The sequence below is a fragment of the Dermacentor andersoni genome, chromosome 7 (assembly GCF_023375885.2).
Source record: "Dermacentor andersoni chromosome 7, qqDerAnde1_hic_scaffold, whole genome shotgun sequence".
NCBI classification, from domain to species: domain Eukaryota; kingdom Metazoa; phylum Arthropoda; class Arachnida; order Ixodida; family Ixodidae; genus Dermacentor; species Dermacentor andersoni.
The window spans coordinates 92,805,191-92,877,279 of NC_092820.1; the positions used below are offsets into that span (position 1 = coordinate 92,805,191).

At 46.1% G+C, this 72,089-nt stretch overlaps 1 long non-coding RNA gene across 1 annotated transcript; it reads left to right on the plus strand.

The window, feature by feature from the left end:
* The first annotated feature begins 21,294 nt into the window (after nt 1-21,294).
* Nucleotides 21,295-42,148, plus strand: LOC129385706 (uncharacterized). The gene is made up of 3 exons (XR_008613214.1): nt 21,295-21,307; nt 21,653-21,727; nt 42,136-42,148. It is a non-coding gene; the product is annotated as an uncharacterized lncRNA (long non-coding RNA).
* Nucleotides 42,149-72,089: the final 29,941 nt, after the last annotated feature.

Below are 72,089 nucleotides of genomic sequence, written 5' to 3' on the forward strand. Positions count from 1 at the left end.
ACTTACTGGAAGTGAACCTCCAACCTGTGGTAGATGCGGTGAGAGGCTGACCGTCCTCCATGTCCTCTTGGAGTGTCGGAAAGCCGAACCTGAAAGAATGAAACATTTTCCGCTTGCATACCGTAATTACATCCCTCTACACCCGGCTATGTTTATTGGTAAGGAACCGCTTTTTAACACCAAGGCAGTCCTCGAATTCTTAAAGGATGTAGTTCTACACGTTATAAGCCCATTTAATTCGTAGAGCATCCTCGCTCCAGAGGATGCCACTGCGATAATTGTTTTGAATAGTACATGCCTCCAGGCCCTTGTGCTTCAAGGGCTCTAAGGAGGTAGTACTACTCTAGCATTTCTTATAATCTGATATATTTTATCTATCGCATCATTCTTTTCATATGCATCTATATGTTCATACTACAAGTCATACGTCATCGCCATAATTTTATTGCACATATTTTACGCACTTTAGAGCGTATATTTTAAGGCCCCTTTACAGCCACGTCACACCAATTTCATAGCAATCATAGTTACACTGCACACCCACTACAACAGACATGGCGCTCTTTGGCCATACCTGGCCCTTGCGCCATAAAACATCAAATATCATCATCATCATCATGTTTCGATCATAGCGTAATACCTCCATTTTAATAATGCATTGTATCACGCCATAAAAAGAGAAGGTCCACGATGGAGGACAAACACTTCGTCATGTACGAGACGTGAGGGCTCCACGGCCAGTCCCTATCAATGATGACGCCAAGAAAGCGGTGTGTTCGTCTTTATCCTACTGTTTGGTAATTAATCCGCAAAGCATACGGGGCCATCGATTTGCGAGTAAAGGCAACGAGTGCACATTTCTGAGCGGATAGCTCCAAGCCTTGCCTTCTTAAATAGGTTGACATGGCCGTTGACGCCTTCTGAAGCTGCGCGCGGACTTGTAGACGTGTCACTCCTGAAGCCCATATGCGAATGCCGTCTGCATATACGGAGAGCTGAACGGTTTGCGGTAACGACTCGGCAAGATCAACGAGCACCAGGCTGAACAGGGTAGAGCTGAGTACTCCGCCTTGCGGTACACCACGACTGGTATAGCTAGACGGCGTTGGTCCATCTTCAGTCAAAGTCAAGAAAGATCTTTCATTCAAATAGCTGCGTATCCAGCGAAAGTCGTCTCCACCGATCCCTACAGCTTCTAAAGCGTCCAGAATCGCAGGACGATGGACATTGTCGTACGCACCTTTAACATCAAGGAATACGGCTGCAGTGATTCACTTCAGACGTTTCTGGTGCTGTACATATGTTACAAAGTCAATAACGCTATCTGTTGACGAGCTTCCGCGTCGAAAGCCAGCCATTACCTCTGGATAGACGTTGTAAAATTCCAAGTACCATTCTCACCGTGTAACGATCATTCTCTCCATTACCTTGCCGACACGGCTGGCCAGTGCTATCGGACGGTAAGATGACAATTCCAGTGGAGACTTACCAGGCTTGAGGAGTGGAACAAGGCGACTAGATTTCCACGTGGTAGGGACCAGGCCATCACACCATGATGCGTTGTATAGGCCAATAAGTGCATCTCTGGCCTCTTGAACAAGGTTTGCAAGCGCAGAGTATGCGATGTCATCGGGCCCAGGTGACGAAGATCGTTTGCACCCAGCAAGTGGGGCCTCCAGTTCTTCGATGGAGAAAGGAGAGTCCATACGAGGATCTCGGAAGCAAGGAGGGACAATAATAGGAATAGGTACGCAAGGTAAATAGGTGAACGCCGGACCCACGATCCTTGCGCAGTAATCTTCGGCTACGTCGATTTCTCGGCGTCCTTGATGGAGGGCTAGTGATTTAAATGGCCGGCGCTGTTGAGGAGCTGCTCGAAGTCCGAGGACTGTTCTCCCGACAACTAACAGAGGTTTACGTGGATAGAGAGACTCAGAAAAGGACTTCCAGCGTTGTTTTTGCAGCACAGCAAGACGACGTTGAATTTTCTTTTGAATACGTCTGGCCTCTCTAAGGTCGTAAACTTATTTAGTCCGTCTGTACCATCGCTCCAGTCGCCGGCGGATTGCACGGAGGCTCTGTACTTCTGCATCAAAATCTGTGTATTTCTCCTATGGCCGAAATTAACGCACAGCATCCTGCATATCCATGGCGATCTGAATTTCTAGTGTGGACAAAAAGCCTTCGTGGCATGCACCTTCCATAAGTGATTTAAACAAGGGCCAATCTATTGTTCGTTTAAAATTGGAGGGGACGGATTTGGTTAGGCCTTTAATTTTCAGGTAGGTAGGAATGTGGTCGCTTCCGTAAGTTTCTACATCTGCGAATATCTATCGAAAGGACGCGGCGCGTGAGGCATCGCGAGGCAAAAGCCAAGTCTAAAAAACTACTGTACGTCCGGCCGCGCAGAAATGTGGGACTGCCATCGTTTAGACAGCAAAGTTCATGGTCACAGGCAAAGGAAACGAGGTTTCTTCCGTTGTAATTTACCTTGACGCTTCCCCAAAATGAATGTTGTGCGCTAAAGTCCCCAACAAGAACCCATGGACCAGGAGTCGCATTTATAATGCCACTCAGTCTCTGTCTGTCGAAACGACTTGATAGAGAAAGGTAAGTGCCCACTAGAGTAAATGAATGTTTGTGCTTTTTCACGGCCACACAGACATACTGCTTACTGTCATGTGGCAGCACTGGAGGAACAATGTAAGTCAGTTCACACCGTATGTAGATGATCACCTTGCTAATTTTATTACACGTCAAAGACACATAAGCTTCATAGCCTGAGAACCGGATGGGTTTCTGTAGGCTCGGTTCACATACGACAATAATAAGGAATCGATTGGTGAAAATGTATTGGCGAATATCAGCAATACGGGATTTCAGTCCACGGGCATTCCATTGGATAATATACGCTTCCTTGACTTGTCTGAAGAACGGCTGACGCGGTAGAGCCATTGTGCTTGCTATTCGAGGCTTTCAAGAACCGGATCCAGAACGTCCAGCACTTGCAGTGCCCCCCAAGCAGATGACGTCTGCATGTCATTTATCATCATGCGAATGACTTTCATTAGAGACTTGATTATAGCAACCCGCCGTGGTTGCTCAGTGGCTATGGTGTTAGGCTGCTGAGCACGAGGTCGCGGGATCGAATCCCGGCCACGGCGGCCGCATTTCGATGGGGGCGAAATGCGAAAACACCCGTGTACTTAGATTTAGGTGCACGTTAAAGAACCCCAGGTGGTCGAAATTTCCGGAGTCCTCCACTACGGCGTGCCTCATAATCAGAAAGTGGTTTTGGCACGTAAAACCCCATAATTTCATTTCACTTGATTATAGCAATTACTTGCATGTATCGTCCTCGCACGCGATCTGTGCCGTCATTGGTGCGTTGGTAGTCCACCGTCGATCTTTGTTCTGCTGGAGGACATAATGTCGGAAGTGCAGGCCAAGCGCTTGCAAAAGACGTATTCAATGCATCGCCAGACGCCGTGTTGCTAGTGTGGGCGAGCGTCTTGGGAGCACCAGCTGTTGGAAGTAGCGTCTTTCATACGACGGTCTCAGTATCTCTAGTAGAACAAAGATCGTCTGCGGTGGGCTCGACGCTGTCGCACTTTGGCGGTGGCTTCTCTGTGCGTTGAGGTGTCTCTCACCATTTGTTTTAGGAATTTCAGCTTTGTCTTGTGCCTCGGGCAGTCTTTCTACGATGCTTCATGAGGACCAGAGCAACTTGCACACTTGTAATCAGTCGCACGGTAAGCATCAGTGCTGTGCTGCCCACCGCATTTTGGGCACACGGTCGGATTTCCGCATATGCCGCTGACATGCCCTATCTTCAAACAATGACGGCACTCAAGTGGTCTTGGAACGAACGGTCGCACTGGATGACGAAAAAATCCAACTTTCACGTGTGATGGCAAGCTTCCTCCCTTGAAGGTTATCCTCACAAAACGTGATTCTCCTAGACGACGGATTTCAATAATAGTGACATCTGCTGTGGCAGGTTTAACCAATATAGGCAGATCGTTGTCATTGATTGATTCGTCGACATCATCAATTACACCTGATGAAGTATCGCTGTCCTGTGGTATTATGGTGCGAACATTAATCTTTCCCAGCACTTTGTTCCCAAGACATCCAGCGATGCTCTGCCTCTGACATCGACCGCGAAATGTTCTTGCGGGTGTTGATCCTCATATCTGTAATCTCATTCGGAATAAGAGCCTCCAGTGTGACAGATATGGCTTGCGTGTTTAGCCAATTCAGGTTGTCGGTCGGCATCTCGGGCAAAAGGAGGATGGTATGAGCCGTGCCATTGTTCTTTGCCATCGCCGTCAGCCTTGTTGAAGACGAGGAAGCAGTGACGATTCTCCTCCTTCCTTTCGGCCTCACAACTGTCAAGTAATCGCCATCATCCGATAGATCCTCGTCTGAAGCAGAGTAGTACAGTATGGTGTCCTTGCTGCCTGTGTCGCTCGTGAGGTGGTTGCGCTTCCTAGGAGCGCTTGATGCTGTGACGTCTATCTCCTCCGGACGTCTAGCGGACTCCGCTTACATCGCCGAATATCTGAGGGGCGGCGTCTCCCTAAAGGGCGCAAGAATGCTCGTAAAATGAGAGCAGTAGAAAACGGGGTTCCCGAACAAGAGCCACTTCTTCGTCTAGATATATGGGACAAAACGTAGGAGTTATATCGCTAATTGTGAGCCTCAATCTTGCATGATATGGCAGCCGTGCAACACGAACAGCTCATTATTATACTGCAGCACGCAAGACGCCAGGTGGGTTGTTGGCCTGCGTGCTATGAAGCTCCTGTCTGGTAAGCTGCTTTTCTGCTTTCTCACACAGGCTGTAGCACACATCACAGTGAAGAATAAGTAAAAGCGTTCGTGGTTTACAACATAATTATGCCAATCGGGGTCGCCCCCTAAGTCTGCTTTTTCGAAATTCTTTCCTCAGAACCAGCTCTTAAAGGGAAGTTAAATATGGCTGTCGCTTGCGTAAATTTATACAATGTGAAACGATTGAAAGATTTGAATTTGCCTCAGCCGAGAAAATATAAGGAAAACGCATCACGAGCCGAACCTTCACGACACAATACTTGCGCTGACGCGATGTATAGGTAATGCAGTAGGACAACGTATCGTGCTACACCGTGCCCGCAAGAACTATGCGTCTGGCTGCCTGGTATCGCAGCTTTCTTTTACGGCGCGATAGCACGCACACAAAAAAAGAAGTAACGAAACGATAACCAAAGAAAAGGAAAATAAGACTCGATGTTATTCTACACTTAAATAACTGATTTCTAGCACAGCTCAGTAGGTATTCTAGGTTACTTCGCTCACATAGAACGGAGTCTAACAATTGCACTTCAGTATTGTTCGGGAAGGAAAATGATAGTTTTATTTGTGTTTTTTTCTGCACATATTGAATAATAGAACAGCCGTTGCGGCGTTCACGATGCAGTAACGTTCTTCGCTGCGTGCAACTCATCGTCTCTTACAGATGACGCACTTCACCGCTTTCTTTAGTCAGACTCCTTGTGTGGCATCAGCCAGCCACTTGCGCATTTTTACTTTTTCAATTCATAGGGTCTGCGTGAAGCGATTCTCTTACCAAAATGTCTTAGCGTTTCTCTATAGGTCATCAGTAAAAGGCTTCCTCCTTTTTCTTTCTAGAATTGTGGAGCCGTGCTCTATACAATGCATGTGGAATTTGTCAATGCTTACCCCTGGTGCCTATGGCTTTAATAAACCCTCGGTGCCTGCTACATAACCTTCTTAAAGACTCCATCACTGTGAAATATGTTTCGTGCTTCTGTAATTATAACCGCGTTGCTTCTTCTTCTCGCTGCGATGGAGAGCTCAGGTTACAGCGTTTTCCGTGAGGAAATGTGTTACGAGTTCGAAGAACGCGCAAACCTCGCTGAATTCACTACCCGCATACAGCCACCAAAGAAGGTAAGTGACTAAAAAGTGTATGTTTCCTCTTCTGAATTGGTGTTAGAGTGTTAACAGCTGGAAATTGTGTTAAAAATCGACGCTAAAACCAAGTACGTAAACTGCAGAGAAAAGAAATAAAGAATATCACGATACCTAAGCTTTTCTTCGAGTTCGAAGAATAGGCATCGGCTGATCCGCCCCACTCTATGCATGTATTTTGACTACAGCACCTTTAGTAAGGCTGACTTCATGATCACCATTTTGTTTGACATGTGAAGCCACTACGACTATTTGTTTTTAAAGGAAAACGTGATGATGGTGAAAACAAGAATCAGTGCTCGTAATGAATGAACACTCGTAAGTGCTCTTTCCAGTCACCGCCCAGCTCCGCTCGTGTTTGTGCAGCTTCAAAATTTGCGGGCATTTGCTCCGGCAAACATTTCAATGGTAAGAGCGTTTAAGTGAATACGCGTTTCACTCTTCAGGCATTGGGTTCACACCAAGCGTCGTTCGTAAAGAAAAAAAAGAAAGGCTAGAAGGTGCGAGGAGTCGTTTTAGTGTTTGGGTGATGCTATGCCCACTACGAGGTGCGTTGCTAGCGGTAATGGCTGGGTGGACGACGATGCGGCACCATCTGGGGAACGAAAACTTGAGCATCGGTGAAACTTATCCTCTTTTATCCCGTCTTAGCATGCAGATTAAAGTTGGTGCAACGTTAGGTTAGGTTAGGTTAAAGACAAGTTGTGGGTAAATCATCATCATCATCATCATCAGCCTGCTTACGCCCACTGCAGGGCAAAGGCCTCTCCCATACTTCTCCAACTACCCCGGTCATGTACTAATTATGGCCATGCTGTCCCTGCAAACTTCTTAATGTCATCCGCCCACCTAACTTTCTGCCGCCCCCTGCTACGCTTCCCTTCCCTTGGAATCCAGTCCGTAAGCCTTAATGACCATTGGTTATCTTCCCTCCTCATTACATGTCCTGCACATACCCATTTCTTTTTCTCGATTTCAACTAAGATGTCATTAATTCGCGCTTGTTCCCTCGCCCAATCTGCTCTTTTCCTATCCCTTAACGTTACACCTATCATTCTTCTTTCCATAGCTCGTTGCGTCATCCTCAATTCAAGTAGAACCCTTTTTGTAAGCCTCCAGGTTTCTGCCCCATACGCAAGTACTGGTAAGACACAGCTGTTATACACTTTTCTCTTGAGGGATAATGGCAACCTGCTGTTCATGATCTGAGAATGCCTACCAAACGCACCCCAGCCGATTCTTATTCTTCTGATTATTTCAGTCTCATGATCCGGATCCGTGGTCACTACGTTCCCTAAGTAGATATATTCCCTTACCACTTCCAGTGCCTCGCTACCTATCGTAAATTGCTGTTCTCTTCCGAGACTGTTAAACATTACTTTAGTTTTCTTCAGATTAATATTTAGACCCACATTTTTGCTTTGCCTCTGCAGGTCAGTGAGCATGCATTGGAAAGGGCCCCCTGAGTTACTAAGCAAGGAAATATCATCTGCGAATCGCAAGTTACAAAAGTATTCTCCATTAACTCTTATCCCCAATTCTTCCCAATCCAGGTCTCTGAATACCTCCTGTAAACACCCTGTACATAGCATTGGAGAGATCGTATCTCCCTGCCTGACGACTTTCTTTATTGGGATTTTGTTGCTTTCTTTATGGAGGACTACGGTGGCTCTGGAGCAGCTATAGATATATTTCAGTATTTTTACGTAGGGCTCGTCTACACCCTGATTCCTTAATACCTCCATGACTGCTGAGGTTTCGACTGAATCAAACGCTTTCTCGTAATCAATGAAAGCTATATCCAATGTTGGTTATATTTCGCGCATTTCTCTATCACCTGATTGATAGTGTGAATATGGTCTATTGTTGAGTAGCCTTTACGGAATCCTGCCTGGTCCTTTGGTTGATGGAAGTCTAAGGTGTTCCTGATTCTATTTGCCATTACCTTATTAAATACTTAGTAGGCAACGGACAGTAAGCTGATCGGTCTATAATTTTTCAAGTCCTTGGCGCCCCCTTTCTTATGGACTAGGGTTATGTTAGCGTTCCTCCAAGATTCCTATACGCTCGAAGTCATGAGGCATTGCGTATACAGGGTGGCCAGTTTTTCTAGTAAAATCTGCCCCCCATCCTTCAACAAATCGGCTGTTACCTGATCCTCCCCAGCTGCCTTCCCCCTTCGCATTGCTCCCAAAGCTTTCTTTACTTCTTCCGGCATTACTTGTGGGATTTCAAATTCCTCGAGACTATTCTCTTTACCATTATCGTCGTGGGTGCCACTGGTACTGAATAAATCTCTATAAAACTCCTCAGCCACCTGAACGATCTCATTCATATTAGTAATGATATTTCCTGCTTTGTCTTTTAAGGCATACACCTGATTCTTGCCTATTCCTAGTTTCTTCTTCACAGCTTTTTGCCTTCCTCCATTCCTTAGAGCATGTTCAATTCTATCCATATTATACTTCCTTATGTCAGCTGTCTTACGTTTGCTGATTAACTAGGAAAGTTCTAGCAGTTCTATTCTAGCTGTAGGGTTAGAGGCTTTCATACATTACCGCTTCTTGATCATATCTTTCGTCTCCTGCGATAGCTTACTGGCATCTTGTCTAACGGAGTTACCACCGACTTCTATTGCACATTCCTTAATGATGCCCATAGTATTGTCGTTCATATCTTCAACACTAAGGTCCTCTTCCTGAGTTAAGGCCGAATACCTGTTCTGTAGCTTGATCCAGAATTCCTCTATTTTCCCTCTTACCGCTAACTCATTGATCGGCTTCTTCTGTACCAGTTTCTTCCGTTCCCTCCTCAAGTCAAGGCTAATTCGAGTTCTTACCATCCTATGGTCACTGCAGCGCACCTTGCCGAGCAGGTTCACATCTTGTATGACGCCAGGATTAGCGCAGAGCATAAAGTCCATTTCATTTCTAGTCTCGCCATTCGGGCTCCTCCACGTCCACTTTCGGCTATCCCTCTTGCGGAAGAAGGGGTTAAATCGCTTATAAACAAATATTACGGAAGCTACCGGATTAGATGCGCGAATTATAAAAGTTTAAACCAGACTCGGAATTGCCGGCGAGTGTACGTTCCGTTTAGCAAACGACTGTACGGCTGAAATCACAAGGCTTACGTGGTATGTGGCAGCGTCGCCACGCGGCAACTGCGCGCCATGCACCCAGTCATTTCCGGCAGGGGGCGCACTGGTAATGCACATAGCATCACCGAAATATTAAAATGATTCCTCGAACCTTCCAGCCTTTCTTTTTCTTTACCAACTGGCGTGAAGCGAATGCCTCAAGAGCGAAGCCCGCGTTCACTAAAAAGCTCTGACCACTGAAATGTCTGCCACAGCAAATGCCCGCGAATTCTAAAGCTTCGCGTACATGAGCGTAGCTGGCCGGTCACTGGAGAAAGCAGTTATGAACAAACAGCTTTGAATTCACCCCTGGTGCGTGCCATTTCGCGTGCAATATTTATGGTCCAGAACGGGTCTGCGAAAAAAATTTCACGAGCATGAAAGTATTTTATCGAGAATCAATGCGCTAATTACTTTCCACAGATAATACACGTTTGTCTATATACATTACGGGAAAGTGAATATTTATTGCACTTTCAAGAACAAGAAAGAACACGTGGTAAAGGAGAAAAAGACGTATCCGCGACAACCTATTCTCGCGATGAATGTCAGCGTTAATGCGATTAGCATTCAAGCAATTTAGCGACACCCAGTATCTGTGAGGACACCCTTATTTACAATCTGTCGGGGTCATTAGCAGATTTCTGTAGCATCATAGTCTTCACGCATCATCATCTGTCATCACAGCGCCGCGCATCTCCAATGGCTCGAGTGAGAAGCAGAACACGCTCTCGCTCTGGACCGCGCTGGTAGCCGTCGCTTCCCACTCCTTCGATCGCTCCTTCCAACAAAGATAGGGATGGCGGCGCGGCTGGTTGGCCGCCGTCAAGTCTTCCTACAATGGTGACCTGGTCTTCCAATGGTCTTCCTACAATGGTGACGTTCCGCTGCTCTTCCAGCCCCTTCAACCGTTTGGGCCTCTTAAGGGGTCCCTAAAACATTTCGGACAAATTTGGTTGATGCGTACGATACAGCTATGGCAGATGACTCGCACCACAATTTGTGGAAAGCGTGTGATATTGAGAGTAAGCTTTAGCTCGGGCCAAACTCCGACGCGGACTATTTGAATACATGTAAAACGCAAAAACGCTTTTCTGAGATAACCCCTGGGACCCATATCAGTGAAAGTTGTTGCATTTGAGAGAGGTAAATTCAAGTGACTGTTGGACATAAAATTTCGATTTAGGGCCTGAATTTTGTTGAATGAATTTTCAAAAATTCGAAAGTCTGAAAAAAAATAGAAGCACGAAGTTTGCAAATTAATAGCTCTCGGTCAAAACAGATATCGCGGTTCTGTAAACGGCATCCAGTAGATCATGCAAAGCAAACAAATTGTAAATGTCAATTTGTATATTACGTGAATTTGTTACCATGTAATAGGTGTCTGCAAAAGCTGTATTTACACATTACTAACTTTTTTAGATTCATGTGTAACAAACCAATTTTGTTCGCTTTAGATTAACTATGAGATGCATTCCACAGAATTGTGATATCATCTTTCATTGCTGAGTTAGAGAGTTGTAAACTTGATAGTTTCGTCTTCTGAAAATTTGCAATTTTTGCCAGTTTTGTGTAAAAAATTAATTATGAAAATCAAAAATTCAGAACCAACAGTCACTACATCTTAAGTTTTCTTTTAAATTCAACAAACCTCGTCAAACTTGGTGCTGTGGTTGCCTAGAAAAACTAACTCTCCTTTTACATATATTTAGATAGGAGCACCCGAGCTAAAGCTTCCTCTTAAGAGAGCTACAGACGATTACGAGTTACCCTCCTCCAAAGCCATGCATTTTCTCCTCTACTCGTTAGCCAAGTTATCGGGGCTGAGCTCCGCCCTCACTGGCTCTGCGTCATGATGGGACGTCGTGTCGTCTACTTCCGGTTGTCTTGGCGCAAGCGCGCGAAGCCTCTCCAAGTTCTCCGCCAATCACCTGGCAGTCCATACCAAGAGAGAGCTATCGAAGCAGCGTGCGCTGCGAGTGTCCTGTCGCAACGCCGAGCGTGCCTGGTATGCAAGTTGGGCGTTCCGACGGATGGGTGGAGGCGTAAACTAACGCCCCTCCACAGCCACCGGGCGGCCGTGGTAAGGCGCCAGCGGTGCATCAGCGAATTGCTAGAGTTACTGTATATGCTCCTTACGGTAGGGGAGCATATACAGTAACTCTACGAAGTGCTGGCGAACAGCGCTGCGAACGGCAGGATTCAGAGCACTGGCCTGTGAAGAAGACGACGGGACGAAGGCGCTCAGGGTGCGTCAAGTCATTTCGAACAGCAGGTTTTAAGGCCTGACGTGCCTGAAAACGCATTTTTGTGTGCCTGTCTTGAGAAAGGCCACCATTTGCGCGAGCCAGGTCACATTCATGACACCATGTAATATATAAAGCAGAAAATTTGTGCAAATTACGATGCAAATGCAAACTGCCAACAGAGCTCCCCGCAGTAAGCGAAGACAGGGAGCACAAGCATTTACATTTCAGTTGTTATTTTGCTGCGCACGTTAGCATGGTCGCGTACTTAATCATGTAAATAGGGATAGCGCAAGAATATATGAAATACATACCACTGCGAATGTATTCGTGGGGCGGGTCTGTGTGTGCCACTAAGTATGTGCCCCAGGGGTTAACGGGCGTCTGCCGCTCTTCGACAAATCTTTGACGTCAAGATGGGTCATTGCAAGTATCACAACACGACACCTACACGGTGACACTCATGTAATGCAAATCTAAAGCGAAAGCTTTACTGGCCGCGAACTTGCGATTACGCCGTGGCCGTGCTCCGAGGAGGCACATGACATCACATCGCGTTCCTCGTCACACCGCGCTCCTCGTCGTTGCGCTCGCCTCCGCTCGCTTCGCCAGCTGCGTCGCATGCCTGATAACATGTCAGAGGATTGAAAAGGAGAGCTCGCGTGCACCGCAACTACAGTTGGGGCGGCAGTATGGACGGTGACAATTCTGACAAACAGGAGGAGGCCTGGAATCGACGTCGGAACGAGATGAAGTTTATTTCAAGTGACGATCGGTGACGACGTTGTGGTTTTCTTTGCGGCTCTCAAAAAGCGCCTTCTTGCCAAATGTGACCCTTGAACATCAGGTTTGTGCTCTTTAAAGGCTCTGCATGAAAGATATCAGGTTAAAAGGCTTTCGCCGCTACGGCAGTGATCCACCAAGACTGTTCTGATTTTCTCGTCACTCATGCATTGAGGAAGTATTTGTCACAAGACTACAAAGATTACCAGAGCGACTACAGTGGTCATGAGCGATAAAACGAGGGCTTGCGCGTGTATGAGTCGGTCCGAATGGCACCGTGGATGTCCAGTAAAGTTTTTGCATTGATGGTGGTATCGAACTCCTGACGCCGCTGGCACAGCTGCACGATATTGAAACCAAACGCATGCTTCTCTCACGCCGACGCCAACTGCAATTTAGCACCTCTACAGCGAATGCTTGTAGAACGGAATTACCTGCATAACAAAGTACTCGATCGTGTGCGCTCTAACTTCCATTCGGCCACTCTATAGAATTAATTACTTTCTCTTGCGTCACAAGCGGGAGTGTGTCAGTTCATCCCAATGTCGCCTCACGGCAAACAATGCTTTGGGACGCTGTGCTACCCTGCCTTCGTGGTCAGCTCTCATTCACCAGTCATTTCGTCGTAGCAAAGCGCAACGCAGACTATGCGAGACACTGTACCGGCTTCGGATTCGGCCCAGGCTGTACCGTTCTTCCTGGAGTAATATTTTCACAACATATTCACTGGCGCGGACAATTTGTCTCGTGCGGCAGATAGAAACGAAGCGAAGCGTGACCCGACTACCTGGCTAATTGGGAAATTGCGAGAGGCAGCGCGTGGGTGACGCGTAGGCGCGATTCACAGCTGCCGCCGCAGAGAGAACTTCGCTCATGCAGCGCTTTGCTTCCGCATTAGGTATCAGTGGACGCGCTCCCCGCATGCCATCAGTGAACAGACGATGGCGCGCTACTCTGACGTTATTTCGTAGCAGTCGTCGCCACGGAGCCCATCTTGCATGGCACTACACTTTTATTGCGAAGCAATACTACTTTAGGTAGCACTTCAGCCCGTTCCGTGGCGAGGCGGTGGTAGGCACCATTGACCATTAGCGTGACCTCGCTGCGTGACGTCACACCACGTGACCTAGAGTGACGTCACACCAGCTGTGTAAAAACGGGGCCCCAAATCACGCCGTCGCGAGGCGAGGTGGTAGCCACCAACGGGGGCCTAACTCCCGCTCCTCTCACCAGGGGCGCGGCGTGGCGCCCGAGTCATCCTCGCGTGTCGCGACATCAGCAGCGGCCTCCTCGCAGCCGCCGACGTTCGGCGGGTGTCGAGCATCGAGAACGTCGTGATGCGCTACTTGGACCTCTCGTCCTTCAGCTCGATACGGGCGTTCGCCAACGGCGTGCTCAAGTCCGAGATGCACCTGGACGTGCTGGTGCTTAGATGATTCACTGTAAGCCGTAACACTAGCATAACCCAAGACTACCACCAGCCATACTACCAGCTGATCCGAGAATAACACACTATTGCTTCGCAATCACTAGGCTTAACCAAGCTAAGCCACGGCCGTTTTTCTCCTCACGCTTCCACTGTACCCTCCTCCACCGCTTTCCTCCTCGCGCTCTCTCCGCTATCGCCGTCTTTTATGCCCTGCTGCGTTCCCTGTTTACTGTTTCATCCTTCGCTGTACTCGTTCATTCAGTTACGCGGAGGCCGAAGCTCAACGCAGGAACGGGCGCCTAAGATCTGCGCTCTAAAATATGAACAAAAAAAAAGAAGACGTATGTCCCCCCTTTTTTTTTTTTCTTGGGCTGCTTCGCCGATCGCACATGTGTCGGTAAGTTTCTGTTCTGTGTCCGTTCTAATTATATTTATCTTTACAAGGCTTCGTCATTCCTAATGTCTTAGAATCATGCCCAATCTTCAGTCATGCTCCATTTCACACAGCTTAGCAGGACGACAGCTGTCGGTGGTGACAAGTGTGAAAACGCCGGTGCATTAGCGTTCGCCGGCGAGGCACAGCAAACAGACAAATCCTGGGCGTAACTAGAGTTGGGAAGCGTGTGGAAGGAAAATATAATCTGAGAAAAAAAAAAGACTGATGCACTGATACGACGGCAAAATGGCGACTTCAGATCTGAGTGTTCGCCTTCGTAGCCGAAGCTCCGGAGCCATTACAGTTGCTGAGGCGAAGACAGGCAATTCCCATGGTACATTAAGCTCTTGCGTATGAACGGCTCCTTTGTTAAGGTTATAACCACTATACCATAGCAAAGCAGCGCCGGACATGTACAGTGCTCTGCCATGGAAACGCAATACTCGGAGCGCACGGCTGCGACTGTCCTTTACTTTTTTTTTTTTTTTGCGCCACAGGAGAGCACTAGCTGATCGCCGTGGGACCAAATGCAGTCGCAGTGAATCACAAAGGTCCTCCTCCATTTCTACTGCATACGACGATGCATCAGCTCGGTTTCCCTATCGCTTTCAGTCAGTGCAAAAAGCGCCAGCGACCATGCGCCTCGAGTGTCGTGTTTCAATTGCTGAATTACTTAAGTTATGGGGTTTTACGTGCCAAAACCACGTTCTGATTATGAGACGCCCTAGTGGAGGACTCCGAAAATTTCGGCCACCTGGGGATTTTTAACGGGCACCTAAATCTAAGTACATGGGTGTTTTCGCATTTCCCCCCATCGAAATGCTGCCGCCGTGGCCGCGATTCGATCCCGCGACCTCCGTGCTCAGCAGCCCAACACTATAAGCAATGAGTAACCATGGCGGGTGTTTCAATTGCTGAGTAGTGTACGTAATGTTGCCCAAAGATCGCCCATATCCAGTCTTTTCACCGTACCATCTGGTGAGGACGCAATGAAAAACAATTGACGTGAAGGTCCTAACCAGCTTCAGTCATGTTTCATTAACTGTTTCTGCAACCGAAAATGCAGCGTGTTTGACCAGATTTGGTTTCACTTCGTATTTTATTGCGGTAACGCAAAACAGAAAAACGAGGGCACATATTAAACGGACAGGAGGAGGAGAAGGAATAAACGTTGATTTTCGAAACAATATTCCTGGGTAAGCCCCGGTTCTACTCTAGGTGGGAGGTCTCCTCATTCCAGGAACCCTCTGGCATTCGCTACCTACTGTTCGTTCGCCAAGGGAATCGGCGTGTCTTTTATTGATTGTGATGCCCGTTGTGGTCGTGAAGTGAACGAACTAACAGCTGCGCTGTATGTGGGTGTGGCAGCATCACTTGTCGCTATACTTTGTGTTGTCACCTGGCTAGTGTCCTCTTCCAGCGAGGCCAGAGCGGCGTAACGGTTGTATACAGGAAGATGTGTCGGTCGTGAGGGCAGGCCTTCTGATAAGCGAGGTCTTTTGGCCACTGCTCGAGTTACATTTTCATCCGATGGAAGGCTAGGGGCTTCCGTCGTCCTCGTGGCCGAGGTGTGTGCCATGACTGCAGGGCTGCTGTGCTCCAGGCTAGTGGTATCTATCCTCAGGGTACTGTCTCCGCACGCTACACTCGTCCCCGAGAAGGAGACGCCCCCGCCTTGGATGGCGATTGCATCGGTGACGTTCCGCTGCCTCGACACAGCAGACAGCAGCTTGGATGCTCCGCGCCAACGCGGCGAGGGCTACGTGGCATTCTTACTCGCGAAGCCGCACACGAACTCGGGCTGGACGCTGCAGCAGGAGGCTGTAGAAGCCAACGAACCTTGTAAATAGGCGTCAGTAGTGATTATGAACGACCAAAGTGGTTCATAAACAACAGGGTTCCAGTAGCAGGGAAAAAAACCAACAAACGGGGCAAAAATCCGCAGCTACGGAAAAACACATCCTAGCAGAACGAGCGCTGGAAACTCCCCCCCACTAGCAACTGTTTATGTGTCTATTTCGTTAAGGTCGCGTGCTTTTGCGCTGAGACTACGTAATTCATTATATGGTACTAGCCAGGCTAGCAGTGTGTCTTTCCGAAAACGTATTGGCTACGTAGTAAAACATTGAAACAATTTCAATTTCCCATGCAAAATATTTTCAACCGCTTCTAATTGCATCCTTCCAACTGCAGCCAAAAGGCAAAGGTGATCACTGCAGGAACACAAACGAATGCGGTGAGGATCTCTGTTGCTTGCGGCAACAGCACGTCACAACTTGCCAACCGTATTCAGGATATGCTGCAAAGTGCACGAATAGCCAGGTCAAAGGCGGATGCTACTCTGTCGCCTGCCCTTGCGCCGCTGGAGAACGTAAGCGCTTATTTTTCTTTGTCATTTCTAGTTGATGAGCACCGCACACAAGGCCACGTAGAAACGTCAATTATGTGCAGCACTACGGCCTGCGAGAATAGTCCCGTTTGCTCGAATGTGATTGCCTCACGTGAAGTATTCGAGCACGGCAGAAAATTAGGTGTGTTGCGGAAATTAGGAAATTTGCAGGCGAAAGTTAGAAGCAGCTACCGCAAGACAGGGGTAATTGGAGATCGCAGGTAGAGGGCTTCGTCATGCAGGGGACAAAAAAAAACAGAGTGCTGCTGCTGTTTCTGATGATGATGATGATGATGATGATGATGATGATGATGATGATGATGATGATGATGATGATGATGATGATGATGATGATGATGATGATGATGATGATGGAATGCGACAGTAGAAAATCGTTGTGCCTAGCTCACCAAGGTAACGCTATGCGACAGCGTTAACACGTGGGACGTCCGCCTCGGACCGCCATGAACCGCAACCTCGTCAGTGCTGTTAAGGTGTCCTCCTGTGAGAGACAGTTACGGCACTGCACTTATCTCTTCCATTTCTCTTTAAAAATCACTTCACACACACACCGCAACCTGTTTTCCGGCGCGTGTGCTTTGCCACTTCAGTGGATGTAAGCACACAGAACGCGATACGCTAGCGTTTTTGATTCACCACCTGAGTCTACTTCACCGTCTCCATATACTCTTTCCTGGCACATCAATATGATTCGCCTTCTTCGCGCATTACCACCGCGTGCATGGATGCGTATTTCTGGAAAAGCGATCCGCCGCTTGGCGCATTCATGTGAGCGCGGCTCGACGACACTCTTAGAAAAATTTACGCAGTTGGAGGCTTATCTTGTCGCACAACAATAATCATCATCTGTCTTGCCCGTATTTCCTTTCTTAACGCTGCTACTGGCCCGGTACTTCCAAGTCACGAACGGCTTGCGCGTTATCGGCGGGACACATATCATTCTCACAAGGAAAGTAGCGAACGCCGAGTTTTCAAGAAAGGACACGCAGGCAAGGCAGACGACGATTACTGTTGTGGCACAAGATGAGCCCAAAAGAGTGCAAACTTTTATTTTAAGAGAGATATCCGATGCTAAGGCGCTTGGAAGGAAAATCACAATAATGCGCCAGTAGGGGGTAGATCGAGACAGGCAAAGCGACTCGCACGGTACATGTCAACACTGGCGTATCGCATTGGGTGTGCCCTCGTCCACTCAAGTGGCAAAAGGCACTCGCCGGAAGCAGCTTCCGGCTTGTTTCGGACGAACGGGAATGTGTGACGCGTAAACGCGCAGCCGCGTAATATTACCGCGATGCGCTGGGAATGTCTCATCCATGCAAACGCTGCTACTCGTAGATCATTGCGAAATAAACAGGCGGGACAGCATCCCAAAGTATTTTAAGCCACCACATTAAAAAAACATTTCGAAGTGGCGGCAAGATGTCCAGCAGAAATGACTATTCTCCGTCTATCAACCTTTTATCAACATGCTGAAGGAGTTTGCAGCAGTGCTGTGTAGTAGTTGTTTCATTCCCGTCCTACCCCTGTTTCCTTCTTTCAAAGGGGCGAAGTTTACATGTCAGCTAAACGTACTACTGTAGGGCTAGTATAGAATGCCGCTCGTGGCAGAACACGCCAGCGCTTGCATGGCCGTGGCAGCTGGCGTTTGCAATGCGGCGGCATTCCTTCGACAGCTTCGCTGTCCACTCCAATCAGTGCTCGGTGACTGTCACCTATCAGTGCCGCCGAGAACGGCGACAAATTCTGGCTACCTCTCACGCGGCTCGCCCAGGTCACCCGAGAAGCTACGAGAAATTGTCTTCGTTCCCGGTCGCGTCTCATCACGCTCTCAATCGGCAATTCTGATGTCCCTAGCTTGTTAAACAAATTAAAAACAAAAGGGAGGAAATGCCCACTCCACCAAGGTATCGCAGGCTTAAAAGCAAGCTTTAGCTGTGGGACAACTGCGATTTATTCGAACACAAGCGAAACGCAGAAATGGTTCTCTGAGACAAGCTGTGGAGTAACATGAACGACATTAGTTGCGTTTGATTTAGATATCTTTTAATTGGGTTTTACCAGCCAGAACCTTAATCTGATTACAAGTAAAGCCGTATTGAAGTACTCCAAATTATTTGTGACCACTTGGGGTTCTTTAACGTGAACTTAATCCACGGGAAACGGGCTATTATTTCCCCGGCGTCTGCGCGTTGTTACTAAAAAGTTAAGGCGGGCGGGTGATCGCCACTTCAAGAGACGCTTTGGAATGAAGACGATCACAATAAACTTTTCTCGCGTTCTTCATTGAAATCTATGAGCAGTTCGCATACGCGTCCAATAAATCGAATCACGGCAAACCCTCACTTCCTATAGGTGAACACATCTGGCCAAAGTGCTGACGCGTGAGGCAAACGTCAAAGTCTACAAACCGCATATTACATTTCACGATGGTTTCCATAAGCAGTTTCTAGATATTTACTTTTTTCTTCCCGTTTAAACCGTTTCGCTGTGCTACCGACATCGCGGCTCGCGCGTTTTACGTTAACTACGTTCAAGCTCAAATAGTCAAACTTGGGAACATTATACCGTTCACTTGAAGGGTTACTTGGGGATTTAGATCATTCGTGTTCCGTGTCCTCAAACTTATAGGTTCTTGCGAAGTACGCGCAGGATAGGATAGGGATAACTTTAATAAAGTGCCGGCAAACGACGGTTTAACGCGTCGTGACGCTGGCCAAGCGTCGACCCGGGGTTATACCCTACTCTGCACTAGCCCAGTTGGGCCCGTTTGTAGTGGGTCATGAGGCTTGTGCTTTTCGAGCGCACCCCGGGCACACATTCCTTCGGAATAGTTGCCCTCAAAATAGTTGCATGAAAATATAGCACACCACAGTAAAGTTCATGCATCGTTCCTGCGGCATCGCAACGTACGGCGAACCACGCGTAATGACCACGCAGTAGTTTCAAAGCTCACGCGGTACGGCATATCCGTGATGAAGAAAATCTTCATATACGACGTAAGCTGTGATACTCCTCAATTCAGGGCGATGATCTACCGCAAACACTTTGGAATACCATTCTTTGATCTGATATTGTACCGCGGAAGCTCGTTCCGTGTGGACCACATTTAAACGTTATTGCGCAGATGCCGCGCAAATGTGGCGAATGCCTGTATCTAAATTTGTTTCACTTAACAATTCAAGTCAGCTTTGCACTTTCTAGTTGCATTCTACTTGTATGCAACATAGTAATGGAATGTAATATTGGCATAACGGATTTGTTTCTCATGTCTATAACAGAAAGGAAGCAGAAGCTAAAGGCCGAGTCGCCTGACAAAGGCTTCTGTTCCTAAAGCAATTCGGCAGGCAGGCCGTACGCAGCATACAGATCATATAGATATACGGAAATCTACTGGAGTGTCAGGATACAAAATAATAGTCTTGTAAATAAAAAGAAAACAAACCTAACTTCAAGACATGCACTTAAGGTACATTTTCAGGTATTTGTTTCAAATACTAATATTTAGGTTTACTATCGCTGTGACTCATTCCCACTTCGAAATAAGCATGAATTGTTGTTTTTTCCATAGCATTGATGTGGGCACTCCAAGCGAACTTTCACCATCCTCATCGCCATGAGGTTCCGTGTATATTTAGGTATATCTGTGCTATATGAGCTGTCATGGTATATAACAAGCGGTATGTGCGGGTTATATTGCCACTCCAGTCTATCACTAAAGTTAGCCATACCAGGTCTTAGATTGATGACAAAACAGTTCCTCGGAATTCCCAGAATAGCAGCCCACAAACAAATGTCATGAAACAAAACACCCACGGCGCATGCCTTTTTTGTTAAATCTCCTCAGACTCAAAAATTAAAAGTGCGAAACAGTAGCAGAGTTCAGACCTGAAAAATGACGAAAATTTATTGGCATGTTGTGCACTGCCTCCGGCATCCGTCCAGGAAAGGTCTTTGAAGACTACCCGACCCTGAAAAATGGTGATCAAATCGCTTATAAAGATTTTGACCTTAATAAACATAAATAAAATTGTCTCATGGCAAAATTTAAACAGAGGACCCCTAGCCGAAGTAGTCGTCTTTAGTTAGGCAGCTTACGTTCGCTTAATTCATACTGTCACTGCATCGGCAAGTGTTACACTTCTTCCAATATTCGAACGTGTTGCTATAGCTATCATTGTTTCGCCCTTGTGGTGAACTTGTGATATTTCGTTTTGTCAGATTTGTGTAATTAATTTTTTTTCTTCTGTGTGAAACATCTGCACGACTTGTTTTTTTTTTACTGTGTATTTTTCTTGCACACTTATTTAGACCCCACTGATGGCATTCCGCCTAATTTCGACTAAAGTAAACGGTAATATGAGAGTTGACTTCGGAGCGTCTGCTTCTCATTATACGAAAGCAGCCATTCGTTCTCATCGGCAACAATACCTAGGCGTCATCTACCCTTCAGTATACCTAGTGATTTCATTCTATAATAGCGTCGGTCCGCTATTTACTGGGTTCAATAAAGGAATGTGTCGTCAGTGGCGCAGTATTTAGCCGAGATCTACGTGTAGCTTAAACGTAGTGAACAACTGCAGCGATCTAACGAACTAAAATGGTGCAGTACGAAACAGAAAGAGGAGTTTCTATAATTTTTTCTTGTGTAAGCATTCTTCCACTTCTGCCAATTCGTCAATCATCATCATTAATAGAATCACAAAGTAATTTTGTATGAAGTGCACCAACCGAATGCTCTCTGCTAAGGATTCCCAATTATCTCGGTCTTTGGTCAGCCGATTTCAGACTACGACTGCCAATCGGCTCATCACATCCTGCCACTTGACTCTGTTCGACCCCTTCTACTGCACTTTTTTTTTTCCCTGGGCATCCATTCTGCAATTTAAATGTACGTATCTGACAAAACGCAATCTTTACCTATTTTCCTTTTCAAGGATGAAAGTGAGCTACAGGTCATATCTTGTACATGGGTGTCGTATACGGTGCAACCCATTTTGATTCGTCTAGAAATTCGGTTCACAAGATAGAAAACGTTTGTCCGCCAATATAAAATGTACTCCTCGAAAGGCTGTCCCCCAATATCGTGAGCAAAGCAGCTTTTTTCTTCTCAAAAAGATACGTAGCTATTATAACTACTTCTTGTTGTCCGTGTCACACCCTTTACGTACATGTTAGCGTGCAAGCGCTTCTTAGACAGCGCTTAACTACATGTTTTCTTTTCGTCCCACTCTAGAGGCATGCAAACACGGTGTGTGCGTCTAACACCAGTGCTATTTCATCATAATTTAGCACGAGTCTGCTGGTGCAGGTGAGTCCACCTTTTCTGTATGTGCACGTATTTTTGCTCAGCCCGCATCACTGATAAGACAACTTATCGTTCAGCTTATATATGCTTCCTCGCTTTCGACAGCGTAACTTACTTGCTTTGAGGGCTTTTTGTTTGTCAACCACGTCCCAAGGGCGACGTAACATTTTTTTTCGTGAAATTGCAGCGCTGAATGTTTTGTTATCACAATTTCCCGACAGCCGGCATTTCTTGGACAGTAGTGGCGGCTCCAATAGAGCTAAAAACCGCTATAGAAGAAATTGAGTGCCCGTTCAAAGAATCGCCCACAGTGAGTGCGGAGAATGTCCAAAAAGTCTGTTGTGCCAACTTAGGTACTGATTTCTTTGAATACCTAGTGTGTGAATTTCTTGATGATTAATCCAACTAGACGTCCACCACCATAACAATACTGAAAACTTAATTTACGCATAAGAAGTTACGTACCAGTGCTAAAATGAGACTTCTGTCTAACTACCTTGGCAGTATGGTATAGTATGAAGAACTTTATTTACGTCCTGAGGGATCAGTCTGGCACTGATGGGGGCCGATCCCGCGTCGGTACAGAGAGGCCGAGCCCCTCTGCCGTCACACGGGCCCTCTGGACAGCCCTGAGTTGGTCCGCCAGCACTTCACTGTGCAGCATCCACTGCCACCACTGTTCACCTCTAGAACCATCACCGGCCAACGCCAAGCAGCACCAAAGCATGTGTTCTAAATCGAGCAAACCCCCACACTTACTACAATATACTGAAACCCCGCAGTCCGGATTAATCTTATTCATGATGACCAGGTTAGGGTACGTTCGTGTCTGCAGAAGCCTTAATGTAACTGCTTGTGGCGTATTTAACTTAGAATGTGGCAGGGGGAATGCCGTGCGCCCTAAGTAATAGTGCTTGGTGATTTCGTTGTAGGTTAACAGTTGGTCCCTGTACTCAGGAGCGGGAGATCCAACCCCTTCAGGGAGCACACGGCACACTAATCTTCGTGCCTCCCTGTGCGCCACCTCGTTGAGGTTACGCGGGGCTCCCTCCACTGTCCCCATGTGCGCCGGGAACCAAGTAACTGTACGCGAAGTGATATCCCTTCCCTGCAGCAGTCTGTTAGCCGGTTCCGCAACAACTCCTCTCGAGAAGGCTTTAATCGCAGATCGCGAGTCACTAAATGCCAAAACTATTCTTGAATCAATTAGTGCTAGAGCAATAGCCGCCTGTTCGGCAACCCCCGGATCTTTGGTATAAATGGAAGCAGCATTTCTAACGCTCCCTTTGCAATCTACCATCACCAACGAATAAGCGTTTTTACCATTAATCTATGCGGCGTCAACAAACGCAGACTCCTCCTCCTGATCCTTTGCCTCTCGCAACAAAGCCCTAGCTCTCGCGACCCGCTTCCCTACATTGTGCACGGAGTGCACATTCCGCGGAAACGGACGAACCATGATATACCGTGCCAGTGTCCCGGTGCCCTTTCTTTATTTAGTTAATTGCAGTTTCTGTTAGGAACTGGGTGAACAGCTCCGACAACTTGGACGTTGAAGGTGAAATTAGCAGCCACAATTTGCTTTGTCACATTAAATCTCAGCGACGCAATGCGCTCATGTTCACCATAATTAATTCTGAAATTTACACCTATAACCACATTGCAACGTGGTCAGACGTTACAATGTGTGACGAGACAAATATTAGGAAAAGCTACGGGTCTTTGACGCTGAGTAGAACCAAATGACTGTGTTCCTTGTGACGATCATTCTCATTATACTAGAGGTAACTGTTATTAGTGGAAGGGCAGGGTAAATAGACGCTTATCGTCTATAACTGTTATTGATGGAAGTGCGGGGTACCCGACCACGCCACAGGGTTCCGCAACCATGGAGCTACAATATGGCACAAATTAAATGATGCGCTCTTTGTCTCTTCCTAAACAAACTCATGGCAATTATATGAGTTGTATTCGAATTCTATTTGCAAGACGCATGAGCATAAATCTGCGCATAACATGATCATATTTTAATGGAGTCACAAATGGGTGAACACAATGACTAGCCTGCTTCAGTTTCATATGTTTCAGAAAACATAAATAACAATTCACAATAACTACTTTATTCAAAATTTTAATTGAATGCAGTAACCAATTACGGCCCCACGAAAGTAATTCAGCAATTACCATAAAGTGACCAGCTACCTTTATGTTATTTTACTCAAAAAAATGTCATAAAATTGCACAAGTACAGTAAAAAGAGCGAGCTGTTCCCGCCCTCTCAGTGCGTTCTCTGCAGTTCTTCACATGTTGCTTATCTTCAGTAACAATTGGTTTCCAAAAGCTTCATCGATCAACTTCCCTCGTTTTCTTTTGAAGGCGACGCGCAGCATATTGAACACTTGCTCGACGTGCACACTGGGAGCAAGTGTGGTGTTTTAAAATACAAAAACATTATGCACAATATGATGGTTGCTCAACGCGGCGATGCTCGCGTCTGGGTCACCTATGAAACGCAACGCTGGGAAAGCGCTTCCTATAGGACGAGCGAAAAACTGCAAAATCGCCCATAACTGCTTTTCTGACATCAGTGTCTCAAATAGTGATCGCTATTGGCCCATACAACCGCCTTTTCAATTCGTTGACTGATATCTTGTAGAGCTCTACCCTGACGGTGCCCTCCAGTCATTAGCCATTTAACTCAAACGAGGAATCGTAACGGACACCAGCAGATGTTGAAGTTCCCCCAATAGCTGACCACATCTGTAATGCAACATTTAAGTTAAAATAAGAATGCATATTATTCAGCCCTATACATACAATTGCAAAATTATTTGCATATCAGGGGCCCTATTACTTAAAGTATTCCAATACGTTTTATTCCAATCTCCTGACGTCAAATCTGCGTAACCGCCTATGCAAGCATAGGGCAGTGACCCGCAGAGTTGTCTGAACAGACCAATCAAATGCTCTCCTCATTTATAGGAGGTCACATTTGTTGGCTTTAAAAGCGAATAACATTGCCTACACTGAGCGGCTTCCCTTCTCTAATTGGCTGACAAGAGGCGAGGAGCACGCTCAAGTGGAGAGTGATTCGATGGGGGCGAGCCAGTGCACTGAATATCGATAACCAGATGAAGAGGGTGGTGCCGGCGTATGCTATTGGTCCGCTTTCCATTACTTAGCTTGCGGTGGCTGGTCGAAAATCGCGGCGGCATGCAACGGAATGTTAAGAATGCTGCTAAAAGGGATCCTCGGCAAAGAAGAGTTGCAGAGCGAGGTTGCAAACGTGCCGAATTTGCTCGAAAACGTTGCACAGCCATGCACAAAGTTTTATTGCTCTCTGGCAGGTACGAGTAGCCAGTGTCTGAGCATACGGCGGCAGCCATCTTTTATTCGTTTCCGAACGGGGCAGCCTGCGCCTATTCAGAAAAAATTCAGTTTTTTTGACATAATAATGCATCTTTGAAACGTACACGTCATTTTGACGCCGTGAGTTCTCACAGTTTTGTGACGTTGCGCGTCATACAGGTGCAGTGGGTGCAGTACTAAAAGTTTTGACCAATAGCCGAGGTCTAACGGCGAAAAGGCGTCGAATCCGAAATGACTATTCTGTTTTCTTTCTTTTTTTTTGGTCCAATCATGCATAATCAGTGCGTACACATCATATCAGATGGATAGCTATCGCGGTTTTCGTGACGTCGTGTAACAGACAGGCGAAGTGAGGGTGGTCCAAAAAGTTTGTGACCAATCGCGGAGGGCTGATTGCAGAATTGGAATAGAAAAGTTTGGAATAGCTTTACTTTATAGCGCTCCCGTTATGTACGCGACAGGAAGAAACATGTACTTCTAACAACCATAAATTTCTGCCTCTATATCGGAGTTCTCTAAGACTGCACTGTACAAAGAATTTCGCAGCAACTGTTAAGGCCTATAAAGGCCGCTTAAAAGCGCCTACAAGAACGGTGTTTAAATCTGTAGGCCGGCTGTCAGGTAATCAAGGCGTAGTTGCAGGACGTTTATTGCAGGAAACAGGTCAATCGGGTGCGTAATTTGGTCAATTTGGATGGTGTTACATTGAGACTGCAGGCATTTTGCTGCTCGCGAGTTCCTGCCGGGCCATGGCTTGGATGCAATGAGCCGTTATTAGGTTTTACTCATGCAGGCTTCATGGCTTCAAGTTCTATATGTTGCAAGAGCTGGATCCGAGGATACCAAAAGGGGGTAGCTGGCTCACGCCGTTGTTCACCTAATCCATGCCAAGGACAGTGTCGAATAAAGGAGCAGGTTCTCATCGAGAACGAAAAGTACTGGGTTCATTTGCATTATTGACCTCAGGAATAGAGAAAGTTACATCTCAACAGTGGAGCATGGATGAATCGCAGCACAACAGAGGAGCCGAAAAAGGTCCGCTTAAATTTCTTCTGCCTTCCCTAAATCCCTAAGCCAAGGAAATTGACGGGGATACTTTCTTCCAATCGCAGCTTGTCACGTGACCCAAAACTTCGCCATGAGGGCGAGGGCTCGTGCCTTAACACAGGTACCCTCGTTCACTGACCGCTATTGGGGAAGTACTACAGGTGCGCACATTTTACTGCCCCAGAGATAGGAGGATGTGACGTCTTGACTTGCAGCAATCACCTGCGAAATGCTGAGAGAGAGAAAAAAATCATCTTTAATGTGCACAAGGATGGCTTTATATGCAGAAGTGGTTCCCTCTTCACGGGAACCACGCGCCGTCATAGCTGCGATCGTCCTCTCAACCAACATAATCGGGTCCAAGAGGCAGGAGCTGGTCAACAGCGTTTCCCACTGCTCTTTAGAGTTGGGGCATACTTCTCAAACATTTGACAATGACAGAGAGCAGCAAAGTGAACCCCACAACATGGCTCCGCACCGCGTTGAAGTATCTTTGATCCCGCTTTATATCCACAAGTCTGCAAACAAAACACGTGCACGCAAACAAAAATCAGCAGAACGCATGACTGAATACGGCTTTGCGTTTAGCATTCAATCAATAGAGCGACACAGCACTTTGCCACAGTCGAAACGAGTTATGCACGAGGTTTATAAAGCAGTGGGAGTCCTCTTTGACGCTTCCCATGAACTTTCGGTGCCATCTAGCGCCGACACCACAAAGTCTGCGCGTGGCCCCCGAAATGCATGGCTCGCCAGTGCTTGCGAAAGCTGAGAAACGCGTCGTGCGGCAACCAGGCTCCTCCCTCACACTTCCTTCTTGACACGCTGCGCCATCTAGTGGTGCTGCCTTAGAAGTCCGCGCGTTCAGTACGAAACGACAAGCGTGGCAGCCGGTGCCGGCGAACGCTCAAGATTCTTACCTTGTTTACTGCATTTTTAATGGCACATGCTCAGCGGGCCATGTTGGCCAGAGGTACATTGTAGAGCGGTACATCTTCAGCGCATTCATGGCGCAGCTCCATAAGGCGTCTGCGTGAAAGACGTTCAGTGAAACGAGGCAGATTCCCAATGTATTTGTGATGCAGTCTGCTAAAGCATCGGAGGATTCCTGTCCTTGAGCAACCTTCGTGATGTGGGTTCCATTACGCTCAGCATATGAATAAATGGTAAGGGATCTTTTTCGCCATTGCAGAGTGGTACACTCGCAGTGGCACATAACTAGCTACTCAAGTTGGCGTCCCCGGCGTTGATTGAAGAGGGGCACACACCTGCTGGCACATACCCAGACATCCAAGTTGGCATCAAAGAGGTTCATTAAAGACCAGGACAGACCGAGTGGCAAATAGCCAATGATCCACGTGGCAGCAGCCATCCTCAAACAGATCAAGCAACGAGACATTAGAGCAGGCTTCGTCGACGCCGCGGAGTACAGCGATGGGAAGACCTTTGCCATCGTTGTGGTCGACTCCAGCGGCAAGATTTCCAACTGCGCCTCCATTCGCACTTCAGACCCCGGTGTCGCCGAGCAAGCCGCCATCGCCCTCGCCCTGCTAGACGGTCGTGGATCCGAGATATATAGCGATTCCAAAACAGCAGTTAGGGCTTTTCAGAAGGGTTGCATCGCCAAGCAAGCTGCTCGTCTTCTTAGCAGCTCGAGTCGAGATGCTCTCACGCATCATACAATCCACTGGTTTCCAGCTCACGTAGGGTCGGTCGAGGGTGCTCCCCCGAACCTCAATGAGTCTGCTCACGAGGCTGCGCGTGACCTCACCGACCGCGCTTCCTCTACAAGAAGCACTGACTCCCCTCCTCCCTACGGCCACAGGGACGCTCCCGCTACTCACAACGAGCTTATTAAATTCTTCTACATGTCTAGAAGGGTCTTTCCACCCCCTCACCCCAAGTTGAATAGGGCGCAAGCCGTTTCGCTTAGGCTTCTGCAGACCAGTACGTATCCGTGTCTGTCCGTTCTCCACGAGGCTTACCCGGACGTGTATCGCGACGACGCCTGCCCCTCCTGCGGGCAGACCTCCACTCTAGCGCACATGCTGTGGGAGTGTGGGTCGACATACCCCAAGTTCATCAAGGAGGAGTGGGACTCGCTTTTGCGTAGCCCCGCTCTAGAAAAGCAAATCCTGGCCGTCCAGCGTGCCCGCGACCGGGCCGGTGGGCTAGACCTGCCGGTCCCGACGTGGGACTAGCCGGGTGCGCGACGAGTTCGCGTCCTCGTCGGACCTACAATAAAGTTTATTCACTCACTCACTCATGATCCACGTGGGCGTGAAATAGTTTCTTCGAACAGCGGCACCTACGCAGTCTTGCATCCACAATGACCCTTGTTGGCGCAAAAGAAAAACATGTATTCTGCCATGCGTTCTCCTGATTTTTGTATGCGTGCACGTGCTTTGCGGACTTCTTTGCGGACTTCTGTATGTAAAGCGGGATCCAAGATACTTCAACGCAATGCGGAGCCATGTTGTGGGGTTCACTTTGCTTCTCTCTGTCATTGTGAGATGTTTGAGAAATATGTCCCAACCCCAAATTGCATGGGAGACGCTGCTGACCAGTTCATGCCTCTCGGACCCGATTATGTTGGTAGAGAGGATGGTCGCAGCTATGATGGCGGATAGTTGCCGTAAAGAGGGAACGACTTCTGCATATCAACCCATCCTTATGTTCATTAAAAAGAGTAACACATAGGAAGGGTAAGACCGGCACATGTGTGCGCATCGCCGCATAATAAATAAGTGACCCGAGTTTGCCCGATGGTTAGTATGTAACCATTTCCTCAGTAGTACAGCCCGATGCGGTTCTCGTTAGACCACAGACAACCAAGAGACCCAGGTCAGCGGGAAAATAGATTTAAACAAATGTTGATAGATAGCTGGCCGCAGAAAAGTGCGTGAAACGCTGTAAGAATGCGAACGCATTTTGTAAGGGCACTGCAGCGACAAGGACCTGCGCACTGCAGCATCGCTAAGGATGTCTCTCAACGGTCCACTGATCTTTACCGTCGCCATCAGGAGGCACACGTTGTATTTTTCCACAATATGTTTAATCTATGCTACTTGTCATGGGAAAACGTCTACCATCACGTGAAACGGATGGACAAGGTTCATGGTGACGGCACTGTCTCGTAGTACCGCGCATGGTTTTCCATATATATATATATATATATATATATATATATATATATATATATATATATATATATATATATATATATATATATAGCATTTCGTTCTCCAAATATCTATGTACTCGTCTCTTCCCTCCACGTAGGAACGAACTACTATAGACCTCCTCATTTCGCAGGGACATATCCAAGCTTCTGGCACTTGCGATCAGTGGATCGGTTTAATAAATTCGGTTTCTTGTTTGAGCTCTTTTTGTACGGTTTCAACACTTCAATTATCCTTTCTCTTTTCTAGCGTAGTCTTCGCGTCTACATGCTCTTGTCCGTCCGGGTGTGATCCATTTTTGAACGACAAATGCTTCCGCCATCCATTTTGTCCTTCCGAACCTCCGTCCTCACGGCCAAGCTTTCTACATGTCGCGTTCTTTCCGGCTAACTCAGCCGTCCTTTTCGATGTGTTTACATAGCCTCTGTCTTGCACCCACAGCTTATGAATTGCTTAATGCTTTTGTAAAAGTGTTCTAGACACCTGCATTCAATGATCATGCCTGTGTTTCCATATGCTTCCTCACTTTTGAACGACTCGACTAGGTTTACCTTTATGGGAATGCATCATGTAACCGTGCAAACAACAAAGGACAAAGAAGGAAACGCGCACTGGCATGTGTTTCCTTCTTTGTCCTTTGTTGTTTGCGCGGTTACATGATGCATTGTCATGACCCCTGTTATAGCCCAGATGAGGCTGGCAGTATAATAAAATGAAATGAAAAAATGAAATGAATTCCAATATCGACCACCAACTAGCCCGCCTATCCCTGTTAAAAATTGCGGGGAGGTTAGCACTCTACCTCATATGCTCTGGCAGTGTCCTGCGTTACGGGATACGTCCCTCACCAGCGAACGAGACTGGGACGAGGCCATATCTAGTACGCAACTCAAGCTCCAGTCCATGGCCGTCCAGAGGGCCCGTGAAAAAGCGGAGAGGCTTGGCCTCCCGATTCCGACATGGGAACAGCCAGCGGCGAGCCGGGGGCCCCAACGGGTCTCCACCGGCTAGTTCCTCAGGACCTCAATAAAAGTTCATTGTCTGTCTGTCTGTTTAGGCAGTAGGCAAACTCCGGGTATCCCTCCCTATCCTTCTTGCTCATGATTCTAAATCTTTGCCGAAAGGCCTCAGCAAATCTTCAAACGGCCACCCTTATTATTCGTATATTCATGTGCATCTTCTGCACTGAGTCTTGCGATTACTTCAGTCGTTTCCCACAGCAACATAGCAACCCCTATCGTCACGTACTTGGAGGGAACATTATCGTTGGGCAGGTTCTTTTGGAAGTTTGCTAGGAACAACTTTATGCCATTTCCGACCCAAAGGGCTTTAATAGCCTGTCAATGCGCTTTGAACCTGCATCGCCTGATCGTTTCAGAGCCCCTTGACTAGTTCGAGACTACTCCACAAGTTTGCTTTCAAGGTCAAATTACGTTTTCCTTAACCGCCGATTTTCCTTCCATTTCTTTGTGTCCTTCGTTTTCACTATCTCGTTTCTCTCTCTCTTTCCTCTATTTTCATGTACAGTTACAACCCTATTTCAATGACCTCCTCATTGGCCTATTCAGAAATCAGCATCCACATTTTCGCTTTAGTCACTTACTTGCGTACCTCTGGCCCTAATTCCTAACCGTGAACCAACAATAAGTCTCTCAGCGTTGTCCTCAAATCCATGTTTGCTGCTTTACTGCCTTCGTCTTCGTGAAACCCCGCTAGGTAACCTTAGCTCACAATCAACAATCCAGCTTTCCTACTGCTCTATACCGAACAACCACAAAATAAAGTCTTGAAAATAAAAGCAAGAAAATTCAAGAGGCACACAGTTGCCCCTACGTGGATGAATGCGAAAGCATTGCGACCACCGAGTGATGTCTGTGTTCTATCAGTCGTTGAATAATTACTTCTTGGGAAACCTAGTTCTTGGTTCGACCCCCACCAAAGGTCGTTGGTTCGAGTGCCTTAACTGACTATATCCGAACTGTGCCTTAATTGGCCTTAATTATTACTGGAGGTCGTGGGTTCAAATCCCACCAGAGGTTGAGGGTTCGTGAACTTTTTGGACCATCCTGTGGTCATGCCAAAGCCAGATCTTCCGCCTCATGGGCCAATAGATGCTTTCACACTAATAATGTACTCTTACCAGTATTATTCGCTCTCGAGACAACCTGCTCTCTCTTCAACATCCTTCCCAGCATGGATGAGGTAAACGCTACAGGGGCGCTATAACGTAAAACTATTCCAAACTTTTCTATCTTATTTCTGCTATCAGCCCTCCACAATTGGTCAAAAACTTTTTGGACCACCCCTACTTGACCTGTCTGTCACACGACGTCACGAAAACCGCGATAGCTCCCCATCTGATATGACGTGTACACGCTGATTATGCATGATTTGACCGAATAAAAGAAATATAGTTATTTCTGATTCGACGCCTTTTCGCCATTTGCCCTCGGCTATTGGTAAAAAGTTTTCGGGCTGCACCCACTTCACCTGCCTGTCACACGACGTCACAAAACCGCAAAACCTCACTTCGTCAAAGTGACATGTGCGCGTTAAAGATGCATTAATATGCCGAAAAAAACTGAATTTTCTTCTGAATAGCCGCAGGCTGCCCCGTTCCGAAAGGAATAAAAGATGGCTGCAGCCGATCGCTCAGGCACTGGCTACTCGCACCTGCCGGAGAGAATGGGTTTCTTTGAGCATTAAACTTTTTGCGTGGCCATGTAACGTTTTCAAGCGCTTTCAGCACGTTTACGACCTCGCTCAGCAAGCTTTTCCTTGTTGAGGATCCTTTTTAGCGGCATTCTTAACCTACTGTTGCATGCCGCCGCAATTTTCCACCACACGTCGCAAGATAAGTAATGCCCCAACCACTGGCACGCGCCGAAAGCTTCGGCGCGCGCTGGCAAGCGAACGCGTCGCTTCGCTTCGGCTGGAGGAAAAGGGCGCGCAACCACTGGAGACAAGCTCCGACGCACGCCGAAGCTCGCTCCTCGGCTGCGGCGCACTGTTGCTGGACTATTCCGTCTTCATCCGTCAAAGTCCGGCCTAAAACAGCCTGCTGTAAACTAAGCTTGAAAGAATAAGTTAGTGATCTGTATGCGCTTTTAGATATAAAAAACACGTTTGAATAATGAATATACACCTGCCGCAACAGTTTTTTATGTTTGAAGTAACAATAGTGTACAAAATATCGACATCAGCGCTCGCGCGTCGTCTGTCTGCAAGATCGCTTTGCAAACACCTGCACGACGATGCCATATATCAAAAACTGTTGCACCATTTCATTTTTTTGGTAGCTTATTGCACAGCCAACTATGTAAGAATTAGGCGTGCAATGTATAACTGAAAAAAATCTGTGTTGGAAATATTGCCACGTAGTAGTGACGGTAAATAAATAGTGCCGGCTCAATCGCAACGATAGCGGCGAGCAATGTCGGCAATCGTAGAAAATCTCATCTGCGGGTCAAGCGCGTCAGTTTGCATACGGCAGTCGTCGAAATTTACAGCCTATTCGCTGGTGCCCGCGCGCCTTCCAGAAACTACAACACAATTCGTGTCGCGTATGCAATCAGATTAGCAAGGTTCGTCGACAACAGACAGAACCATCGATAACATTCGCGAAACTTCCGATACGTTCAGGCGCATTGTGCAGCGAGCGATAACGTTTAACATTTTTTAGCCGGTGAAATACGGTAACCGGACACAGATAAAGCATCCGGGTCAATATAATTATGCTTGTTGGTACATGAAAGAAACGTGAAAAAGTGGGTTCTGAGAAAATCAGCACAAACGAATTGAAACACCTGTAGCACTCACAGGGAAAAAAACTAGAATAGCTAAAATGTATGTAATTCGTATCTTGTCTCCCCCCAATTCTTGATTCTGTCAAATCTAGCCCATGGAGCACCTCTATTATTCTAGGTTGTTTTGATGCATCAACACCGCATCCGGAGGCCTTCACATTGAGTGTATTGCTACAAAACATTTTCACAGTGTAAGGGCCATGTTCTATTGTAACTGGTTTCCACATATCAAGTTTGCCTTTCTTTACATTAATGAAATGACATACCGTCAGATAATAAAAGCTTGAGAATTAGAGGGTTTTAATAGGAGTCTTTCGTTGCCCTTTGCCAAGTCGTACTATTGAAGCACTTATTCGAATGTATGGGAGCAGCTCATTTGAATAGTATAAGAAATATATAAATAGGTTATTTTCACAATTTATACACTTCGTCACCACAAAAAGAAAAATTGCAGTTTATTGTTTTCAGCCTGCTATGATATTTTGACTGAGAAAGATATATTCAATTTTTTCTGCGAGGCACGGAATAATTGCTGTGGCATATTATTTTATTGCACAACACTGCATACAGTAGCCAGCCATTATTAAAACTCAGAAGAAATTAATAGCACAATGCATATGATCAGGCACATAGCATATTATTGCACTTTCTTAATTCATGCCAGAACGACGACCACAGGCGTCCTTCTCCAACAAGGTCAGCATCCATCGTGCCTCCTTACCATCGGGCTTCACACCCTCAGCACGTTCAACCTCAGCTTTGTGGTGTTTAAAGCAACCTCAAGTGCGTCTTACGGTTCCAGGGATAAGAAAGAAGACCGTCCTGCCTACCTTGGCCTTGAAGCAAGCAGCTCTGGATTATTTGCACACGTTCTACTTTGATCGAGTTCACATATATACGGATGGTTCTTCCACTCAGACCAGCTCCACCAGCGCAGTGGTTATACCATCATGATCACTAAGCATCCAATACAAGATTTCTCACTTGACAACATCGACCGGTTCGGAGCTTGTTGCCCTCCGAGGTGCCGTTGATTATATTAATAACCAACCGGCTAATCGGTGGGCAATATTCTGCGATTCAAAGGCGGCCTTACAATGTCTTCTGTCATCTCTTCGTCCCCCTTTCCCTTTTTCCAGTGTAGGGCAGCCAACCAGGCTCAGTCCTGGTTAACCTCCCTACCTTTCATCTATCATTTTCTCACTCTCTTCTTAATTCATGCCCTTTTTTTAATTGCACGAAAGCTACTGCACTAAAATAGTATACTAGTACATACTTAAAAAGCACAATTTTATACTACGATAATAATCAATCATTCAAATTTTTATTGTGGTGCCCAGGAACAGCTAGAGAGCCTTTGTACTGGTGCACTTAACGAGCACTATGTGAGACAAAATGTAGAGAAAACATGAATGTAGTAGACAAAAAAATGGAAGATAGAGAAACAAATAGGGAAAAACGGAAATGCGGAAAAGTAAAAGGGAGTTAATCCTACGTGATTATCTACAGATACACAATACACAGGAAGTGAACTATGAAGTATGTTTTGGAGTCGAGTCTTATTAGCACAATCTTGTAACAAGCCCAGGCAACGAATGTGGAATGCTACCTGGTATACTGTTGCGGCACAAACAAATGCATATGATCAAGAAGCTTTAAGGAATGTATAATGTCATGGACCACCTTATACAGGAACAAAAGGTGCGATTAATTAAGACTTGAATCTAGAGGTGCGAGTTGAAGTATATTTGAGAAGGCTCAACTGTGGTCGCCAGAATGGCAAAAGTGGTGCTTGAAGATAGACATCAATTTATTCTGGATGCGTTCAATGAGGTCAGAATTAGATTTGCTCATTGCACCCCCCTCCTACAGAGGCATACTCTAGTAGTTGGAGGCACACAGCAGAATTTCAGAAACACAACAGGTGAGTGGAAATCATGCAATATACGGCATGCAATTCCAAGAGCGTGAAGGGCATCTTGTGTAATTATCTATGTAAAGAGAAGCTTAGCATTTTGTCGAAGTACACACCAAGATCTTTCATTTCATCGACCGTAAGGAGTGGAGCATCATGTAGGGTGTATCAACATTTCACATGGTGCGTTTTGTGCATATAACTTAATGCCATAGCGTTGGAAGCATTTAAGAGTACTTATTGCTTCTGCACCAGTTTGAGAGTGAAAAAATGTCTTTTTGGAAGTCGATGCAGTGGTGAACACTGTTAACAGTCTGAAAAAGTCTGAAATGTCGGCACACAAAGTCATGCTGTTCATTTATTAAAATGCTCTTAGCACTAACAGAAAGCGAGGAATCCCATATCGATTCGAACACCTGACGCACTGAAGAGGATAGATATAGGTCGGCAGTTAGTAACTGCACATCTAGCACCTGATTTGTGCATGGGCAATGTTCATGCTACCTTCCGAGTGCTACAAAAGGTACTAGACTTTAGGGAACTATTGAAGATGCTTGTGAGAACGAGGAACAAGTATGCTTCCATACGTCTTAACCCTTTCAGACACCACTTTATCCCGTTGATTGAAAAGTTGCTTTCACCACATCTCTTGCATCCTCAGAATCGTAGAAAGTGTACAGCTGCAGCAAATATTAGGAATTTTCAATTGTTTAGCGAGTTTTGTCAAGTTTACAAAATTTCGACTCCATGCGAAAACTCACTACAGGAACACAAAATATGAAAACATGTACTATTTCGTGTTTTGAAAAGCTTGAAAAGCACTTATCCAGCCACTTGACAATTATGCCTGGTGCACGACATTGTAAAAAACAATGAAAGAAGTGAACCCGCTACATACAACATACTGACACAGAGTAACAACACCCAGCCGTCTACCTTCCCACTCATTTTGTTAAAACCTTCTGCACATTATTCAAAATTACAGCACAGTTCCAATAATAAGTGTTTCAAGATGTATGAAACACATTTTAAATACCATTACTTTCATCAGTGCTTTTGCTATTGATGCACGCTCCTGCTGCGCCCAATTGTGTAGACAGCGTCTCAAAGGGTTAAGCTCTGTGGAGGAAATACCATCAACACCACAAGAAAGGGAAAGTTTAAGGCACTTCATATACTTGGAAACGAGGTTTTCATTGACTGTTAGCATACACTGCGCCAGAGTGAGAAGGAAGGTTACTTGAAGCATATTTCACACCATATAGCAAACAGAAATGTTCTGCAAAGGCATGAGCAGTGTTCGAGACAACACCACTATGTTCATGAAGAAGACGTACATCTTTGGCACTCCTTTTAGAAGAGAGAGCCCACAAAGCTCCAGAAATATTTTGAATTATGTGTCACGCTGGCTTCAACACAATGTGGTCAAAGTGATGATTCTAATAATAATAATAATAATAATAATAATAATCTTAGTGGTAACTTGGCACGCTAGACTAAAAAGAAGGCTGATGCCTGTATGTTAGAGCATCTGATAACCAGCCATCTAAAGCAGGAATTTGCAGGATGCAGAAGACACTTCCTTCCCCTCCACGTGCACACACACTTGCTCAATAACACAGCACGGCACACACGCACACATTCGACAGGTGCACAACACACAAGAGTGCCAATGAAGTCTGGTTCCAAGGAAGGAGAATCCAAATCGCCACTGGGGTGGAGAGAAAGCTCTGCATGCCAGATATAATCATGGAGTTGTGGTGTCGGGCCATAGAGGCGTGATGAGGGCTCAGGCTGTGCTGACCACTTGTTCAGATGAACTGAAGAAAGATTAGTGCTGTCCAGAGAGACGTCAAACACCCTGCAGTATAGACTAGTGCAATGTTGCATTGGTATTGCAGGGTGTGCTACTTGAGGGGTTTGAGGCAATCCTCGAAGGCTGGCATGAGCTTGTGACAACCGAAAAGACGGGAGTTAAGGGTGCGTATTGCCCGGCGCTGAACAAGCTTAAGCTTGTTAGCGTCGCGAGTTTGGTACGGGAACTATACTGATGAGCAGTACTCAAGTCGTGACAGAATGATAGAAGTGTAGAGTGCTCGGAAAACCTTAGGTCATCAGGGAAGGAAGACACGGGACACAAACCCAAGAAAGGGCCGATGCTTACATACAGTGCTGGTGACATATGCGGAAAAGTTGAGAGAACAGCTAAATGCTACACCCAGAATGGGAAGGGCCCGAACAGTCTTTATAGAAGTGCCTCCAAGGAAGAAGGTTGGACGTGCAGCAGTTTCGTTGTAGCTGATACGCATGGCAGCACTTTTTACGGTGCTACTACAAAGTTTGATATTGTAGGCCCAGTCGTTCACCTTTACGGAATGTATTTATTGTAAGCACATATGCAGTGCATCGGCATATTGTTGTTGTGGAAGCGTTAACTTGTTAATCAAACACATTCTGCGCAGATGCATTAGTAACTTAGTTTTGAGTAGTTCTTTGTCCTGACTACAATTTATAGTATCGCAGCAAGAAACATTTTAGTAGAGGCTGAAGGCATTCCAGCAGTTTAAGCATACTGACTGCACAAAACACTGATGACACCTTTTCACCTTTCCCACAATGCACTCACACCATCTACACTTTCCATAAGCAAAAAGTGAGATAAAAAATCAATTATTGACTCAGTACTTGCTGCTTCTGAAGCGGGCATCGAAGCAATCGTGGTATACGCTGCTACATGCATAGGTCTTGCATGATGCAGGTGCTTCTATGCACTGCACACAGGGCACACGTTGCAAACAGATTTCTTTTTGCAGTGCTCAACTATAACGACACACTGACTCAAACATGACTGCGTTGTCACGTATGCTTCAGTGCGTCAGTGTTCTTGATTGCTTCACGAGCGATTTATGCCCAACTAGCCCAAAAGACGGACGCACTAGAAAGAAGTGAGTGAATGAGTACAGTGAACTTCTACTGAACTGGATTCACATGCCGAATAGAAGAGCGCAGTGTCAGCTGAAACAGGCGGCATGGCTGATTATGTAAGTACTTCCAATAGTTCGGCTACTAGTGTATTTCGCTTTCGGAAGTTATCTTTACCACTGGAAACAGCGCAGAGCTTGCCCGTTAAACTTGAGTCAACCGACACCACACGAAACACGCCGCGGTTGACCAACCCAACTTCCACACGGTTCATTCACCACATCACAGGTCACACGAAGTCAAGAGTGCCATATTTTAAATCACTGCAGCACCAAACGGACCTGAAAATTCATTTCCTTCGACAGAGTTTCTCACGTGAGTTCGTTCACTCGCCAGTTACGAACTCGATGGACGCGCTAGGCCTACGCGTAACGTAAACAACATTGGCGATAGGCGAGTGTTGATTATCCAGACTTCGGAGCTCGTAAACGTGTTTCCATTCGTTTTGAGCACAACAATATGCACATACAACAAGCACAGACGTTGCGGCAATCGTGATTCGGTTGGCTGTTTTAGCAGACGATCGTACCGAGCCCGGCGGAACCCAGTGGGCAGGTTGGATTAGTCGGCGTCGTTCGAAGTCGCTTCGGATCCACGTCGCACTGCCACAACCCAGGGTCGTCGGTCGGTTGATCGTGTCGTTGTCGGCCTACTATTAAAACACACACTGTCGCGCGCGTCGTGCGTCCAAAAAACTCGGACGATCGTTGGTGCCGGCGTCTCCGCACGGTCGGCCATTACAGGCCTAGCAGCCGAAGGCTCCGCAGCCTCCGATTGGTTGACGCCTGCGAGGCGTCGCAGCCTCTCATTGGTGCACGCCGGCGCAGCTTCGCCGCGCGTCGGCAAACTTCTAGCATCGGCAGTATACATAATCGCTGCGCGACGTTCCGCTTCACCGAGTTCCCGACCGACGCTTTGACGCATTTGACCCTTCGGCGCGCGCCGAAGCTTTCCGGCGCGTGCCAGTGGTTGGGGCATAAGGGAAAGCGGACCAATCGCAGACGCCGGCACCACCCTCTTTATCCGGTTATCAATTTTTAGTACAGTGGCTTGGCCCCATCAAATACCTCTCCACTTGAGAAGCCACTCAATGTAGGCAATAACATAAGAAGCCAACAAACACTGACACCAAGGACAACATAGGGGAAATTACTTGTGCTTAATGAATGAAAATTAAGGAACGATAACTTAATGGAAATCAAAGTGGATGAAAAAACAACTTGCCGCAGGTGGGAACCGAACCCACAACCTTCGCATTTCGCGTGCGATGGTCTACCAATTGAGCTACCGCGGCGCGGTTTCCCCATCCACTTTCTTGGGTATTTATGTGTCCTAGTAGAACCCTGGGAATGTTAGCCAGCGCCACCACTCACAGACCATGGCGGCGGACGTGGAAGATCCTTCTTGCCGCCGGCGTCACGAGAACGGGATCTTTTCGGGTGAAGGCAACTGGTCAATAAACCCACATATGCTACCTGAAGGCATCAATGTTGCCGGTTTCGAGACCCTCGTTATGTAATAAACGAGAAGAAAGGGGGTTAACCGAGGGGCCCGATTTTATTAGTCATATCATAAGAAGCCAACAAACACTGACACCAAGGACAACATAGGGGAAATTACTTGTGCTTAATGAATGAAAATTAAGGAACGATAACTTAATGGAAATTAAAGTGGATGAAAAAACAACTTGCCGCAGGTGGGAGCCGAACCCACACCCTTCGCATTTCGCGGGCCCCTCGGTTAACCCCCTTGCTTCCCAATGTAGGCAATGTTATTCGTTTTTTCAAGCAAACAAAAGTCACCTCCTATGAACGAGGAAAGCGTATGATTGGTCTGCTCAGACAACCCTGCGGATGACCGCCCGATGCTTGCGTCGGCGGTTACGCAAATTTGACGTCAGTAGTTTGGAATAAAAACATATTGGAATAGTTTTACGCTATAGCGCCCCAGCTCTCTATTTCAAAGAGCTGGTTAGCATTTTCTCAATATGTACCCCCCGCTTCTTGGTCAATCCCCTTTGTATGTGCATATTATGAGAATAATATTCATATTAGATTTGTTTACAATGTATGTCACGTAGGGGCTTCATAATTTTGCGCATCTTTATGCGAAAAAGAGTAGCAGGCGCCAAACAAAGGCGGCAACATCTCCTCGGTGGCATATAAATAAAGAAATCGACTCATGGGGACAATCTGAAAGAATTGTTGTTGGCACTAGAGAAATATGCGGGCGAATGTCACCAATGTTTAGGGCATCGAGCACCTGCGCTGCCGGTCAAAGTTCGAATTCTGCTGCTGGACTCGCTTCATGTTTAAGTGTGATAGGGAAGCTACACGGCGAGAAGCTGACCGACGGATGGACCCAAATGAAACCATAGGACCGTAGGCACAGAAAGCTTCCTCTTAAAATATTACTGATTACACGTAAGCTGTTACGTACGAGTTTAGCCTACTTGCACGTGCAGCTGCACAGTTTCCCCTGGTATATGGCTCCTAGCTTTTCAGCTATCTGTGAAGGTAATTAATGCGTTAGCATTATTTTAGGGGTTCATGCACTTTCCGGGGGCTGTGAATGTTTCAATGTATGTTTGTATCTAACCGTTTTCCCACAGGTCTGGGTCACTGGGTAGTGCGTTGTCGAAAGAGTGGCGCATCAGGGTTCTATGCTGAAGGAAGACGTTTCAAACCATCCATCGGACCAACTTTGGTCACTTGTGTATGCTCAATTGTACATACGTGCCGCTCTTGAACGAGCATCCTTCAAGCCTACATGGGTCACTGTAGATGCGGGTCTGAGATAGGAACCACTGTTTGAAAAAACTCTTTGACGCCGTCTTAGAGCACTGAGTATGTACCACTCCGTCTGTCCTGGTCTTCAGTGAACGTATTTGATGCCAGCATGGCTCAGTTTGCGTGCTAGTTGGTGTGCGCCACTCATGAATGAATGTCTTAGACGCCAACTTTGGTAAATAAGTATGCGCCACTGGGAATGTGTCGCTCTACAACAACGAAAAATAATCACTTCAATTTATCTGATGCTGAGCGAAATCTAACCAATGGAGGCCACAAGGGTTCCTCATTGACAGCAACCCGACGCATTAGCAAGGTGCGCCACAAATGTGCCTGGTTTGTGCCCCTTTCAGGTGAACGCCTTTCGCGCCAACTCCTTAGTTAGCTGCACCATGAAAGAGCTGGGTACGTGTCAGTATTCATTGGACCGCCCACCAAATTTGGTCAGTGCGTATGTGCCACTGAGTGCGCGGCAAGCGGGCTAACGATTCTCAGCTTTCGCAGTCACCGGAGCGCCACGCCTCTCGTCTCGGAGGCCACCCGTGGACTTCCCGAAAGTGCCGCTAGATGTGTGTCCAGAAAGAAGGGCAAGAAAAGGAGGCCGGTTCCAGCATGACGCATTTCTCCGCGTTCGAAGGCACCGTCGCGCCATGCATTTCGGACGCCACGCGCAGGCTTAATCGTAATGGCACTAGATGGCACCGCGCCTTCTTAGGGAAGCGCGAAAGGGAAATCCCGCTGTAGGACATGCCTCATACATTACCTTGCCTCGCTATAATAATTCAATGTTAAGTCCATTGCTATCGACAGGCATCTTTGCATGTGTTCTACCGATCTTTTCAGTTGGCATTGGAGGAACTGGCTGAAATCAAAAAGGCGGGTCTCTTGTCAAAATGAGATTGCAACAGTTTTGCAAACAATTTCGTTTCTCTTTCTAAACTGTTTACGTTCTCTGTGGCAACAATTATATTAAGCGGTTGTTACATTTGAAAAGGTTGAAACAAACCTGAAGTTCTTATTGGACAACATTTACGGCGATTCTGCAGCAGTGTCCTCAATGAAGGCCTCACGATGTTGCAGAAGTATACTACACGTACATTTATTGAAAATACAATTAGACTGTCCTGGCTACGGTAGTTTCTACTAAATGAGCCCAGTCTCATTGAATTGACCACAGATCGTATAGCTTTAACAATCTATGCTACTCATCAAAGATGTAGTTTAATATTAGACTTTAGAATAGCTTGACACTGCCACCTTCGTGAGATGTCAAAATCATCGTTCTTTTCATGTCGTCAAAGCTATTTAATTTGTCTTGCAGGTGTGGTCACGGAAAACTGGCTCTGGCGTCTTCACGATTACATTGAAAACGTCCAACACTGGTGTATGTCGTCTTACGACCCTTTAATTTCAACAGATAGCGCAACATCCTCAAATCATACTTTGTTTTCTTATTTTCCATCTATATGTGGTAGAACACCCTGCCAGAACAAACCATTTCATCCTCTCGCCATGTAAATAAACTTGAATTTCGCACTGCCAATGACGCGTTCACTTCAACCTCTAAACTAAAGACATTAAATACCACCATCTTACGTGCCAAGCCTCCATCTGATTATAAGGCACGCCTTAGTGAGGACTGTAGATAAATTTTGACCACTGGCGTTCTTTAACGTGCAGCCAATGCATGCTGCTCGGGCGTGTTTATTTCGCCCCCCATTGAAATGCGGCCGCCGCGGCCGGTATTTGATCCCACGACCTCGTGCTTAGCAGCGCAACGGCAATGCCACGGAGTAATCATTGCGGTTCGCCCCCTCGAAATCAACCAGCTTTGCAATAGGTGGTTCTATTGCCGCACAAAACGATACAATAGGTGTTTCTATGTCGGGCAAAAGGTTAACGCGCGCAAATCTACATTACACTCGTGTTATTACCTCCGTATTCATAACTTAATAATATATTTCTTTCTTTTCCTTACCAGTAAGAAATACCTAAACATTTTCCTAGTGTGTATTTCGACTCTATGCTCAAAGTTTCAGGCGCGAAGTTCTCCAAGAAACCAACAGTTTTCTTCAGTTGTTTGGTAAACCCTGCACAACGCAATCTCCACCTCCTAGGGCTTAACTTGTTCGGAAACAATAGTCGCCATCTATGTTGAATGCATTTTGCATCTATGTTTGACGATACTATATCAACTAAGTGAAAAGTAGCGCGTTTTTTACGCCTCGAGTGTTTTCGCTGTTCCTTCACTCCTCATATATTCGGAAAGTATGCCTATGTACACGTGTTTCCGACAAAAGTGCCAGAATTAAAAAAAAAACTAACAGAGCAATATATATATTTTTAAACCCATCTAGCAGAAAGGGCGCACGCCAGGAAACAGGACATTGTTTTAGTTTCATTGTGAATTAACTATAATATTTATTTTTCAGTAGTTGAGTTAGGCTGTTACTGACGATATAATATTTGTGGCTCCTAGCCATTTCGTTTTATATAAGCATGTCACACTTCCACAGAATTCTCCTTTTATGCCCTGTAGCACGAGTGATTTTATTTTTTTTTATGGAACACCCGCTGCACTCAGGCTCACGGATTTAGTCAGGCTCCCGACATCATGGCCGCAGACTCACTCAAAATCTCACAATCGTGCACTTTGACTCATAAATTTATAACCTATCTTTTCTCAGAATAAATTGTACAATAAAAGTCTAAACTAATTTAGTCTTCTTTTTCCTTAAGCGACCATGGGGATAGCTGCCGCTGGTCAAGCTGCAAAAGCATCTATGCAAAGGGCTCGATTTTAAGGTTTGATAAGATGACATAGGTGGACTGAATACGAATGACAGCAGCTGATGACGCAGTAATTATTACGGCAGAGTATTAATGCCTAATAAAACGTCATTAGTACTTGGAGTCCAAAATGCATCCGAGCACTATAAGAGGTGTGAATTTACCGTAGCTTGAAAGGTAATGTTGAAGCAGTAATGGATAGCGATTTGTAACTCTTTAAACTACAGGCGACCAGCTTTTCGAGCATCAACAATCTTTTCAGTCACTTACCTTTTTGGGTTTTCCCCAACAGCTAAGCATTTTTCAGTTGTGTTTTTCATATTTGCTTTCTGTTGAACATATAGCTTCAAATACTGCGTTGGTGCATAGTTTCGCTTCAGGCTAATATATTCCAACAAACACACAATGCACTTCTACGGAGTGTTTCAACTATCATGATCCAAGATTTTAAAATATGCAAGTGCCACATAGCTGCACAGAACAAAGGTAATGATGTTTGCCGTGGCTTGGAAATATTCCGATCAATCTTGTTTGCATACTGCCTAATTATATAATTAGTCTTAATGAATTATTCATATTCTCAAATATTATAATTAGATGAAATGTGTCAATGAGAAAATTGTAGACCAACATGAAAAACTCCCGATACAGCTATCTGTTGCTCAATGCGTGCTACATAAAAATGTTTTTCCGAGTATGAAAAAAGTCCGCGAATACACGCGAAATTGCTGCGCGACTGGCCGCTCGAGGCACTTTGCGTGTATCGCGGCCTTCGTTCATCTCGAACCGACGGCAAACAACATTAACTTGGTTCTGTCCGGCTATGTGGCATTTACATATTTTTAAATCTTGGTGCATGGTAGTTGGGACACCCTGTAGGGACAAAGAGCGTAAACTAATGGGTTGGGACATGCTCTGTTTCAATGGCAGAATTAAAAAAATCAGAAGGTCCAGTTTTATAACGTACACAGTTATGTAACTTTGTATCCCTGCACAAAAGCATTAGATAATATTTACAAGTATCAGTTTTATATGTTACAAATGAAAATTCAGTCGAATGCCTCCTCAGCCATGCCCTCTACAATGAAATTAGCTGTACAACGAAGGATTGATTACGTTGCGGCTGAATTCCCATCTCTCGTATGTATTGTGAACCCATGTGCAACAAAAAACCCTACAACGAATTTGCCTGTACAACGGAGGAATTTAGGCGTTCCCCGCAATTGACTTGTTGCTTAATAACGAACGCCACGTAGCAGTGCCACAACTGCCCTCCGCATGTCCATGCCCCTGAGCTGCGCTCTGCGCTGGAACTAATGGCAGCGCTAGTGACGCGCATCATGTGCATGCCCATGTCACGGAGCGTTGCAGTTCTGCGGCAATGTTCCATGAATCACTCTATCCTACGAGCTCTGTCGAAATACTCGTACGCTGCTTGTACATCCCATTTGACCACGACGTGATCATGTAATCGTAACTGGCGACTGACGACGTCTCCGAAGCCATATAGAGTGGAAAAGACGCTAATGGCAATGAAAGGAACAGCGATCAAAAACAGGCACACGAACCAAGAATGTTGACAGTAAAGCAGGTGAGAGCAGGGTATGGCTATGGGCAGATTCAGCTTGTATCCCTGCCATATTTCGCCGTGGAGCATGCCGCAAACATCAGGTCAATAATGTTTTGCTGCATTTGCACATTCCGTCAGATGAAGTGGCCCCCGCCCCCCCTAAAATAGCCACTCATTTCCCTTACGTTAAAGAAAGATTTTTCTTGTTGAACATGATTCACCTGCTATCTTGTGAGCTGTACGGTGTTTGATCTCTACGAGGAAATGACCTGTATAACGAATAATTCTGGAGGTCCCAAGCACTTCGTAATAAAGGTGTTTGGCTGTACTTATTCTATTCATCCCAAGAGAGAGAGAGGGAGAGAACAACTTTAGCGAAAATGCCTGCAGAGTCGGTTAGGCTCCCTCCACGCAGGGAGAACAAGCTTTTACCGCGACGCGGCCACTACATTCATCCCAAGACAAAAAAAAAAAAAGAGTAGTTTCGGTGAGGATAGAAACTCAAAACTTCCTCTTCCCTCTCTTCGGTGACACGTGAACCCGCCCCTGTGCTTCCCTGCATGGAAAAGACATGGCGAGAGTGGCGAATTAAAGAAGCGTTGTTTCTGCAACCCTAGAGGGTGCCTCCGCCGGTCGTTATAAGAGGAAGTGGTTGCGGCTGAGGCGGCGGCAGCATGGGCATGTGTCGGCCCCTCTCGGCAGCTGAAGAAGATGTCAGGAGCAGCGGTGCCTCTCAAAAAAAGAGAGCGCCGTGGTAAGGGCGGTTCATTTGAAAATCCCATTTCGTCTGCCATTTTTTCTTTTTAGTGCAGCGAATAGGTTTGCCTATTTCAATTAATTTTTTCACCAGGTGAGCCTACGTTTTGTCTGACAATTGCACTACAAAACAATCAGATGAAACGTCATTTTCAAATCAGCTCTCCTGCACGCTTAGCGATCCTACTGGCACCGCTGCTTTCGAAGCTTTCTTCAGTTTACGAGAGGCGGTGACACAGCTCCTTGCTTCGCCCTCTTCAACAATGGCCGGTTTCACCTTTAGTTGTTACTTTTACTTGGCTTTGTTTAACGTTGCCGATTCTGTTATTTTCAGCAAGAATGACCTGCTGCCAGTATCGCGTGGTAATTAAATCTCATTTCGTGTCCTCATTTCAATTTCAAAGGATCTCGCTTGTGCGATGCGAGAAGAACAGAGCAAGGCTACTTCACATTTCTTTTTTACAAATCAGGGAAGTAACAGTGCTAAGTGTTTTACTGAACTATCGTGACCATAAAATGCTATGTTGCCGATATACTCGAGCGAAAACAACACAGCGATAACCTCTAAATATTTTTCGAAGTTTCTGAAATGAAAACGCCAGCCTCTCTATCTCCTCCAGAGACCCCTCGTACATCACATTGCGCAGTGCCCCCAATGCCTTTGAAAGTGAACTGGCAAGCAGCCACATAAAATCTCCTTCCTGAATAGGAAACCTGCGGAAGCTTATTGTAGTGCTTTATTTATAACTGAGGATGCTAGGGGTAGGAATGGAAGCCAGGGTCGGGAACATTGACGTGAAATTGAACAGAACTACTGTGTCATTACAGGCGACGAAAAAGTGCCCGCAAAGTCCGCTTGGAATACTGCGAAATGCCGTGGAAATTCATGATACAGCCTAAACATTACAACTCACCCCACAGTGTTACGTCTTCATCGCTGTAATTAGGAAAAACGAAGTGATTTTTACAATGTGGCAGTTACATTGTTCTGCCACATTGCCCCCCCCCCCCCCTCCCGCCCTCGTTCGACACGTATGGTTCAGGAATGGATGAAGAGACATGGGAAGTGAGACAGAGGCCTATCCAACCCCTTTGAGAGCGGCGGAACGTGTCCGTATCCGTATCTTGGGTTCGTTAACATGCACCCAATGCGGCAATGGGGCGGGGGTACACGCGAGTTTCTTTTTTTTTTTTTTTACCATTTTGCCACCATTGAAATGCTGCCGCCGCTGCCGGAATTTGAGCCCGCGCCCTCAGGCTTGGCATCAACGCCAAAGCCTCTACACCACCACGGCGGGTCTCCTCAGGTGTCCATTTGATTTTACATGAAATAGAGGGTAAAACATCTGTGTTTTGCGGTCATTTTCATATCATGACGATTTTACAGTGAAATTTGCAAAACTCTTCGCGAAGCGGCCTTTTTTTTATATATATATAGATGTAAATAAGATATAATATATCTGGTTCTTTTCTTATTTTTTACAGGCATTCCTTAAAGTGTAAGGAGCGAGTACGAATGCACAATTCAACCCTGAGTCCGCCGTCAGCTGCAACCTAAGTTAACGATGTTAGCTTTCTAATATGGGAATGTAGAAAGCACGAAGTTTATTTCATCAAATACATAGAACAAACAGTAAATATCCGATGCCATCTAAGCGCTTCTTTTGAGTTGTGAATGCTAAAGCATTAAAGTCCATTTGAACGCCGCTCAGCAGTCGTTCGAGTTACGAACTCTTCGCGGCTAAGCGAACTCGTTGTCACGCTTGGCGCGTTTTGACCTGGCGTTATCCAGGCGCAGTTAGAAAACAGGCGAGAATTCGCGCGGACGAGGAACGCGTGGATAACACAGGCACGGCCGCTGGATAAATAAATCCAGCGGCCGTGACACAGGCTTCCGACAGTGGGAGCGAGACTGGTTTGGCATTGCGCAGATACCCTCTCCCCTCACTCAACACCTGGCGCGCTACTGCAACAGCAGGAGTTTCCTGGCGGCCGCTCTGCTCAGTCGAGGGGCCCTCGTGACATGGCGTCGCAGCCAATGAGAATTTAGTTGCTACTGCACACACGGGGACGCCGGCTTTTGCGCTCAGTGAGCCCTTTGATGCTTTCGCGTCAATAATGGTGCAGTTTGCATAAGCACTTGGCTTGTGGGCGTGGCTGGGCAGCCCCGGTTTCGGTGCACGTCACCATACATTAGCACGTTTATTAATGCAATACATGTCGTAATCAAAGGAAGTCACAGATGGCCTGAGGAAGTTTGCTGTTTCTTAAACACAAGTAGCATTATTAGCCCCTATCACTCTATTAAAATAAAATACACGTAAAAGGCACGAGTCCTTTCACATTATGGGTTCCCATGTGGTGATTTTAAGGTCCCTATGTCTATAAGCTGGCGTTGTTTTATATTATTGATTTTAATATTACTGGACAAGTAGTATTTGCACGTAGAGACAAATATGAACTGCCTAGGAATATTTAGCATACCGGAGCGATTCATGCTATCGGAAGAATCCTCTCCCTGATTCTGTGTAGCATATGCGAGAACTGCTGTTCTTTGTGGTATGGAACTTATCGACGAACTTATATATAGATACTGAACCATAGACGGACGAATCTTAGTGCTCATACACCGTCTGCAGCCCGCACATTACGTTTCACGTACCCAAATGCAGCTGCATCTCTGATACAGCCTACCCGATTTCTTCCCCTCGGGTAGTTTACGCTTCTAAGACACCGAACTGTGTCCATTTGCAGCATTGCATAACAGTTAGCTGGATGATTCTTCTTGCTTTTTCTTTTCTTATACCAGCAGAGGTGAATAGTTCGTCGCATCTCCGTACGTCAGTACTTTATAATACAAGAAAAAAAAATCAGGGAGACAAAAAAAGAAGAGGTCACCTGAGAGGTCAACATCCACCGGCGAACTGCCCATAGAACGGTCTGCTTAATTTCTCCAACCCCTAGGCCCACCAGACCGGAGCAGTTCCTTACGCGAGCAAGCACTCCGACAAAACGTCGTCGTAACCCACAAAAAACCGTACAAACGCAATTCAACGCCGTACAACGATCTCCCCAGCGAGAGAGAACCCGACAGGTAACAGCCACGGGGCATACTGATAGCTGCTCGGGATTACTGCGGCAGCTGCCGCCGCCGCCGCAGTCTCCCCCGATGCCGACGGCGGTATGTGTACGCTGTCCGGCTCACGCGGGGTCGTAGCCTCTGCGGTGCCCAGGCGTCGTGACCGGAGGGTGTGGCGGATGTTGTTCGGGGCAACCGATAGGCGACCGCGCGGCCGTCCGCTGTGTGCGCCGAGTCGACCTCTGCGCCAGTGATCAGGCCTTCTCGCTGTCGCTTGCTTGCGCCTCGTGCTGTTCCTGATATTGTTCCTACAGTGACGTGCATTACTCGCCTTGGAAATGAACAGCAACAAAAAACAACGACCATCACCGCGTTGCCTTGCATACTTGCATCGGCAGTGCATGGCATTTGCCAGGTAATGGCGGCTATAGATCCTAGTGTTAGCTGTTGTGGGGACAAGATCGTCAGTCCGCGACCCAGAATACTTCGCTTTTAGCCAAAATCAAATGAGTTATGATGATGAGGCTGGTTTTAACCATGATTATTACCTAGCTCGTGTTTCTTTTTGTGATTTTTGCCTTTATGTGCTTTTGTTGTTCCATGACGTCTTCCTTATTGTTTTTAAAGCAAATTTTTAAATTTTCTCTTTCGGCGGCTAGTGAACGGTCTAAACGTCAAAGGCCAAAATATCCCGCTCCCCCCTTTCTAAAGCTGTATCGCCTTTCAAGATATAGTTCTGCCTTGAAAGATGTCAAATACAGAAGCAAGAAACAGAAATAAGCTCTTCAGTATGCCTTTCGAAGTAGCGACTAGTGGAGCTTCAAATCCTACTTTGGATAAAATGACGACGAGAGACTGACCTTATAGCCGATGCCCCTTGAGGAATTTTAGCACGACAATTGGATGGCATTGTGCATTGGGTTTAATTTTATGCATTATAACACAAGTGACCGACAGATCAGTAAAATGAGAAATTAAAAACCGTAACATTCATATGGTCACCTCCATCAAAGCAATCTCGCGGTTTGGCGGTGTCTTAAGTTAGCCATTCAGTGAACCCACACGCACTTACTGTGAAGGTGTTCAAAGCCGCTTAACAAATCGCTGAACTCCGGAAAGGCAGTTCACCTGAATAAAGACTCACTAAATTTAGTGATTTGCTGGCTGAGTTAACAACAGCGTTACACCTTAGATTTAAAAGAAAAACAAAGAAGCACTGATTGATCCCAAAGAGAGCAATGAACTGCTTCTCGTATTGCTTCTACGTAACCACTCTCCCCCTCACCCGGTACAGGGTAGCCAACCGGAGATATTCTCTGGTTAACCACTCTGTCCTTCCTTTGCCCTTCGCTCTCTCTCTCTCTCTCTCTCTCTCTCTCTCTCTCTCTCTCTCTCTCTCTGCGTGAGGTTTAACTAGCACTAGGAGAGAAAGAGATAAGTAGAAGGCAGGGAGGTTAACCAGAAGAACGTCCGGTTGGCTACCCTACACCGGGGAAATGGGAAAGGGGAAACAAAGATAACAGGGAGAGAGAGAGAGGAGGGAAGGAAAGAAGGAAATTAGCGCCTACGTTATCTGTGTCATGGTGCACGCTAGCAATATAAGTTTGGTTATAAAACTAGCTAGTGCTTGGCTTAAACGCAAGCTGGGAATAAACGCAAAGCTACTGCTTAAACTCTATTCAAGTCGCCAACAGGCTAGCGTTTCACATCGTCACAGTTGCCTTCGGCTGTGTAAGCGCTCGAGACTGAGGACGTCTTCTGGCAGAGGGGAATGTTGAGCGGCATTAACCAGTACCGCAGCCCATTTTCTACCGGCATTATAATGTACACTTCGCATAGTTAGCCATATTTTTTATCGAACAGCTTACATTTTTTATCACATTAGATCGGAAGCCTCAGGGCTCACTGAGCCACCACCTGAGACTATCTCCGTTTTTATTTCATGCTCATTAAATAGCGTGCGATTGGAAATGATAATGCTGCGCGAAATATTTGGATAAACAGAAGAAGCGAGACGCGTGTCTCCCTATCGTCAAGAAATCTAATTTTCAATGTTGAACCCCACTAGCCGAAACTTCCATCCTGGACAACTTCTGGGATTGTTTCACGCAAAGTATGTTAAATGTAACCACCACGTATTGGAGCTGGTAAAGTCAGTTTAGATCTCTTAAAATTAATGACCGCCTTTTAAACTACAAACAAGCATGCCAACATAGCATTCAACTTAATTAGCCGTAACATTAATAGTATAGAAGTTTTTTTTTTTCAGTAGAGAGCTGTTCATGAGGGTACAGGGGCCATAAACAATAGCCGCATAAAATAGAAGTAATTTCTTGCTTAGTGGGACTTCGACGAAACGCGCAAGGTGTCGCACTGCTACCGCATGCAAACGCAAGTAATATTACCAAGCCCGGTTATAAACGGTGCCTATTTGGAACAGGTTCTTAGTTCCTAAAGTTTGCAAAAAAATAGGGTTGATTTTTTTAGGCTGCCTTGCCGATTTAACTGTTCCCGGCAGTTTTCACGTATAACAGGTGCGCCAGGATATTTTGAATACGCAAAGTACATCGTTTCGTTTCCTTCTTTCTCATATTTTTCAATTCTTCTTTTGCACATTCGAGCTTAGCGTACTTTTTTTTTCACCCCCCTGACGTTTGCCTTTGTTCTATTCTTGTTTCACATTGCTCGTTTTCCCATACATCAAGTGGTGACAAGGGAAACGGTACGTTAGGCACGCTATGCCGACTTCTGCAAAGATAATTGTTGGGCCATGCTCTTGCAACAGCGTCGTGCTAGCGGAGGGCTAAGATGAGAAGCGGCGTAGGCTGTATTTCACTTTCCACAGGTGGCTTTCCTCTTGCGCGTAGCGGCTTCTTTTCTTCCTTTTCTTTTCTTTTTGTTTTGTATTGTGCACTCGTATGAAACGTTCAAGCGGCTTGCAACTTGCCTATTTCCGTTTATCTCAGCGCACGTTTCACTGAGCATAGTATAGAACCATCTGGCCCGAAATGCTGTGCAAGTAACGCTTCTTTGGAAACGCTCGTCTTGGCCATGTGGCGGTCGAAGTAAATTAGCTTACACGTACGCGGACGGTGCTCCGTCGTGTTTCTTAAGTGCATCGTTAGCTGTCACTCATCCGGCTTGAAAACCGCTGCCCGAGGAAGCAAAGACGTCACTAACTATATGTACTACAACATGCACTCCCTCATAATTTCTGCGAGGAGGCAGATTACATGTTTCGTGCACCGCTTCCAGACACTGCAACGTTTTTACAACGACGACGCTCTTAGTCAATCTTTGTCGCCGGAAAGACAAAAAAAAAAAACATAGTTTTTCGATACGGTTCAATGGCTTTCTGTTATTAGCAGTTTACTCCTGAGTAGACATATTTCCCAGTTAAACCAGCCTATCACAAACAAGGAAAAAGAGAAAGAAAGAAAGAATGACTGGGGCTATGGCAGATGCCGTAGACGAGAAGTCCGCAATAGTTTGAGGCACCAAGATCCTCACCCTCTAACGTTCAACGTGTCAATTTGGCTACGCTGAGTTTGATAGCTCGAAGATGTGATTTAAGCGCGGTAAGCTGGAGGCATCGTCCATACTAGAGTTCTTGATACGCTGTAGTGAGTTTGCAATTGTAGGTAGGTCAGAAAAAACAATTAGTGTTTACTTAAACTGCTATGGTAACAAGGATGGTGCTCAAACATCATTCATTTCATTGTTTCTTTAGCGCAAAAAATTTATGTATATTATAGTGAAGAATGTTATCGCTACTAGCACAAGTAGAGTGTGCCGCTCATGCAAGAAGAAGATGATGATTGAGAAGCTCGAGGCTTTCGCGTTTACGAGGCGCTTGCGCTTTAGCGCTTATATATATATATATATATATATATATATATATATATATATATATATATATATATATATATATATATATATATATATATATATATACACACACACCTGTCGATGTGCATATGTATGTCTGTGCATACGCCTATAGAAAGTGTAATACAGCCAACGCCGCTTCTCATCTTAGCCATCCGCTAGCACGAAGCGGTTACAAAAGCATGGCCCCACAATTACCTTCGCAGAAGTGCGCATAACGTACCAAACGTACCGCTTCCCCTGTCACCACTTGATGTATGGGAAGCCGAGCAATGTGAAAACAGAATGGAACAAAGGCAAACGTTTAGGGGGTGAAAAGACCAAGAAGTACGCTAAGCTCGATTGTGGAAAAGAAAGAACTGAAAAATGAGAAAGAAACGATTACTTTCCATATATCTTGTAGCACCTGGCGCACGCACGAACGCACACACAAACACACACACACACACACATATATATATATATATATATATATGGCCATAAATAAAGGTGGACAAGGCCTTGCAATTTCCGTCCATGTGCAATTGTGTTTCAGCATTGCAGGGTTAATAAGTCCCTAAATCTAATCGCACGAACGTTTTTTCTGTTTCCACACATCAGAATTTGGCTGCAGCCGAATGAAGTCGAACTTGCGACATTGTTCTCAGGAGCACAGTGCTATGGCTGATGAGCGTGCACCACGGCTATAGTAGGCGTGCCCATTGGCATTTGCACTTGTTTTTTTAAGCAACATAAGCAAACTAGCACAATAACGTGCACTAGGATTCATCATTTTAAAGATAACTTATGAAGCAGTCACCTCCTGTGCACTTGGAATAATGCCAGAAATGACGCGCAGCTACCATTTTCAATACCGCGTTTACATCATAATTCAAGACATCACTGAAAACTTCTCACTTAATAAATGAGGCCCATTTTCACAAAAAAGTTCTTACGCTAGATTTGTTCGTAAGAGAAAGTTCTACCCAATTATAACCCCGGAATATTATTAGTGAAGGCGGCTTTGCTAGGCCAAAGCTCACTTACAAAAACAAAAGCTTTGCGAATTAATCTCCCGGCTTTTCTAGTGAAGTTCTTGATTGCCGTATATGCGGCTGCCTTTGTTTCGAAGTTGAGAACGCAATCTTGATTTGCATAATTAAAGCAAGCACTGAGGCGCGGTGCTCCCCGCACACTCCATTTCAACCACATCACGAAACCCCGAAGGCCGCACAGCGGCACATTTCAACGCTGCCACAGGCGCAGCGAGAGTGCGACGTCAAAGCGACCGTTCCAGAGAGGCCACCAGCGGCTACGGCTAAATACCGGTAGCTTGCGTGGCTTTACCAGCTGACCACACCCATCGCAAGTGGAGGCGACCAATCTTACACTCCTATAATCCAGAGCACGTTCATGTCAGCGGCAGCTTAAACACACATTAGTGGTCTATAAAAGGTGGGCACGGCGAGATATTAGGAACGGGCGGAAGCCCGCGGAGCTCCTTGCGTGCGCATTTCACCAGGGCACACCCGCCACATACAGAGCGATGTGTGTTTGTGTGTGCAAGTTGCCATTGGGCGGCCACACCCGCCAGAGAGCTACCAAGAGCGAGCCGCACCCAACGTATTATGCATCCAGTTAAAGCAAAGTGTAGCAGTCAAAGAGATGCAACTGAAACGGTACGCCCAGTGCGAAGAGCCGTGGCCCTTAGTTGAAGGTGCGGCCTCCACGGGATGTTGCCGCTCTTCTAGCGTTCGCAAGTTCTGCCCGATTTTTTTTTTTTTTTTTTTTTTTGCGCTGCTGCTCGCAGTTGCTGCTGCTTCTCATCGGTGGAGGGCGTGACAAAAGAAGGTGTACTAAATGCAATAGATAGCTAACCACATAATTAAACAAAATAGGGAGGAGGCTAATGTCGGAGTAGAACGGAATCGGGTACAAAATGACTTGGCAAGCGACTCCGCGGCCTCTAGCGCAGTTTTGGCGCTTCTGTGCACTATGGTAGTGTTGGTGACGAGGACAAAAGAAATGTTTATTCAGGAACGTTGTATAGGTGTGTCCTCCTATACGGAGGCGGTAGCAATACGATCGTAGACAGTTTTAGAATAGCGTTTGTCGCCTTACATGCGTTAAACGTAAGCGTCTTTGAGTGACGTTACGGGTCGCGTCCTTTCAATTCTTTAGTTTACCGTACGGAAAAGCAATCGTAAAGAAGGCGTTATAATACAGGGCGCCGTCTGGTGCCTCGTGCCAAACGTATTCAAGCCAAGACAATCCATTAGCAATCATCCTGCTGTTGCTATGCGCGGACGCGTCTCCTACACCATGGAGTCTCGGAGGCCGTGCAAGAAGTCTCTACCGACGTAAAATTAAATGCCGTCGGAGATCCGCGCGCTCCGTGAATTAGGCAAGGAGAAAGCACGGTCATCCCTGCTTCAAATTTGGGCAACCCATGTAGCTGCCAAATAAACTATCTATGCGGTGCAAAATACGTGCACCTTTTTCGAAGTTGCTTTAGGAAACACCGCCGAGGCCACATTACTACGCGGACTTTGAAGAAGCGCCTGCGCGCACAGCCTCGATCCTACAAAGAAATGCACCAAGTCCAGGTGGCGCTAGTGATACTGACGCCAAATGCCTTGTTTTCTTTTTTTTTCTTTTTTTGCTGACGATATGGTCAGTTATACGGTACTCTTGATGAGCTAAAGCATTGCTTGCATACGCTTTCCCCAGCTCTTCTTTAGATGTATTTCGCGGCTGGACATCAGCAGCCTGCTTTTCACGAACGGTAAAAGTCAGGCCGGATTGCCCTAATTGATTCTTGCTGTGCTATACGCGTGAACTACAATACAAAATTATGTGTCTACCAGCGAGGGCGTATGATTTGCCGTAACATCCCAAAGAAACATTGCAGGGCTATGTGTGATACGCCGTAGTGGGTGACAGCTGTTTAATTCTAAACAACTGTGGCTATATTCAACGTGGACCAAATAACTCTGGCGCTGTCGTCATTGTATCCTCCATTAGAATGTTAACTAACGAGGTTGGGAATCGAATATCCGGCCCTTTCCTCAGCAGAAGAATTTCATAGCCATCGATTCACTGAATTGTGTCATTGCTCAACAGCCATGACGCTATAGGTGGCTTCTTAGTAAGCAACCGTGACCACGAGGCACGAGTTCCAGGAAGACGAAACAAAAACATGATCAGCCAGACTCGCGACAATGGGCGGCGGCTTTTACTGCCACCAGAAAGGTGCCGGCAAATTGGTGGTCTCATGTTTGTCATGTTTGTATTTCCTTTTTTTTTTTCACCTTATCACGAATTGTTTTCATCATACCTACTATTTATTCATTAGTTATATTGTTACTTGCTGGCTATTCTTAACATGGCTTGTTTTCTTTTCTATATCCATATAACGTTGCCCATCCGGCTTGGAGCTTTTCTAGGGCCTGCAGTATTGCATGATTAAAGAAGAAATAGATAAATAAATATCACAGTTTCGCCATAAGGACGAAGTAACGAAAGCTATAGCAACATGTTCGGATATTACACGAAGTAGCCGGTAGCTGTAGTGGCAGTATGAATGGAAGTAAACGTAAATTGGCTAAGTATAAACGAGTTGTTGTGCTAACGGTCCTCTGTTTGAATCCTGCCATCTGAGAATTTCGTTTATGTTTATTCATCAAATCCACCGACTTTCTTCGCGACTTTACCACCACTTTTCCGTATATGGTATGTTCCAAACGTCTTTCCTGGGCCGATCCCAGAGGTAGTGCACAGTCACGTCAATAAAATTGCCTCATTTTCAGTTTTGAGCTCTGTTATTGTTTCGCAATGTTCAATTCTGAAAATATTTCAGTTAAAACGTATGCACTGTCGGTGTTTTGTGTTGCGACTTTTGCTTGCGGGCTGCCATTCTCAAATTTCCGAGAAATAATATTGTCAAGGATTTAAGACCACGTATGAGCAACTTTAGTCATAGAATGTTGTGGCACTATAACCGGCCCATACTGTGTGCATGTCATATAACATACATATGCTTAATTACATACGGAACCTCATGGCGATGTCGATAAGGACGACGAAAATTCGCTTAGAGTGTTCATATAATTGCTACTGGAATAAAATAAAAACTCCGGTCAAAGTGAAACCACGCCTCACGAACAGTCAAAGTTATCTCTTCAATCTTCGGTTTTAATCTTTCTTGTCAGAGGCTGTTTGTTCAAATCAGATGGAGGCGGCGCAAGTCTTATTACACTACAGTAAAATTGCCTTTGTCCCTTCAGCACCTTGAAAACAAAAAACAAATCTGTACTGCGATTGTACGACAATCTGCACTACGCCTGCAAGAGCGCGTCTGCCCGGACGCTGTTCAAGTGCCACCTCCTATGCAAACTTCCTTGGCGCAACAATTGCAACATCATTGTTCTAGACGAATCGCCAAACCTTGCGGGGGAAGGAAGGAACTGACTTCACTGTGCACACGGGAGCGAATGATTGATCCTATCATACTTGTGATTAATTATACGGCCCCCTTGTAGCCTGGTTGGCCGAATGCGTAACCCTGGTAGCACAGATTCAAAGCGCCACATGTACTTCAGTTCCGCCACATGTACACGGGCCTTGGGCTATATCTTCTTTCGATAGGCGGATTAAAATTAAAATAAAGAAATACTGCCTTTTATATCGCGAAGATGAGGCGTAAAACAAATGACGTACACCGCGCTCCGGCACGCTGCTTGCATTTCCGATTACGCGGATGGGCAGAAAGCAAGAACGGGATGAAATTTGCGCGCCAGATCCGGTAGCACGCTGCTAGAGGAGGCGATAATGATACTGGCACGAGTCGAGCCGGGTTATTTATCACGCTAACGGCGGTTGGCTAAAGGCTAGAGAACGGCGTTTTGCGTAAGAAGACAGCCGTCGGTTAGCTTACTCTGGGCAACGTTCGCGCGCTTCTTATGCAGAGCTAAATGCGAGATAAATGAAAAGAGATCATCAGTAAGGTAAAAAGCAATTTCGAGGGTGCTTGTACATCCGGGACCAAAGTGCTTATGGTTGTAAACGCTATCTGGCTACTCTCAGCGTCCCACACCGATCATTTAAAACACGCTTCAATAATGCAACACGGGCTTTCTTTTCCCTGCCTAAAGCAGACTTGTTCCGGCACAGCACGTTCTAATTCGCGTGTTACCTAAGCGTATGCTAATAGAAAGTATCTGAATAGGCTGCGTTTCAGCCAGCGGTACATTCGTAGATACTTTCGAGAGCTTATTGCTTTGATAGGGGACTTGTACCCATGGGGTATGCATGTTAATAGAATTTTCGCGCTGCAAATGCAAGCTTGTTACCGCGACCATATTTTTTTAAAACTGAAATTGATTTATTCATTATATATTACAGGTAATAAAGAACAATAATGTACAGAAGGAGGTCCCATAGTCGATGGCTGTATCGGGACCTCCTTGCTGTTCAGAAAGGTAACTGTAGCCGAGTTCTGAGAGATGACTTTGCCTCGCATCTTTTTTTTTTTTTTTACTTTCCGAATTTGTTGTCGTTAATTTTTAAGGCATTACGATTCCAAGTTTCACCTCCGTGAGATGTCACTCTCACTCCAAAACCGATACTCTCTTTAGAGTCTTTTGTCCCACAAAAATAACCGCCATCGTTCTCTTAGGCACCGTGAAGCCGTTTACTTACGCAGAGGTTAATTGAAAACAGTAGTTTTCAAGTGTAATTGGCAAGTGCTTATGGTTGTCCAGAGAATCGAGCAGTCCAGAGAACCAGGCGAGCACAAGCTCCAGGCTCGCGGCCAACACCAACACCGTACCTGTGACTTCTACGTCACCACAGCGCCTATTTCTTTCTGTATGAAATGCTATGTGGCCGGTGCTTTCCTATATGAGAAAGGCCATGTACGCACACACAGGTACGCGCTACTGTAGGCACTACAGGAAAACACCGGGCACCCACCATTAGACAAACCTAAATCCCGCAAGAGCTGTAGCATTGTTATCGTGACACCAAATTATGCACCCCAAATTACGCACCCCAAAGGAAGTAGCGTTACGAGTGTAAACCGAGTCGTGCGATAACCACCATCGCTGCGAAACATCGTGATGGCCGTTCAATGCAATAGCCACTTTGCCGCTCAACCAGAAAAAACAATATCACCCCAATAAAAAATACATTTTAACGAGCCGCACACGGTAACTGTTCACCCAGCATATGTGATGGTTCCGCCACTATGGTGTTCTATAGGTTAGCACATGGTCGCCGCCTTGGTTCCCGGCCCCAGCTTGCTGCAATTACAAAGGGCAAGGCACAAGAACGCTCACGTACTTAGGTTTAGGTGTACGTTGAAGAATTCGTAGGTGGTCAAAATCAATGTGCAGTTTCGGGACGTTAAACCCCTCAATTTAATTTGATGTGGTTGTTCCAGTAACTAACCAGCAGCTGAAAGACTGCACTTCCACTAAACGCACAAACCCAGTCCAGCGTAATATAAGAAGCCGCCGATGCAGTTCAATCACGAGAATAGATGTGTATCCTAAACTGGCGCGGTCCAGTTTATCAATATTATCTCAATTAACCTTTAAAATTTTTGCAGCCTTAGTACACCGCATATAAAAGCCTTGTGTGGAACACGAGATCGTTCAAAACAACTCATAGCTGTTCAGGACAGGGCATGCCTGTTCTAGAAAGCGGCTAGCGTATATTTTCACCTACTAAAAAGGAAGCGTCCTGTCTGTACAGGTTAGTGCCTTTGTGCTTCGTTAACAGGACGAAAATTTTCAAATGGTTTAGGCGTGATCAAACTTCTAAAGAGTTGTCTTACATAAAACGAGAACGCATCGTTGATTGTGCTTAGAGAGAGAGAGAAGGAGAAATAGAAGAGAGGAAAGGCAGGGAGGTTAACCAGACGCGCGTCCGGTTTGCTACCCTGCACTGGGGGAAGGAGGTATAAGGATGAAAAGAGAGGGAGGAGATAGAGAGAGCACAGTTTCGCACACTTTTAAAGGTTCGCACCCGAGTCCACACACGGTTGCGGAGACCTGTCGACTTGAGGTACCACAACAACGCCTTCGTGGCTCTCGTCAACGCGTACGGCCGTGGTACAAGGATCCCCATTTCCGAAAAGGGTCTAGAGTCCAGACGAAATATGTAGCAATGTCAGCCAAGGGTAAAATTCAGCCGAAAGTCAACTGTAGAGGCGTCAGCGTGGACAGTTGTGGTGAAGTTGCCCGCAATTACAAATACCCACGGGTTCAGAATCGAGATTAAATTACGCGTACGCAAACGCACGCACACGCAGACACATTCACACGTTTGTTTGCGAAGGCGTCCCCGCGGACGCGTTATGTAAAAGGCACTCGCGGGAGGCAAAACACAAATGCGAAATAAACGGAACACTCAAAAAGAGATTAGTTCCGCCGACCCGGGAGCCGGTCTCTCGACAACCGATAATTTGCGGTGTACGCCTTAGCCGGATAAACATGCCTTCGTCGCCACCGCACAAGCCACAGCGGCGTGCTCGAAAAACGCCGAAACCCCCAAAAAACCTCGACGGGCTACTAAACATTACCGGAGACTTGGAAACTGCCTGGCACAGAGTCGGATGAGTAAAAAAAAATAACACTACTCTCCCCTGACGCTAAAGAAAAAGAAAAAAAGAAAAGTGAACGTCATGGAAGAAAAGAGGAACCGGACGACCCTCCTTGAAGACACTAAACGCTCAATGTCGGCAGCATTTAGGTTTGCAAGCTGCCGTTACGGCATTGCTCTTATCTTTCTTCCATATATACATATTTTTTCTCCGCTTACACTTTCATAAAGATCATAAGGAGGAAAAAAAAAACCTTTAAAAGCCATTACCAGTTCCGGACTGGGAGGCACCCAAACCCATGTCGTACATGCCTTCCGGGCGTGCTCGTCGTAGTAAAGGCTGCCGGTCTTGGTCCGTCTCCGCAGGATGCTTCGTGCAAGCTCGCCGCTTGCAAGATGGCACGCTTGCATGTGACCGCCTCCGCGGGAGGCGGCGCTTGACGTCGTTTCGGCAATGGTCCCTCATACCGGAAATGGCAGTTCACGTCGGCACCGCCATGTCGCGTGCGACGCAAGCAAGGAAGCAAGAAGCTACGTCCGCCTCATTACATTTCGCTGTCACTTGATCAAAAAAAGCAAAAAAGAACAAGTGGTACTATTTTAAAACAAACATAGAAACCTACAGTCACCTCAGGCAACATCAAAGCATGTTTCTCTATCTCTCTCTTTCTAGATGTATGGATGCGTTCGATATGCGTTCTTTTCTTTTTCTTTCCCTTTTTTTCTACGGCGAAAGCACAAATCATATCGACAAGATTTATTGACAAGTATTATCAAGATGTCGCCAGCCTGACAGCGGAATCATGCCGACCTAGCCGCCGCTTCTGAGGTAAAAACGTGCAGCGCACTACAAAAATTGTGTTTATCGAGGTTTCCAAAAAGAACATAAAAGAGAAACACTAGGGTGGCCATATAGTTAATATAACAAACTCCATAGGAAAAGCTCCCCATAGCCCCCGTGCATTGAAATCGGTAACCGCAAGGGCGTCGCCACATCGATAGCTTAAGCAGGTGCGCAGGTGCGTTCGACGAGATTCGATTTAGATGAGGCGCGCAATCAATGCGATCTCGAGTCTCCCTCAGTTTAGTGGCGCCATTAAGTTCACGCGCCTGGAAACGCAGCCTTTCACGCGCCGCAAATGATACATCAAGATTTTATACATAGCCATCTTATCTTTTCAACAACAAAAAAACATCCGGAGTGAACTTTAACATTGGGCGCACGTGCATACGTGCTACGTGTAAACGCTTGATTTTACATCATGTTGTGAATATTTTTAGCGTTACGGTATTGAAAGGTAGCAACATGGTGACGCCTTTGTGGTTGCCACTTTTTTTGCCCAGCTTTTTCTGTAGAGCTAGGATACTAACTCTTTGACAGTGGAGCGAAAAAAAAATGAACCAAGAAAGAAAAACACGTACAATTAAACAGTGGATTGTCGGCACTTGTTTTATCCTTTTCTCTCCTCGTTTTGTCCACGTTTGCACGCCGCCACCTTCAGTAACACTATAGCCAGAATGCTAAAATGGTACCGATATATGCAAATTTCACCCTTGGCAGTAGCCCCTCCCTGCCCCACCCCTCCACTAATGGTTTATACACATATCCCGTCAGGGGAGCTTGACAATATATTACACCTGCTCAGGAGAGCCCGGCAATCTTCTACTTTATTTCTTTTTCAACGAACATGTCTGCCACTCCCCCCGTCCCTTCTTTATTATCGGAAATCAGTACGTGAGGTCAGAGGGGCGGTGGCGGGAGGGAGCTGGCCCCTCCTCAATTTTTTAAGGGGGAACTCGTCCCTCTCTCGTCAGCTACACTGTAGCACGGCGCCCATTCGACAGGCGCTGGGGGTGCTTGTACGGGAGGCAATTCAACTCTCGAATTTTTCAATTAATGATTTCATTGTGATTAATCAGTTGATGTGGGAGGATTGAAGGCCGGTACCCGGCCGAAACGTCAGTAAAATCTTTCTAATTTTTCCTACGTGCTTCTGTTATTTGACCGGTTTCAATGGCGAAGCCTGTGATTCAGCGCTTCATTGGTATATATATATATATATATATATATATATATATATATATATATATATATATATGACGTTTTGTGTTGTTTGCGTGTTAGTCTGCGCACGCTACACTCAAAAACTTTTAACACCTTTAAGGGTGTAAATGTCCTGTCCCATGGGTGACACCCGTTTTGGTTGTATTCATACACCCTAAGCAAATGGTGCCAAGTAACACCCCACAAAGGAAAAAGTGAGTGAGTTATGGGGTTTTACGTGCCAAAACCACTTTCTGATTATGAGGCACGCCGTAGTGGAGGACTCCGGGAATTTTGACCACCTGGGGTTCTTTAACGTGCACCTAAATCTAAGCACACGGGTGTTTTCGCATTTCGCTCCCATCGAAATGCGGCCGCCGTGGCCGGGATTCGATCCCGCGACCTCGTGCTCAGCAGCCCAACACCATAGCCACTGAGCAACCACGGCGGGTAAAGGAAAAAGTGTTAACATGCTGACACCTTGCCTATGGGTGGTTAATAAAAAGCACCCTTTAAGACATGGGTGTAAAACAAACGACACGCTTCTTATATGGGCATACCCTTTCAATATTCGTTTAGCATGGACACCACCTTTCCAAAAAAGATGTTATCCCTGCAAGCAAAAATTTAAAATTTAATTATCTGGTTTTAAATGCCAAAACCACTTTCTGATTATGAGGTGCGTTGTAGGGGGAGATCCGGAAATTTGGACCACCTGGGGTTCTTTAACGTGTACCTAAATCTAAGTACACTGGTGTTTTCCCATTTCGCCCCCATCGAAATGTGGCCGCTGTCGCCGGGATTCGATGCCGCGACCTTGTGCTTTATGGCTCAACACCATAGCCACTAAGCATACACGGCTGGTCCCTGCAAGTATTTTAGCTTTCACTACCGCCGTGTATTTAATGGACCACCTAGGTATTGTAAGTGCTGCCTAACCTTAGCTATGTAACTATCTTATTCAGTATATGAGCCAGAATGTGAGAGGTGTGGCAACATTCAGGGACCCTTTCAGGGAAAACATTTAAGATTTCGCGATTGTAGCACGGCACGCACCCCATGCTTATCGTCATCTTCCTCTGCAGTGGCAGTACACTGCCACCAGGCAGCACAGCGTTACAACAAAGCATGCTGCACTAAGGACACAGGATGTCCCACTGCTTAGCACACGAGTATAATGTAAATGCGTGTACTGCCAGCGTTAATCATACTATAGCCTTGTTAATTTAAGCCCGTAAAATTAGGGTGTAAATTAGAAGAACTGGTGCGTTCCAAGGGTATTTTCATGTGGAGCACCATTTTGGAAAAGGGCGTTTCAAGGGTGTTTACAAGGGCGAAAAAACCACAACACCCCGATTACACCCATAAAGGCGTGAAAATTTTAAGAGTGTACACTGGTCGCCGCCCTATGAGGGCCCTCCACTGCGCTTTGTCGGAAATCATTTATGCTTTATGCTTTATGCTTTATGCTTTATGAGAAATTATTTATGCCATCCCATCAACAGGCAACGCGAGCTTAGAGCAAGAAACGTTGCCAAATTGGCCAAATGCTGAAAACACCCATATTACAAAGGTACAGATGACAAGGCGAGTCTTCGCGTCTATCCTCCACTAAGCAGTGTTTCACTAAGGAGCTAGCCTAGCAAGAAATTCTTCCAAGTGAGAAGTAGGCGAACAGATATCTCAGACGGCCGCCTTAGCGACGAAATGAGGCAGCATAAATGTAACTCTTATTTTTTTTCATAGGATAATTTCACCCTAACGGTGCAACTGCGCGCTTTGTGCCGCAAGGATCTCCGTAACAAAGCACACGGTCGCTTTGTACGAAACATTGGGAGGCTCAAGGCCCGTGAGCTGTAAACTTGTCTAAGAAAAAAAAATAGTCGATAACGCCAATGCGCGGAATTTATAGCATGTCTTCACGATATGCCACATATTAGTGAAACTTATTTAAACTATCATATGCGATTCCACAAATGTAAGTATGCTGCAAAAAGAAATACAAACGCTGGATTGTCTGCCTATAGGTCTTGTGTTTACTGATTTCCATCGAAGGCACCTGCTTATAGCGCCTGCGGAACGTGTCACCCACGACTGCAATGGCTGATGGGGTCTGGCACCGTGGCTTTTGCAATCGACATGCGGATCAATTTTTAATCCTAGTCAGCGGTTGATTTAGTAATTCGTACGTGCACCTGTAATGCTGATTTATATGACCAGCATACAGAAAGCACAAGACTGTGCTTCCATGCTGAGGTCTCTTTAATAATCGGCTAGCTGCATGGCGCATTTTGCATTTCGTGGTGAATGTAGATTATAACAACGTTTTGGATCAGTACTTCCTTGTTTCGTCCAGAATAAATCAAATCAAGGAAACAGCAATCTTCGAGATTAGAATGGTGGCGCCATCTCTTAGTGTAACCGCGAAATAAGGCGCCCACCTTATCTGGAATCGCTGCAAACAACGCGCGCTTCTGATTTATTGAACAGAGAGGTGGCGCCGTCTCGTAGTAGAGCGGTCAACTAATCCGCGCACACACTGTAGCATCGATTCAGGTCAGTACACGCCGATTCCAACACCGCGTACTTCTGATGTGTTCCAGAGGAAGAGGGCACCGTAAAGCAGGCAAGAAATGTACCGGGAAACAGAACTAATTTGCGCACGGTATTTGAGCTAAAGTCATGATGCCTGGCCCGCTTCGAGGAAATTTGATAAGTATTAATAAAGCAAAGGTTGTTTTTTTTATTACTTATTCGATTACACATTACAGTTACTCGAGCAAGTAATGTCCACCTCTTCCAGGTGAGGAACTAGAATGGTGTTATCTTCCTCAAGCATATTTTACGTTATTTTCCAGTTGCTTCAAATCTTCGCAGATGCGCCTGGTATACAGCAACGTAAGTAAAAACAGCCGACAGCAAAATTGAGCCGACGGTCGCCTTAGAGGCGCCAGCATAGACAACAATGGTGAAGTTTCTCGCGATTACTAATAGAAACTGGGCTCCAGTGTGGAGCGTAAATTGAGATACGCAAGCTGGGTGCTCGTGGTAAAAGCTAACTCACTTCGAGGAAATTTGATACGTACTCTTCTTTACACTGCATATAGGTCCAAATAAATATTCATTTGTTCCTCCCCGCATAACTCGTCGTACCTTTCAATAAAGTTCTTCTTCGTCCTAACCGCTTTAGTTTCAGCTTTTTTGACACTCACACAACAAGCAAACAAAGCAGAGTCCGCACTTCAAGGCAACCCACATGAAATCTAACGGGTTCCTAGATTAGTCAATGATCTTGGCTAACGAATGTCGCATCAGGCTAGATGGTTCATATTAGAAGACTGGGGAACAGCTCAAAATATGAAAAAGACAAGACAAGGCACCACGCAAGTGCTCCGTGGTGTCTCCCTTGTCTCCGTGCTAGTTCATTGCGTTGTTACCCCGTCTTCTAATGTGAGCTAACTTTTAAAATGCTCTAAAAATAAACGCTAAATCAGTTTAGAGACCTGGAGTATTCTTTGAAAACACTAATTTCGTTAATTTCGCGCCAATAGGTTGATTATAGAAAGAGAATGGTCACCTTTACTTCTTTATTTTTTTTCATTTGGCGTCGAAATGGTAGCGCCGGTGCAAAGAAAAAATTTGCGGGCTTCTGAAGGGTCCTTTTTTGTGCGTTGACACCCTTCCTTTCACATATTTGGCACTCAGGTCTATTCTTAACACCCCATAATAACATCATCCCGCAATTAAAGGGTTACCACCCATAAGCGTTCTGGATGGGCGTTTAAAAAATCTACGCGTGTTGCTGCGACCATTCCGCAGCCCATACGACAGGCGTCTTATATTAAGGGTACTCGTAAACTAATTGTCGACTTCGCTTACAGTGAAATCTGTCCTAACAGCTATAGGGATGTTAAGGACACGTTTGAAGAGCATCGAACGTATTTCTTTTTTTTTTTTTTTTTTGCGACGCAAGACTCAATCTGATACAGGACTTCTTACGAAATCAAACACCTTGCGGATAGAAACATCTTAGCTTTATACAGAATCAAAGAGTTAGGGCACTGCCGTAACTCAAAGCGCCTCCATATTGCGTTTCTGCCCATTTACGAAGAAAGCTAGTTATATTAAATGTGTTGCTGGGCTTGGGCAGTTGAGGAATAGCAGGAAACCATCACCCAGGATTTGGAACAAATTGTGTGTAGAGATACCAACATTACAAGTGTCGTGGTACATCTGCCGCAGGGCAATGTGTATAGACTGTGTGGCTTCTTCGCGAAGTTCATGGAATCCCGAAGTTGTGGGTACATTTTTTTCGCAAGCTATCAACGGATCAAATAATTGCCATTCGATTGAGTGTACGTAGCAATTTTAAGTAGAAACGCTGGAAAGTAGGACGTGTTTAAGAAAACTTTCATTTTGTGCAAGCTACGTCACATAGCCTTCTTTACTCTTGTTAATCCTAGATTTGAACTCGACCTAATTCCTTCCTACAGGATGTTTCCACAACCCTCATTTTCTCAGCTGCGGGTTGCCAAATCAGCATAAGGATGTTAGCCATGTATCCACAAAAGCTTCTCCGCCTTACACTCGCAAGAGCACCTACGTGTTCCCGAAAATCCTTATATTCATCCAACATACCTCCAAAATTGGCTCACTTTTTGAATTTCTCGCATTGTAACCTTCGAGGAAACCATGCATCGGACGCCATATAAATGCCGCTCTGGATCGATACACCACTAGACGTACTGATAGAAGACATTTATTCGACCTCTCTCATCGACTCAAATCACTGTTTTTCGGAACAACCCATGTATCTTTACAATTTTACTTTGGAAAGAAGAACACGCGATCAAAGTGGCACACCTATTCCAAACGGGCATCTTCTTTAAAGGGGCCCTGAATCACCCCTCGAGCTTGGCGAAAAAACGCAGTCCGCGGATAGCGTACGCTGCTGTGACCAGCTCGGCCAAATTTCGCAGTCATGCGCGGTGCACGGAGCTCGCAAGTGGAGCGCGAAGTCACCTTTCTACAGCGAAGTATGCGGCTAGCCGATTTGTGCGTCCGTCAGTCTGTAGCTCGCCAGTACGCCAAGAACTCCTCCGGCGCAATCCAATGCGCATCCTCGAAAAAAAAAAAAAGAAAGGAGAGAACGAGAGGCTCGCGATTGGCCAACACTGCCTAGATAGCGCAAGGCCTGTTTGCTCCGATCCTTGACCTCACGCCGCCTGGCCCGAAATTTCCATTTACAAGGCTGACGTATGAAAGCGGTGACGTCAAAATCACTGTTGCCTAATCGGGAGCATCCACGTTAGAATCTATAGCAATCGGGCCAGGTAACGTGAAGTGAGGGATCGGAGTGAAAAGGCCTTGCACTAAATAGGTTATGTTGGATCATCTGCACCAATATTGACATCGTTGCTCTCCATCACAGCTGAGCGCGCACGCAGCAGTTTCTCACCGACTCCGAACGCGTCATACGTACTCGTTAGGAGGAAGCAGCTTTCGATCAGCACAGCCGCGAGCAGAACCAGGACCGAGCTCGCCTACGCCGTGCCGATGCTGCAGCCCGGAATCACCGCGTATAGGATGTTCGATTGCCAATTACTCCGCTTCTGCCGAACGCATTGAAGTACTTTTTTGCCGCAAATATTCTGAAATAGTCTAGTTTAACTTCAAATGCATTTCTCGACATGAATAAAGAGTGGTTTAGGGCCCCTTTAAAGCTGTCTTTTGACACGCCATACTTTCATTCCCCTCGATAGGATCACAAAAGCACTGCCCACCTTAAGATTCGTCAACCGCGTGTTTGACGGTAGCACACCACAAGCAACCTTCATGATACAGCCCGTTTAGTGTCTCTTCACCCCCACTCCCCCCCTCCCCCCGCCGCACTCTCTATATCTCCTATTTATTGTCCCTGTTTGTTTATATATATATATATATATATATATATATATTATCTTTTTTTTTGAGAATGGCGGTTTTACGGTTGACGCAAAATCTCCTGAAGCCTAAAGCTCGTCGCATTTTTTTTTTAATTTATATATGCAGCAAAGAAAGCGAAACCTTGTCATTTCAAATGGTGCAGCTAGTCCAGTTTCTGGCACTTCCTCCTCGCTAACGAAACGACCACAAAGTTCCCAATAGCAGGCAGAAAAAAATGAAACGAGCGGGAATGCGAGCGGCGGAAACGGGAGGGGGTGATTCCCGAGCAGTGCACCATTACGGCACCACACTCTGACACAATTTCTGGGATTGTGCGCGCGTGAGCGCTCACTTAGTAGCAAAGAACAGTGCACGCGCGGAGTCGGTGATGTTCACCATCAGCGTGCGTCCATGTAGTGAATGAAACCACGGACGGAACAATGCGCTTATGACTTTAAACGCACCAGTGAGCATCGCCCGTCAGCATTACGTACGTTCTAAGTTGTTCGCTTTGCGAAGTTCTCTCCTTGTTTTAGCTTTGTTGCCTGTCTATACTTTCACGAACGGACCCGTGTCGAGAACAATCAGAAATTGTGGAATGCAGCCGCAACTCACTGATGTGCAGGAGCTATCGAATTACTCTAAAGGCTGAACGGTATGAACGTAGCCACATAGGCAAACTTCTTTATTTGCTTCTTCTTCAAAGAACTTAATGCAAGCATGCTGACAGAGCTGCCAATGTTAAGAGGTGCGATGTAGGTATGCTACTCAGCTTAGCATTGAGGCTTCATCGTCATAAGGGTTTCCTGCTTTGATTGAGATGCAGCCATCAATGTTATCAATTTGCAGAAACAAATGCTATTTCCTAAGCTTACGCACCATGTGGCAACTACCATAGCAACCTGTGTGCATCTACCGTGTAGCTCGCTGATCGCTGCATATCGATATATAGGCGTTTGATAGAAAATGAAAGACAAATAAATGAAAGTGTCGCGGCGATTAGGCGACGCCCATTATGCGTCAAAAAGAAAGATCAAACGTACGCGTGCGTTTAACCTCTCCCCGCCCGCACCCACCCCACCTTCCATCACCCAACCCCCTTCCGCATATGGAGCATGAACAAAAAATGCGCAAAGCAGCGTTTATATGGTTTAAGCCCACAAGTGCTGGTAGCCTTCAGTGTTCAGCCAGTGCTCCTAAGGCCACAAAGCGGACTCTCGACTTTAAATGTTCTCTCGGAGAATAGCCGCTGCAAGGATGCATCCGCCCGAAATTGAGACACACCCTCCCTCACTCTCTCTCGTCCCCTTCTTTCTCGAGCGTCCCTCATCCCTCATGTTTTGAGCCCGCCTTCCCCTGCGCTCCGGTGGCAGACGCGAATGCCACCGCCGCATCTGCTCGCGATGCGTCAAAGCACGCGGATAAATTCGAGAGCGGATAATGGCGCGCCAGCGAAAGCGTAACGACCGAGCTGAGGCAGGGCGCAGATGCGTCGAAGACGCGCGCGCGCTATATGAGCTCGCCGCGAGGCGGGGAAGGGGACGCAGTATTACTGCGTCGATGCGGCGCAGGCAGCAGCGTCCGAGACCGCGATCACGACGCGGGTCGGTCACCCACATCTTCCCAAAAGCAACCGCCCGCCCTCCCCACCTCCCCCTCGGAGTACTGGCTGCCGCCAGCTATGCCTTCCGCGCGGTCACGATGTGACCTTCCGAGCCACTCGGGTCGCCAGGCAGCGGTCGATTGCGCGAGCGAAAGGTCAAGGTCCCTTCCTATAAAGAGAGTGCAGTGCACGCCGCCGAACAACGGTCGTCAAATGCCCCGCAGTTCTGATCTCCTACCGCCGGTGTTGTCTGTCGCTTGCGCTTGCCTTGTTTTATTGTTATGCTGTTCTACTTTGTTTTCTTCTTACTTCGTGTCCGTCGAACTTTCCCTCCTTGGATGGTTATGAAACCTTCCTGAAGCACATGTCAGGGTCAGTAACACCTGCACGCTGCTTAAACGACGCCGCCATAGACAGGCTCCTGCCCTGGCAACGTTGTTGTTGCTTTTCCGTACGCGCAACAGCTGTGAGGATTGAGTAAGCTGGCAAACAACTGGCGTGCAATTCTGTCAAAATTAAAATTAAATTCTGCTGTTTTGCGGGCCAAGAACCACGACTTGATTACGACACACCGTACAAGGCGACCTCGAATTACTTTGACCACCTGGGACCTTTTTTTTTTTTTTTCACGCGCATCCAATGTAGGGTACGCGGGTGTTTTTCTATTCCGCCCCTATCGTAAGGCCATGGCCGGAACGGAATCCGCTACCTCGTGTTCAGCAGCCCAAAGCCATAGCCCCCGATAGACCACGAGGAGTGGGCATGTTTGTTGTGGATGACGTAGGCGTGGTGCCACAAAAGGAGCACGCGGTCAAGACATCTGCAATTAAATATTCTTTTTTTAGTTTATAGTCAGCGCGCAGCCGGTAGTCAAACATTTCCTCGCATTTCGCTGGTGGCACTTTATCTGCATAGTGCTGATTAAGTACACGAGCGGCCTAAAGACAGTTTATCTGTTAAACAGATAAGCTGTTTAACAGATGAACTGTAACCAAAAACAAAGGCAGGGAGTACGTACCATTGTCAAGTGTCTTATTAGTGAATGTGTAGCAGAGTAACTGAACAACAATTACGAGTCACATGCATAAATATAGTTCATTACTTGGACTCGATGGTGTCTCCCAGCATATGGTGTACGGAGCGCCTATAAAAGCCACAAATGAACCAGCATAGACAACACCAAACGGCTGGTGGCATGAATGTTTACCTAAGTTAAAACAAAGGTAATCAGTGTCCTGCGCCTACATCTGGCCGTATACCACCGGGCGCTTTTTTTTTTTTAGTTTTCAGAAAAGGTTCGCATTATCTAGCTCTGTACGTCTTGACAATGCACGCTAAAAAAAAGAAGTACTCTACTGGTAATAAACTGTTTTCGATAACATATTACAGGCGAATAATACTTATAGGCGATTGTATTAGCACTTCTTTCTTCACCAAATCAGCAATAAACAATATATTGAAATTTTCGAAGTTGACAGTCGCGCGCCTACGTGTTTGTGTCACTTGAACTGAACAACTCATGTTGAAAAATGTTACCTCAGCTTATAAAGCACGTGGCACTACACCCTCAATTCGAGCTCTCTTGCCTCTGCATATGATTTTGTCTGAGGTGCACTCACTCATCCTAGCTGTATTTAGCTCACCTATTTAACACACGTATAAGACGGCTCTGTGAATACAGGCCTCAGAGCGTGCTCAGAAAAATCTCAAGCCTTGCATCATTCCCCTTCCCCTTCTTAAGGAACTCTACAAACCCTTTTCAACTACCAAGATTGAAACGAGCACCAGGCTTTGTTGTAAAACGTCACAATGTACTACACCATGGGGACTTTTCCTGTTTTAAACACCAGCAAGTTTCTGCACGAGCATACTAAGCTTTGTGGCTGTTCGCAGATCGTGTGTGCACAAGCACGCACCTTTCCGAATTGTATGCATGCATGCAAAACATCTCAGGACAATTACCGAAAGTAAAGACTATAATAGTCTTCGGTTTACATTACGAGAGAAATCTCTCTGCCAGCGACCCGCAATTATAC